Source organism: Xyrauchen texanus, chromosome 6 (genome assembly GCF_025860055.1).
Source record: "Xyrauchen texanus isolate HMW12.3.18 chromosome 6, RBS_HiC_50CHRs, whole genome shotgun sequence".
Classification (NCBI taxonomy): Eukaryota; Metazoa; Chordata; class Actinopteri; order Cypriniformes; family Catostomidae; genus Xyrauchen; species Xyrauchen texanus.
Window position 1 is genome coordinate 40,688,813 of NC_068281.1, and position 72,089 is coordinate 40,760,901.

The 72,089-nt window shown below is 37.6% G+C and overlaps 2 protein-coding genes across 2 annotated transcripts; both read left to right on the plus strand.

Moving 5' to 3' along the window:
• The first annotated feature begins 9,482 nt into the window (after positions 1-9,482).
• Positions 9,483-31,589, plus strand: wnt3a (wingless-type MMTV integration site family, member 3A). The gene is made up of 4 exons (XM_052128939.1): positions 9,483-9,618; positions 19,329-19,570; positions 30,367-30,632; positions 31,110-31,589. The coding sequence occupies exons 1-4, from the start codon at positions 9,545-9,547 to the stop codon at positions 31,587-31,589; spliced, it is 1,062 nt and encodes a 353-aa protein (XP_051984899.1). The 5' UTR covers positions 9,483-9,544.
• A 30,353-nt stretch (positions 31,590-61,942) lies between these two features.
• arf1 (ADP-ribosylation factor 1) lies at positions 61,943-67,098 on the plus strand. The gene is made up of 5 exons (XM_052128962.1): positions 61,943-62,002; positions 63,685-63,861; positions 64,121-64,231; positions 65,947-66,071; positions 66,159-67,098. Exons 2-5 carry the CDS (start codon positions 63,717-63,719, stop codon positions 66,318-66,320), a joined length of 543 nt encoding a protein of 180 aa, XP_051984922.1. The 5' UTR covers positions 61,943-62,002; positions 63,685-63,716; the 3' UTR covers positions 66,321-67,098.
• The last annotated feature ends 4,991 nt before the right edge of the window (positions 67,099-72,089 follow it).

Genomic DNA, 72,089 nt, shown 5'->3' on the forward strand with positions numbered 1-72,089 from the left:
TTTCTCAAGCCACACAGATGTCCAGGCAGCGAGTCAGCACCTTATTAAACAGGAATATGAAATATATAGCACGGCCATGTGCCTGCTGTGATGGAGAGGGAGAGAGACTGAGCTCTTGTCACGCGGTGGGTGATATAAGGCAGGATGTCTTTCTGTTTTGAAGTCATCCAGACCTGTATGTCTTGGTCTCTGCTCTTCTCTTGGAAGAGAAATGTATTTTATTTCTGCTGTTTGTGAAGAGACAAGACTGAAATGTCTTCATGACGTCTAGGGGAAATTATTTGTTCACGAGATCATGGAAAACAGGGATGAACACATTTCAATGTCAAAGAGAGCAGCCACCTCATTAATATAATACAAAATGAATAGAACATGCATAATCATCAGCAAAAGTCAAGCTTAAATCAAAGCTTAAAGGGGGGTTGTGTAGGCTGATATGGCGGTCGTCTTTATTGTATAGATTTGACTAGTGCTCATTTATTTAAATTTTTTTCATTATTTGAATATTAGCCAATTTGTATGACCGTGTCATTTTAATGGGTTGTAGGGGTGAAAGGGCTAGTTGTCACACAAGGAAGTTGTTATAAGAGCTAAATCACAGTAACAATACGATTTGTAGTCAAAAGATCAATTGTGCAAATGTGTTTTCTCTAGAAGAGATTTTGTATTTTGGTTTCAACGCCTAGTTTAAATCCCTCTTAACGGTGGCTCAGTGGTTAGCACTGTTGCCTCCCAGCAAGAAGGTGTGGGCTCAAGTCCTGGCTCAACTGGGCCTTTCAGAGTGGAGTTTGCATGTTCTCCCTTTGTTTGTATGGGTATCCCCCACAAGTCCAAAAACATCCAGGTTAAGTGAGTTGGAGACCCAATTTGCCCCCTAGGTGTGAGTCCCCCAGCCACTGACCCACCTGTAATTTGCACAGTGGATTTTGTGCCCTTATAATTATTTTACTTTAAATATTTGACAGAAAAGCTTACAGTGCAGTTTAATGTGTAGGTGTTCAAAGTTCAATACAAGTTGAGCTCATTCGACAGCATTTGTGGCATAATGTTGACTACCACAAAAATATATTTCAACTCATTCCTCCTTTTCTTAAAAAAGGCAAAAATCGAGGTACACTTACAAAGGAAGTGAATAGGGGACATTTTCGGAGGGTTTAAAGGCAGAAATGTGAAGCTTATAATCTTATAAAAGCACTTACGTTAAGTCTTCTGTTAAAACTTGTGTATTACTTGAGCAGTAAAGATGTTTAAATTGTCGTTTTTATGATAATTTAAAGGTTTTCGGCACGTCGTCATGGCAATGATCTTTTAATATAACTTTACACAGAAAAGGTTAGTATGAAAATGTATCACAATTAAATCATGTTAATGCATATTGTTCATGTCTTTTGGCTAAACCTTTGAAACCATATTTTAACGTTTACTGGTTGGTCCCATTCACTTCTATTGTAAGTGCCGCACTGTAACCCAGATTTTTGCTTTTTTTTAAGAAAAGGAGGGACAAGTCTAAATTGATTTCATTCATCACAACTCTCAGAATGACTTAACTTGTTAGGGTGGCTATGACATATTGAAAGGATTTGGTCTTGGCTGACTAGATCTGGCGGTCTTGGCTGTACAGAGACTTGCCACTGCTAGAAAAAAACAGACATAATGAGTTAACATGTAGGACATACTGCTGCTACACAATTAGACATGCATACAATCCTCCAACAAAGCAGGAAAGCTCCAAAAATCATCAGGATTCGTACAACTTTTCTTCATTTGTCTAATTTGTATGATATAGTACGGCTGCACTTGTCATGTACTGAACTATTGAAGAACTAAAGTGAATGAAATCCTACAAAAACCATAGTGACTAATCACACTATGTATCCTAGGTGACATATGAATCCAAATTAACATGTATTTAGACTAAAGTAATACATACTGTAAATGACTACAAATGATTTAGAAGTGAGTAGTTTTACGATATTTATGATTATACTGTAAATTACTTTCACAAATCAGCCCCCAAATGTAGTCTCCCATCATGTTCTCGTTATACTGTCCTTAGTAGCGGCGTTCAAATATATACTGGACGTATATCCTGATGGAAGTGCTCGCCTTGCTCCTCCGAGGACGCTCCCATGTTCTCCTTGAATTTATCAAGATGAGCATCAAGGGTATGGACTATGAGGGACGTCCTACACCTATCATGTTAACACAATCTACTGATCGGTAAGGTTTGGATAGGGGGTTTGGGTAAGGGCATATTATTAATAAGCATGTTCTTACCGCCTCGTGCGTGAAACTCGCACTTTCACGTTACACATCTGGGCAACACGTGATCAAATCGTACACATTTAGAAGAACAAACTCATTCGAAATCATAAGAAATAGCCAACTCGTAAAATATTTTAGATGTGTAAATGGTCTGCACTTATATAGCGCTTTTTTCTACCTTAGAGGTTACCAAAGTAACCCATTCACACACACACTCATACACCAATGGTGGCAGAGCTGCCATGCAAGGTGCTAGCCTGCCATTGGGAGCAACTTGAGGTTCAGTATCTTGCCCAAGGACACTTCAGCATGTGCCCAGGAATCGAACCACCAACCCTGCGATTGGCAGCCGACCCGCTCTACCACATGAGCCACAGCCGCCCCAAATGGGTTGTACTGTATGTGTTATTACGTCTCTTGCTGAGGTTGTACACAACCGAACAGTTTGACTCACTTACATGAGTTAGAGGTAAAATATTGAGCAGGTGGCGAAATAGTTCTTGGAAAGCGGATGATTGAGTGACGTGCAGCTGATGTGGAGGTCTGGCCCACCCAGTATACTTACTCCTCTGGATACCACCTTGACTTTGCATTTCTCCATACAGTATGACATCATGGCCTCGGTGAGGTCAGAATAGGCACATAGAACATAATGTTGATACAAGGTCCCTCTGTTACCCACAGTGGGAAAAAGTGAAAAATGTGCAATGTAAAGGCCGATGCTGAAAGATTGTGTATTTAAAAGCTTTGAAAACCAGAAAAACTGAGAGATTCTTGATTTAGTGACGCCCAAGGGTCTTAGCTGGCTGTTCCTTAAACTGTGGACACTTTTGGCACTGTGGCTTTTAGAAAATAAACACACATTTTACACTCTTTCTAGTTTATTTAATTTAACAATGTCCAACAGTATACACACTTTGCAGGGGAATTCTGTCATTTTGTCTTTCATTACTTTTCTGAAGCATCATTTTCGGAACCAACAAATATAATTTCCAACTAGTGCCAGTACTACAATGCGATCTTTGGGGGGTGGGCTAGTGCTGTCTGTTTGAGGGGGGGTTATGGTGCCACTTTTCGCCATCTGACCAGTGGTTGTTTCTGTCCATTTCGGTGCAATGGGCGTCAGAAGTATCTGGTGGGGACACAAGGAAATTTCAGTGGGTCAATGTTCAGTTGTTCAGTTGGTTTATTCAGTTTGATAAGATTTTGTGGTGTAATAAAATGGCAAAAGTCTTTGCATGTCTTATTTCATAAAGAGTCTTTTTCATACACAAAATAGGCACAATTAAATATATATACAGTACACTACCATTCAAAAGTTTAGGGTCATTTACTAATTCTTTTTTTTTTTATTTACCTTTTTTTCTCACATTTTAGAATAATAGTAAAGTCATCAAAACTATGGAATAACATAAATGGAACTATGGGAATTATGTTGTGACTAAACAATATATACAAAAAAAAACTGTGTTATATTTTAAAGTGTTATACTATACTTCAAAGTGGCCAACCTTTGCCTAGAATTTGCAGACATGTATTCATGACATTTTCTCAACAAACTTCTTGAGGTTTCACCCTGGGATGCTTTTTAAACTGCATTGGAGTTCCAATCTATGCTGGGCACTTATTGGCTGCTTTTCTTTATTATTCGGTCCAACTGATGTTTTTTTTTTTAAATAATTTAAATAAAATGTTAGTTTTTTAATTAAATAAATTAATATGTTAGCACAATTATATTTTTGTCTACAAAACTCATTTCAAACATTTAAGCATACGCCTTCAGATCAAAACAATTTTAATATCATGAGAAACACTTCAGTCAAGTGACCCCAAACTTTTGAATGGTCATGTATATATAGTATGTTTTTATTTAAATGGACAAAATTACAGCTTTATTACAGATTACACACAGTACAAAATCTTTACATATATTATTCACATCTCATATTTAATCTCATAAACTTAAAAAAAAAAAAAAAATCCCAGGGACAGACATGTTTTGAAATACTGTTTTATCGTAACATAAATATTGAAAAGTTTTATGATTATTGCACTCGTTTATAGTCTTAAAAAATACATTTCTTATTTTGAGATTCACTGTAAATACTAATAGTAATCTCAAATTATAAAAATTGGTTTACTCAACTTAATCTTACATTTGTATTATTCTTACTCGTTTTAATTAAGTTACCATTACTCTCTAAATCCTTAAGTTGACATTTAAATGGTTCTAATTAAACATTATTTGAAATGTCACAATTTGGAATTAAAATACAACTCAAAATTACCAAGTATAAGTGTGGAATACCCATAAAACCTTCTGCTTGAATAAGTGATGTTTGTTTGGTTAAAACAAGGGAATTTATGTAGGAAAATAATAGTTTTTTTTTATTATTTAAAATATATCTAGTTTTAATTCTTATGACTATAGTTGTTGTTTTGTTGTAGCTGGTTGATTTGTGTGTTTCTTCTGGTGAACTTGGAGCCTGTTAAAATTAAGCCATTCTTCTTTACTCAATTGTATTTTACAAAAGTGCAGCTTTATGTGCACCAAGAAGTACTGAGTAGAGTCCAGTGTGCCATATGCCTAACATAGAGTCTAGTCATAATTTCCCTTATACTATATAACCCAATGTAATAATTCAATTAAAACAATGATGCTTTAATCATAGATGAGTTAAGCCTACTTGTAACTGGTTAACGTTAATGAAAAAATGTATTTCAGTTTACTTGAGCCAAATAAATGGAAGTGCAGCGTAGTTCTAGCGGGAAGACTAGCAGGTGTACATCATCACATCATTAGCTGGGTAACTCCTAGCCAATCGCATGTAAGCCATTGCTTTATAAGTCTGCTCACAATCTATCACATTGCTGTTTCAGTGTGCTAACACGGCAAACTCCACCACCCCACCACCACCAGTTGAGCCCTGTCCCGCACGGGGGTAGGCTCCTTGCCCCTGCCTCTTATCTCCGGCAGGACATGACAGTTCCGAGTTCAACTCCCTCGGACCGCCGGACGGGGCCTACGCCAAAGAGAGACATTACATTTCTATTTTACATTCATCAAATAAATGGCATCTTAAACCTCACTCAAGCCTGCGTGTCTTCCCGATAGAAGTATGTTTACTTAGAAAAAGCATGCAAACCGATTGCCTTGAAAAATGTAAGTAAGGTCAACTAATAAGATTTTACAGTGTGGAAAGTCTGAGTCTGGGTCCAGGGTTAAATATAAACAAAGAAAAAATTAAACACGCTGTAAAAAGCATTTGACAAGAAGCAAAAATGAATGATGAAGTCAAAGTAAAAAGTTCCAAAACAATTTTAACGTGACCTTCATATAACAAAAAGGGTTATAAGGGTTAAAAGTTATAATAGTTCTAATAATAACCAACCCCTGGGACATAAAAAAAAAAAAGCCCATGGTCGATCATCTTCCTACATGTTACAGTGTGGTTTTACATTAACTAAAGTCATGTGCTAAAGTATGTCTGCAGTAACTCAGTAGCAAGAATTCCCGTTTATCTGCAGTCTATGTTACATGTAAATGGCCCAAATGTCAAGAAAAGGGGAAGTTTTAGAGAAACTTTGTCAACAAGATCTGGTAGTCACGTTGGGTAACGAGGAAAAAGTGTGAAGGTTCAATAGGTTCAAGCTCACCTGGGGGCAACATGTCATTAATCATATTCCATTCTCATGAATAATACTGCAGACAATCCACAGTATATTGAAACCCCCGGCTAAAAAGCACCCTCACTCTCTTCAAGCTCTGTTAGCTGGACTCTGAAGCAGAACCTCAAACATTTCTGTCTCTCTTGCATTCCTCCTCCACCTCTGCAGCGGTGATATTGTGGGTCGGGCTGCAGCTGAAGTTGTTCATGAAATTTGAGTGTGTTTGGAGTGCTGACTCTGCCTGTGAGGTCATGATTACAACGAGTGGAAAAAATGCCTCTGCACACACCTCTGCTGTCTCCTCTCCAGAGAAAACCTGCAAACACTCCCTGATGCACAGATGTTATTTTCACCTTACAAAACACCTTAAGTCATGGATTTAAATAGAGTATGTTTTTAGCGTGACAAAAATGTAAACTTTATAAAACTGATTAAAAGCATGTCTTTTCACTGGATTTTGCATTTAAATCTGCAGAACACGTCAGTGTCTACAAAAAGTCCCAAATCCCCAAAGTCTCTAAATAATAATAATACTTCATTAGGACAACACAATTCTTCTTTCCAAACATGACAGTTTGTGTTCAGGTTATTCATATCCTATGGAACGTTCTGTGATGTTTTTGAACGTGCTTTTGTCTATGTTGTAACGTGTGCTCGCCGCTAGAGGGCAGACCGATAATGAATTGTCGGACAGGTCGCTGTGTGTTGACACGAAATAGGGACGCTTCAATGAAAGCTTAACGATTTAGACAAAACTCAAAGTTGCAAGCATGATTATTACTTTTGTCACATTTGTATTATATAATACTGAATTATACTGTATATACAGTATATTAGTTATTTAAAGAGACTGCCAAGCAATTTCTATAGCCTAACGTAAGACCATTTAAAGGGATAGTTCACCAAAAATGAAAATTCTCTCATCATTTACTCACACTCATGCCATCCCAGATGTGTATGACTTAGGCTACTTACTTCTGCAGAACACAAACGAATATTTTTATTTGAATATCTCAGCTCTGTAGGTCCATACAATGCAAGTGAATGGAGACCAGAACTTTGAAACTCCAAAAAAGCATATAACGGCAGCATAAATGTAATCCATACGACTTCAGTGGTTTAAAGTGGGCATGAAATCCAAATGAAAATTAATGAAAAATAAAAATTGTATTAATGCACGTTACTTGTCTTATTGTGACCGAGTCATGCATTGTTTTGCTATTTTGTGAGTTATTTATTGTTTGGCATTGTAATCTTTAATCAGAATGTCATACCTTGCTGTTCTGGTGATATGGCTGACTCTTCTCTGCTGACGTATGCAAGTGCTAGTAAGTTTTAACCTCACCCCTTCAAGAGTCCTTCATGTAAACAAACCAGGCTTCAGAGTAGCTAATGCAAAAATGAAGTTGTTTCTTGTTCGAAAAGCCGTTTAACTTGGAAATACTTCACAATAAGGAAGTAAATTCGGTCACAACTTCCGTTTCATACCAACCTTAATTTATGTCTTCTAAAAACCATCTAATCCATTTTGGGTGAGAACAGACCTCCTTTTTCAATGTACATCTTGCCATTGCAGTCTCTAGTCATGATCATGATTTCAAGCTCAATTATGCTTCCTAGAGCTTGACACTTGCACAGAGCACTAGATGGTGCAAGGAAATGTAATCAAGCTTGAAGCCATGATCGCCAAGAGACAGTTGATCTCAAGATTTATGGTGTAAAAGGAGTTATATTTTTGTCTGTTCTCAAACAAAATGGATGAGATCACTCCAGATGATATGGATTTAACCACTACAGTGGTTTGGATTACTTTATGCTGCCTTTATGTGCTTTTGGAGCTTCAAGGTTTTGGTCACATTCACTTGCATTGATAGAACCTACAGAGCTGAAGTATTCATATACAAATCTTTATTTGTGTTCTGCAGAAGAAAGAAAGTGGGTGAGTATATGATAAGAGAATTTAAAATGTTTGGGTGAACTGTCCATTTAATGGTTGCTGCTACTCATCGCCACTAGATGGCGACATATGTAACAGAAATGTTCAAACTTTGACTCCGCGTTTAAACCTTTGCGTATTTTAGCTGCAATCGTTCATTTAATTAGAAAATAAATGAGGTTTTTAATGAACGCATGAGAAAATGAGTGAACGAATGAATCGAATATTATTTATCAAACAAAGAGCCATTTATAAAGAATATTTAATACATTCTGAGGTAAAACGTGACATCATAATAGTGAACGTGATATAATTGTTTAATTTTACATTATGACGTAAACAATTCAAATGTTTTTATGAAAAAATAATATTAAAAATAAAATAAACCACCTAAAACATGAACATTAAATTATTATTTCTGCCAATATGTATAAGTTTATTACTTTTATTTGGGATTTATTTGTCTAAGGAATTTAGTTATCTCGTTATTGAATTTCCCATTATGTCAAAATATGCAGTCTCATGTAATAGTTGATATATTGTTAATAATTTAATTATGAGTTTATAGTTAATATTCGAGAGGAATTCTAGGAATAGATCTAAAAATAAAATGTATATGTTAGGGACAATGAATGATTCATGGTTTTACTATTACTAGAACTCTCCATTTGATCTAGATAAAGCACCTGTTCCACCACAATTCGCATCTGATCAGGTGTGAGTCGGGGATCAATGAATATCAATATACCGGCTGAATACACGTTCAATCGGAATTTTACTCTGAAACTTGTAGAAATGTTGCAAAATCTTCATGCAAGAGAAAACGTTTCCCATTTGTAGGAAATGCGACAAATCAGCATTATATTTTGCAATTGATTTTTCCCCCCTTTCAATTTTAATTACAATAATAATCAACAGAAAAGAAAATGTAACGGTTTGAATATTACACTACGGATCACCAATTCCAGTTTGAGTTATAGCATGCTGCGTTAATAGAATTAATCAACTTTATTTCAAAGTAAAAATTCATGTTTAAAACTTCGAAATACTGCAAAGTCCAAACGGTCGATAATGTAACCATAGATAAATGAAACATATTCATTTGTGCCTTTTTACTATTATTTTTAATAACAAAATAGTTAACAAAATTCATGATCTCAACAAAACGAAAAAGGCAATACTGAAAGAAAAACTAACACAAGGCACGCAAGCAATTCACACGTTTTCATTTTTGCATATGAGGGGCTTCAAGCCAGGGGGTGAAATCCGGACAGGTTGTTATAGCTACCCAATCCACAGGGGTTCACCCCCACCCACCCTTAAACAACCTTATATATATATAACACACAAAGCCAATAACTATTAAATCGCTGTCCTGAGCATGCACCTCATTCCAGTTCAGGCTGACTGACTGAGTGACTGTATCATCAGAATTTCCCCCGTGGCAAAAGCCTCTGATTGGGTCCGAACGCAAAGCTGCTTTCAACTTTAATATGTGCCTCATGAACGCGCACAGGAGTCGGCAGTAGGATTATCGGAGAGAATTATCGCTCATCATCACCTTGTGTTTTCTCATTGACAAACGCGGGCGAGTGTGTGTGTGTGCGTGCGTGCATGCGTGTGTGCGTGAGTGCGTGTGTGTGTCTGTTGAAGCCAACTTTGATATATTGAAGGATGATATATCTTGGATATTTCCTCTTTCTTTTTACTGGGCTCACGCGTGTCCTGGCAAGCTACCCGATATGGTGGTAAGTTTTTTTGTTGTTTTATTTTTTATTTAATTTTATTGTATTTTTTTTTAACCTTTCTCTGTGAAATACACTGAGTTATGTATTCTCGACAATGTATGACAAGCATTCAACTTGACAATGATTTGGGAAATTTTTCAGAAAGTGTCTATGACGTCAGCTGTCAACAATATACAGGTATTAAAAAGATGATTAAAGTAAATTTGATGATCATCAGGGTCCAAATGGAGCTTGACATCTATCTATCTGTCTATCTATCTGTCTATCTGTCTGTCTGTCTATCTATCTGTCTATCTCTGTCTGTCTGTCTGTCTATCTGTCTCTATCTGTCTGTTTATCTCTGTCTATCTGTCTATCTGTCTATCTATCTGTCTGTCTGTCTATCTATCTATCTCTGTCTGTCTATTTCTGTCTGTCTGTCTATCTGTCTCTCTATCTTTGTCTGTCTATCTATCTATCTATCTATCTATCTGTCTATCTATCTATCTATCTGTCTATCTATCTATCTATCTGTCTCTCTATCTTTGTCTGTCTATCTATCTATCTATCTATCTATCTATCTGTCTATCTATCTATCTGTCTATCTATCTATCTATCTATCTATCTGTCTGTCTGTCTATCTATCTATCTATCTATCTCTGTCTGTCTGTCTGTCTGTCTATCTATCTATCTCTGTCTGTCTGTCTGTCTGTCTGTCTATCTATCTATCTCTGTCTGTCTGTCTGGCTGTCTATCTGTCTGTTTGTCTATCTATCTCTGTCTGTCTATCTATCTGTCTGTCTGTCTATCTCTGTCTGTCTTGCTCCAGTTAATATTTTTGTGAGCACCTTACAATTAAATTGCAGGATAAACTTTATCAAGAATGGCCTTTGATATGTGTAAACAAAATTTTTCATTATTAATTTATTATTTTCAACTATTTAAAAAAAAACATAAAATAAAAATGACTTTTTGTTGTTGATGAATTTGTGACAAGGTGGATGTCAAACTCTTTCAATAAAGCGGATATTTATTCTGAATAATCAATAAATAAATTAATAAATATTGTATTTGTGCCATCATCGATTGATGTTGTTAATGTAGCTGTTTAATTATTTTCTTTTTGTCAGATGTAAGCTTTCTGAATTAGTTTAGAATTATTGTATATTCGACACTCGAAAGTTCATGATTTGAATTATTTTGTTTTAAGTAAAACCCTTGTAAAAATTAAAATAAGAAGTAAAATTAAATAGGTTTTTGTAGCTGAGGAAGTTAGACATATTTTAAAGGCCTTTAGACTCTCCAACTGATTGTAAAGGATATTGTGGCGAATTGTATTTATTATTTGAGGCCATATTTAATCAAATTCAATAAATGTACATTTCTCCTACTATAACTTCAGAATTGTGTAAAAAATCTCACACAGTTACATTGCAGAACTGACACATATCAAACATTCAAGCAGTTTTCAAGAACCTCTCCACCAAATGAACTCACATACTTAAAAGATCATTGTTTCAAGGAGGCAAGACAATAAAGCTGAGTTTTCTCAGTGGTTGTAAAAGCTGTAATTGAGATGGTCATTAGTCACGGTCCAGGCAACTCTTTTTAGTTAATTGTTGTCTGTCTGACAAAAGCTGAAACTGAGAAGAGCATCCAGAAATGTATTGTTTATTATGGGTAGCCAACGCAGGGGTGCGCTGGACATAAGTACTACCATCATGATATAAACCAACAATCAAGAAAAACCTATCAACCAATTGAGGTATAAAGCTATAACCATTAATAAATCAAATCAAGCTGTTTATTTATTGCCTCTGGAGTTGCTTGTTTTTCAACAATCAAAGTCAGGTTCGAGTTAAAATCTGAGAGTTTAGATGTCTTGTTTGACTGGGACAAACCAATGCTGTTTTTTATTTATTTATTAATATGCTACTTTTTTTTGCTATTGCAAGATTCGCTATCTCATCTTGTTCAAAGATTGAACTGAATGTTATTCTGGCTGGTCAAATTCCTCAATTGGTAGAATTTGGCACTAGCAACACCAATACCATAGTTACAATTAATATACTATAAATGTAAAACAATCAAATACATAAAGCTAGCTTATCTATAAATATAGCCATTTACTTACATGGTTTATGATTGCTAGATTGAATTCTTAGGTAGATTTATCCCAGGTAACAAGTGCTTTAAGAAACATTCAATTTCCCCTCAAAGAAACGACATGCGTCAAAACGTATTTACATCACTGGGCAATTTGACTCACAAGGGTGGCCTGCGGTTCTCTAGTTGAGAGAGTAATGTGATGTGATATGATAACCTGCAGCCGTGCTAGAGCTGTGGCGAATGTGCTTATACCGTAAGGCTGGTAATCGCTATGCACAGAAGCTTGAAAGCAAGCCATTTTGCTATTACTAAGAACTCTTGACAGTTTTAGTTTGTTCATGGTGTAATTTTACATATATCACCTGGACAACAGCTTACCCACAACCTAATTTAGCATTTTGCTTTGCATCGGTGTGAAGGTTATTGATAAGGATGTGAATCATTAGGAATTTAACATTTTGGTTCCATTTTAGATGCCACTCTGGTTATTTTACAATTCCATTACACATTATTTTAGTACTTGAAGAAGCACCCACCGTTTGAATGTTAACCATTTTGGTTTGGAATTTATCGATTTCTTCTTCCGATTCCACTTAATGTTTCCAGTTCCTTAACAATTCTGGTACAGATTCATTTAGCACTTGAAGAAGAGCCCTCTTTGGAATGTGAACAATTTTATCTAGTATGGAATTTAATGATTTTGGTTCTGATTCCACCTATGATTCTGGTTCCTGAACAATTCCATGTAAGATTCATTGCATACTTGATGAAGAGCCCACCTTAGGAATGTGAGCAATTTTCTTTTGGAATTTAATGATTTTGGTTCTGATTCCACCTAAAGATTCTGGCTTCTGAACAATTCTGTTACACGTTCTTGTAGTACTTGAAGAAGAACCCCTCTTCGGAATGTGAACAATTTTAGTTTAGAATTTAACAATTTTGGTTTGAAAAATAGCCCCGCTTTGGAATGTGTATCTGTACAAAGAGCCCCACTTTGGTATGATTATCTGTACTTACACATTGTTAAGTATATGATAAACCATTCAATAACACTGATTGAAGTTTCACAACCCCCAAGTGCACTGTAACAGTTCTTGGTTGATTTAGAGTTGGACATGACAACAGTAATGAAGTCGAAAATTCACTCCAAATCATTCAGCAAATGAGCGATTGACTCACGACTTTGAGACTTTTTAACCAATCACTAAAATAACTTACTCATTTTGTTGCATCTAACCAGTGAGGACAACACTGGTTGAGTAGCGGCATAGGAAACACCGTAGTTTAGTGCGGTGTTCCATCTATATTGGCCATAGAATGCAGACAGCTAAGAACAGATAACGGAGATGAACATCGTAAAAATATTGGAATATAAAAAAAATAGAACCAGTTCTGAATAAGAACATGTTCTCGGTTCCCATCCCAAGTTATTGCATGGGGCATGAATGGAGCGCTAAGACAGGTTCATGGCTTCCTGGATCTCCGCATGACATGGTGTTGCCTGACTGCACCCTACAACCTCCCCCCGCACTCCACCTTTAAAGATAAATACCTGGAGGTGAAAGCTTGCCGCACATTCCTTCTCCCAAACACTTCTCTCTTGATGTCAAAGTCGACTCTGTAGCCCCGGGGCCTACAAGTAAAGTGGTAATTCAGAGGTGCACTTGCTTGGGCTTGCTGAAATATGCATTAAAACCTAGACTGGATACACTTCAGATGAAAAGTGAGCAAATATATGTAAGACTCCACAGAAAAGGGAATGCTCATTTCTGCCCCTTTGTCTTTTAATTACCCCAGTTTAAGAGATTTGGTTAAGCAAAGATGGTAATGTTCTATAAGGTTAAAGGTGGATGTCAATGGTTGGGATTTCACAAAAATATGACATCTTGGCATGGCCGCAGTGTTCAAAGATAAGGAATGCTATGAGTTCCACGGCTTAATGCAAATGAGGACAACCTCATAAACGCTTTGTTTAGTTTGATTATTTCTACAGATAAAGATAATCATGTCTGAGAAATACCAGCTTGTACAGTATCAACAGATTTTAGTGATACAGTACCCAGAGATAGACGACACTTGTTTTGACAGATAATCACACTTTTCGACTTAATCGGTTATCGGTTCCTTAGTATCATGAGGAGTGGTGGTGGCGTAGTGGGCTAAAGCGCTGAGCTGGTAATCAGAAGGTCGCTGGTTCGATCCCCACAGCCACAACCATTGTGTCCTTGAGCACTTAACTCCAGGTTGCTCCGGGGGGATTGTCCCTGTAATAAGTGCACTGTAAGTTGCTTTGGATAAAAGCGTCTGCCAAATGCATAAATGTAAATGTAAGTCTACTGATAAGTGGTAAAATCTCATTTCAAGTCTCAGTTTGGAAACATTCCACTTAATTATAATTTACTTTATTTGCCAATTATAATATTATAATTTTGTATTACTATTATTAGTAATACTTTACAATACGGTTCCATTCGTTCTCATTAGTTAATACAATAGGTTGGTTCTTTAAAAATGTAGTTTTGTGATCATTAATTTATTGTAAAACATAATATGCATATGATGTTTTTATTGTTGTAATTTGAAGTAGTTCTCGCAGTAATTAACAATAGGTTCTGCTTTTCAGTTATTGTACACTTCAACATTAAAGTAATTGGTGTTGGTTATAAAATATAGGTACGATATCTGTTGATCTCGTACGGTAACATTAGTACAGTGATTTCAGAACGTTCAGGAGTTCATAGTGCCCAAAATGTGAAGATAGTCCTTTATTTACCACTGTCAGAATTCAACTGTGTTGTGTTTGGAGGTCTTGGTTTCTCTGTTCTTACCGAATAATGATCTCAATTTCATGTGCTACGCCAAATGAGAGGGGTAGACACACACCCAAGACAGCTGAGCGTGAGGACTGTCACTGATACACCTGTTCGCCTCACTCAGCACCGGTGACGTCTCGAATTCATCAACTTCTGGCAGAGCACAATAACACAGTATGAGGTGGTGATTTTAGCCGTCAGCAGAGCCTATTAATTATCACTTTATTCTTGACTGCAGTCTACCTGAGGGCTGTCCACACATGAAAAGAAATCTTTGCTCACAAACCGCTTATCTGCTAAAAACAAACAAAAAAACAAACATTGAGGCAGTTCTGGCTCTCAGTGGCGATTTGTCAGGGCCAGCAAGGCCTTCTCTGCTGGCCTAACATGCCAAATAAATAACTATATTTCATCCTTTCATTCTCAATCACCTTTTTAATCAACGTTTAATGTATTTATTAAGTAATATCGATAAATGAGTTTGTTTCCACATTACATGATATTAAAGCTTGTTTAACAAATGCCTGCAGAAACAGGTGTATAAAACATTATAATCTCTTTTGATAATCAAACACCTGAAGCACAAATGTTAGCGCTGCAGCATGTTGTGTTGCTAGGAGACTTCTCTAATGAGAGTCAAACCCCTGCTAAGCTAACGGGAGCGTTGCAGTTCCCAATATCGGGGAATGGAATGCATTTATGGTCGGAGAAATCAAGTCGGAATATCTCAAATCCAACTTGAATGGAACGCAGCATAACCGTGTACCCTGATGAAACTAAATTTATTGCAAGCAACATTTAAATCGCAAATATTATTAGATACATTTTTCCAAGTATTATAGACCTCCTTTGTAGATTCATATGAAAAATTATGATTTTTGAATGTCTGTTCGGGAGACAAACCCAGTCAAGCTGCAGGTAAAATTAAGATTGCTTGAGCATTAAGTGTTGTTTCAAGTTCTGGCTTTCATGCGTGGACGTGTTTTTAAAATGTCAATTGGTATTATTAGTTAGCTGTGACATAATGTATGATGCCCAAAGGCTTAGGGTGTCTTATTCATTGTGAAACTTTGTTTTCTTAATGGCATGAATCACACTGAAGGTCAAGACTTTAAATGCACAGCCCGCAACTGCTCGCTATAGAATCACGATGGAAGCTGCCATAAAACAGCCATTTTACACAAACCTGTGACCACCAAATCTAATTTCATGTTAATGTAAGCAGCTCCTGGTAAGGATAATGAACTATATTACTTGAGTATATTACAGTGACTTAAGCTTAAGCTTAATCATGGCTCAACTGAATAAAATTAATGTAATACAGCCTCTCATGGCTTATTGGGTAAATCTCATTAAACCAGTCAAGTACATGTAGTAGTCATATTTCACCCCAAAACAAGGGCGTAGCCAGAAAATTACATTTGGGTGGGCCTCAACAGAGGCCTTAGCAACAGGAAGGGGGCGCATTCAAACTTCTTTTACACTTTGAGAAAGCAGAACTTGTGCATTTTTAACTATTTTATCAATATATATTTGAAATAAAAACAATCTCTAATATTCTGGTTGGGCCAGGGTCTAATATGGCCCACCCTTGACTATGCAGTGCCCCATTTATTTTAAAAGAAATAAATGAATTTTCATACAAAATATGTATTTTTAATAATTAAATAATTGTAAAGAAAAAGCCCCTTTATGCCCGTTTTCATTTACTGAAGAAAATAATTATATTGGAATTAAGTAATTATACATCGTGGTAGTTTTTATTTTAATGTTATATATTGTAATTGATTTAAATAAAAACAACATCAATGAATTACAGCTTTTTTTAAGTATTTAAAGTATTGAAAAATACAACAGTACAGTAATGAGAATCTTGCTAGATGTCCCGTGCTATTGGTTTGAGAGGCTACTTGGCCCCAGAGGCAAAGGACAGACAAAGGCTAAGAAGAGTTCTTAGTTCTTAGCTGCTTAGCAATGTCTTGCATGTGTACGTTTTTGTCCTATACATGGTCTGACTCTTTAGGACAGTGTACTTTCTGCAGAAGTTTAGAAAATACTTATGTACAATGACACCCAATGGAATTTGTATTGGCCAACAAGGTTGATCTAAGGTTGTTCCTACTGTAGAGCTTTTGTTGCTTGTCGGATGCAGTTTGGCTGATGTGAAAACGCTTTCCAAAGTCAAGTGCGCATCAGCAAACCGTACCCGAGTAAAATGTTACGATCATGTGAACTCCAGTATTGTTCACAATTGATATCAAAGTAATCCATCCTAACTCATGGAAAGGAACTTTTATTTATAACGTAAAATTTGTATCTCTGCATGGTCCTGATTTCTCAATGTTGCTTATCACCGAATAAGTTACCCATAGAGGGTAGTTTTCATTCTTTGCAATGCATATATCCACTGCAGACAAATGCAAGTGCCGCTCTGTGCGTGAAAAGTTTTGATGGTAAATACTTCAATAATAGCATGAAGTTGGCATCTTCTCCTTTGGAGAGGTTACCTTGTTAAAGCAGGTACAATGCTGCTTCTACTACTCCAGCATTTACTGCGTTTCAGAAAAAAAAAAGAAAGCTGGGGGGGCAGGGATGGAATCAAACTCTGATTTGGACCAAGCAATCAAATCAAGTGTGAAAACAGCCTTAGGCATCATCCATTTCCGTAACAGACAGAGATCCATAGCTTCCCCAACATAACAATGGATGAGAGGAAGTGTTGTGGAATGCAGAAGGCAGAGGAACTGGTTGGTGGCAGGTCAGCTGATGAGGGAGTGTTGTAGTCTTTGTCACTGAGAGAGCCCTTCAGGTCTAATGACTGCTGGCCAGGGGTCAGCAAGGGTCCCGATTGTGTTGATTATTAATCAGACCATAACTGGTGAACACTCACATCTAATTGAGACTGCTCATTTCTTTGCAGACACTTCTCTGCAAGTTGAAATGCAACAGTTAAAAAGAAAATAAGCATGGCAGATATATCAAGTAGTCTGAGAGACATGTTATCTGCCAGTGCCAATAAATGTAAAAATGTATACATCTTCCTATGCAGATAAAATGTGATGATAAAGATTGACTGACATAAGCATTTTTCACAAATATGTAATGTACATTTTTTTTCATTTGGTTGATTTAAATAATCAACAATATTTGAAACACATTTAAATTTAAAATAAAATTTCAATTAAAATTTGTACATATTAAAAAAGAACATTAAAGTGTTTAGCAAATTTTTTCTGTCATTAAGTACAGCTGTTGTATTCTACTTCTTTCTAGATTAATTTTTACATCTGAAATCAGTAAGTGCTCAAAATGAATAGGATTGGATGGTTTTTGGCATACTGGAGCATAATCAAATACAAAATGCCAAATAAAATCTTGTTTTGAATTTATCATTGTTCAGGTAGGGTTAAAGTACTTTGTTCATTGGCCAGAATGGTTTTTCCATTGTACATATTTTCCACATTTCAGTGTGGTTTAGACTGCAATAATGCACATTCAAGTAAACATTAGTCAGACATTAAGAATATAACTTTTTAATTGATCAAAAGTACCAATATAGCCTTTTATCACAGAGTTAGTTTTACCCATTGTTTAATATGTATATACAGTATATATACAAAATATTTGCACTGCTAAATATGTGAGCATGTGTGTCTCTTTCTTCACTACTCATAAAAATACAAATTATAAACATATTGTATGTTATAACAAGCATTGACAACATAAAATCCTGGAAAAAAATTTGCAATACAACTAGTAACTAGAGTTTACAAACTTTCCACATCTTAGCAATGGAAACTCCACTGAGCGTGTCAGCACATGTAGCATCTTAGCCTTGTGTCATCAAAGAACGGTCGAGTTCAAACTACTGTAAGTCAAGCATCCTCTGATGCTCAGCCAGACCCGAGTGCACTGTCATTACATGAAGCCACAGACCTATTTCACTTTTGGACAGTTTAAGGATGTCGGTGGCCTTTAATGACAAGGTACCTGTCCCGCACTGTGAACCCTTGATCAGTATACTGCTCCCGTCTCACCTGGGTCTTTCATGTTTGTTTACCACTTAGCAACATGTGGTATGGCTTTATCCGAACCCCTCCCACAAGACAAAAGATTGCTTTTACAGATTCGAACAACAAACAAAAACACAATAATTCCTACCGTGATGTGGTACAAATGATGCCAAGTGTCCGATTGATCTCCTCATTTTGGGATCTGGAGTCCATTCATTGAAGAGTAATCACAATATACCTTGATCCTATAATTGTTCAAATTACACTATTATGCCTATTTCAACAAGCTTTGCAGATGTAACACCTGCTCTAATGCTGTAAACATGAGCAGGCCATGAAGCAGGGTCTGTGTTTTGCGCTAATCTGGTTATTTTAAATTAAAGTACTTGCTGAAAAGACCAGCATTGCAGGTCACCAACATATGTTGTGTTCTGAATTCTGGTGTCCCCACCAGGCTTCTTAACTAGCTTAACTGTGTCAACCAGCTTCACCAAAAAACCATGCTCATTGACCATCTTCATGGCAATGCTGATACACCAGCTCGATCAGCACTATCTACTCTGATCTAAGCTGGTCTTTTCAGCAGAGATTTGTCACATTCAATAATTTTTGTGTACTCTGTGATGCTGTTTTTACTCATTAGTGGCTGCTACATTAATTGTCATGGACAGCGTGATGGATTTACCTATGCAAATTTGCTTGGTAGTCAATCTGACCTCTGGAATCTATTTCAAGTGGCACATCAACTATCTGGTTTGTACCAGACAATTCCTCACCTTTGTGTTTTCCCCGGCAGGTCTCTAGCGGTGGGCCACCAGTATACTTCTCTGGGTACCCAGCCCATCCTGTGCAGCTCCATCCCTGGCCTCGTGCCCAAACAGCTACGCTTCTGCCGCAACTATGTGGAAATCATGCCCAGCGTAGCAGAAGGTGTGAAGATCGGCATTCAAGAGTGCCAGCACCAATTCCGTGGCCGCAGATGGAACTGCACGACAATCAATGACAACCTGGCCATCTTCGGACCAGTGCTGGACAAAGGTAGGACTACGATGAGAGACGGAATTGAAATTAATGGGAATAGAGGGCAACAGTGCCCTCGCAGTTTTTCAGCCATCTTAATTTCTTTGAGTATTTTTCCCATTCATTTCTCCCATTTCATAAAAGAGTTCCAAGTCATCAACCAAACCAACCATATCACAGTTAACCTACCATTTTGCTTTGAAGCAAAAAAGTATTTGAAAATTAGACCAAAAGACAAAAGTATAAGATTGTGTACTCACCGTCTTTTATGAGGGCATGATCTACACTTCTTTGAAGTATTGCAAATAACGTAATTTAAATAAAACTGATGGAAAAATATAAAACCATTGATTTAAAGTATAGAAACTAAATGTTTTAAAACAGAAACCTGGCTTTAACCAGAAGAATATATTAGTTTAAATGAGTCTACCCCCAGGTTATTGTAATAAACATGAGCCATGCCTGAAGTGATGAGAAGGAGGTGCTGCTACAATTTATAGTGACGTTTTTGAACTAATAATGCTTAATGTGGCATCATCAGCTATAAATAAAAAATCTCTGTTGACCTTTGCCCTTGCTACATATATATGTATGATATACATATATGTATATGATTTTCTATCAGATTGAGTAGTTACTGTCGATAGAGCTTTAATAGTTGGTGAATTAAGCATTCATATAGATAATAAAAATGAAAGATTGGGATTAGCATTTGTTGATATTCTCAACTTTCTTGGAGTCAGACAAAATGTGACAAACTCATCGCCATAATCATATGCTAGATCATATCAGTGTTGATGTTGATAATATAGAAATTCTGCCACAGAACGGTGACATATCAGATTCTGCAATCAGCTTATGTCACTCAATCTACACAACATTATCATTCAGGTAGAACTATTCTTTCGACCAATAAAGATAGCTTCACTAATAAACTTTCAGATTTGTCTCAAATACTCAGTAAGCCAAAAAGTTTTGAAGAACTTGATGTAGTCACAGAAAATATAAATATATTATTCTCTAGTACTCTTGATAGTGTCACCCTCCCCCCCTTCTATTAACGAAAATTAAAGAAAAAAGACCCACACCATAGTACAATAATCACAATCATGCTCTCAAGAGAGCAGCTCAGAAAATGGAGCGCAAGTGGAAGAATACAAAATTAGAGGTATATCACGGCATATGGAAGGATAGTGTCTCTAGCTGCAGACTAGCTCTAAAAGTTGCCAGGTCTACATATTTTAGCAAACTTATAGAAAATAATCACAACAATCCTAGGTGTTGATTCATTTCTGTGGCTAAATTGGTTAGGAATAAAGCCTCAACTGAATCAGATATTACATTGCACCACAAGAGTAATGACTTCATGAATTTCTTTACTGATAAAACTGAAATCATCAGAAATAAAATGTAAATTATGCAATCGTCTGCCGTAGCACCTCAGAAAAAGAGTGTCTCATAATTTTCCTCATGAGCAACTTCAATCCTTCGCTGTCATAGGTTATGAAGAGCTAACAAAACTTATCGAAACATCAAAAGCAACAACATGCGTGTTAGTTCCAATACAAACTAAGCTCTTCAAATTGGTGTTCCCTGTAATCTCAGAACCGCTTCTTAATATTATTAACTCCTCACTATCCTTAGAACATATCCCAAGAAACATTAAAATTGGCATTATCAAACCGCTTATTAAGGAGCCATAGTTTGATCTTGGAGAATTGGCTAATTATAGACCGATTTCAAATCTCCCGTTTATGTCGAAAATAATAAAAAGTAGTGTCCTCCCAACTATGTAAATTTCTATAGAGAAACTGTATATATGAACAATTTCAGTAAAATTTAGTACAGAAACTGCACTTATCAGTGTTACAAATTACTTGCTTTTATCATCTGATTGTGGTTGCATTTCTCTTCTAGTGATTTTAGATCTTAGTGCATCTTAGTGCTAGATCACAACATTTTATTGAAAATTATGTTGGCATTTGTAGACTGGCATTAGCATGATTTAGATCCTATTTATCAGACTGCTACCACTTTGTCCGACAAAAATAAAGGGTGGAGTGCCACAGGGATCAGTTTTAAGGCCTCTGCCTTATCACCTTATATACATTATCAGAATCGTGGAATAAGTTTCCACTGTTATGCCGACGATACCCAACTTTATATTTCTTTGAATTTTAATGCTAAAATTTCAGATATTTACAATTACATATGTAGTCTGAGAGTAGAGGGAGTCCGACTCATATGCATTATTTACAGTGCATCATGTGAGTGGGCAGTCGCTGCAGAGATCTTTTAGCACGCTTTGTTGGCTGCGATTTTCTGATTGGTGGATCTTTCTCTTTAGGTTCATAGTTAGAGTAGTTCTTCAGAAGGAATTCAGCTATTAAACACGGTTTCTATCAAATGTAGTTGAAATAATGCAGACTGATGGCTTTAACAGAAGTATATAAGTTATCACTACATATGTATTCTGCCTATGGAAAAGATGTATGGGGCTTTTACTTCCGGAATCCAATTGTTACACTCTGTTAGAGAGAGAGAAATAGAAAAGTACTAGAAGGGCCAATGGTGTCGCCATAACCCATTATATTCAGGAATTCTGGCCACTCAGGAAACACAAACAATGTATTTTACAATAGTCGGTGCTAAGGCCAAAATCTAAAGTGCACAGTGTGCCATGCTAATAATCTCAAAAAACAGCCAAATTGATAGTCCAAGCAAGTAGAATTTGGAGGGAGGAGTGTTTTTTTTTTTGTACACACCCCTGAGAGCATGATGAGACATTAATATTTTTGGTCCATTTTCCTGGAAATGAAAGACTACTTAGTCTGCTAAAAGATTTTTTTAAATAATGTCAACTTTTAGGAGTATACTAACACAAAGATGGCCTCGAAGTTACTAGACATGGATTAAAAGCCACAAAATCCAATTTTGATTTCACAGGGTCTTTAACTTCTACCTGATACTTACAGGTTTAAAAACCTATGACTTTCAAGATGTCATAGTTTCTCATTTCAGAGAAACAGAACAATATGAGTATCAGCCACCTTTATCCATCCCACAGTGACAGCTACTTAAAAACAATATTTTACTATTTGCCTCTTTGAATTCAGTGGCTATGTAACATTAGGCTTCTTAATTATAACTAAACTCCATTTGCAAACAGCTCTGATTAGTGAGCTTACTCTGTTGTTTGTGCACATTATTTATTTGACCCTCTCAAATCCCACTCTCAATGGGCATTAGTCAGTGGCACTGGACTATGACAGCTTGTACAGTTGTTGTGATGTAAAGTAGGTGGGTCATGTTTTGTTTGTTTCTGGCAAAGGGAATCCCCACATTTCTCACTGTGTTTTTGACAGTTAAGGTAATGCATCTTATAGTACCAACACTGATATCTCTTAAAGGCACATATAGCTTTTGTGTTACATACATACTTCACCTTGCAGTCAAAAGGATTACATTGCCAGCTAGTGTGTTTATCTAAGGTGAAGTTATGAATGTGATTTTTGGGTCTTTAATCAGCTAGGATTCTTGTTAAAGGCACAAGTCTGCACGTAAGACAGTAGAGTTTAGGGTTATGTTGATTTAACAACACGAAACAGCATTTCAGCAAGAATCTGAAATAATTGTTACTTGATTTTTGCGCTAAACTTAATTGTTTCATTACGAAATGTAAATTTTGCTAAGGTAAGCATCACCATCACTATTGCTCATACTTAGGTATAGGGCTTCAAACAAACTCCTAGCCCTAAATATTAAACTTTGGTGCATAGAGATCGCTTAGATCTCTTTTAGATCTCTTGTAAGCAATAAAAAAAGAAGCTAAAAATAAAATTCTCACCTGGTGGACGATTAAATGGTCAATAAAAACCATAGCCAATCTCAGATTCTCACATTGAAGAAGGGACCCATGTTATATCTGGGGACCGCAATACCATAGAGACTTGCTGGTGGGTTCTTTTGATCTGCCTATCCACCACATAGAACACCATAATAATGTGCTAAAAAAACACTTATAGCAACTGCATAGCAACACCTTGAAAACCATCTTGTAGACCCTCTTGGTCAAGCTGGTCAGAGCTGGTAGAACCCCTTGGACCAGCAATAAACCAGCTACCATGTTCCAAAAACATATTTTATTCAGTAGGGAGGATAATGATGATTTATTTTTGTTGGCACCTTCTTGTCAAATGACAATAAATATTTATAAGATATCAAACAGTTAAAAATAACTTACCTTCAGTGCAATCAAATAGTACTAAAAAAGCAGTACACTATTACCCATGTCATCAGTCACGAGATATTGCTCTGGTATCTCCAGGTTTTGAATGACGTAAGATATTTTTAATAAGATTTTGGCTTCCTGTTGCTGTTTTATTCCAGTTGCATTTCCTAAAAAGCACCAGCAGGTCTCTTGTACCAGTGAATTCCTCCCACAGTCTCAAGACTTTGTCACCACCATCATCAAGAGGGATGGTAAAGGATGAGGAAGAACAAGGGGTCAGAGTACAAGGGGCTGCGGGTGGGGTGAATACTGATAGCCAGCTACAGCGGGAGGCAGTGTGAGCCAAGCCAATTGCTTTTAATAAACTCTCGAGCAATTGTTACATTGATGGAGAGGGCTTGAGCCCAAGCGGGCCACTGATGATGGGAGGACTCCTCAGTTCTTCTCCATTGTAGTGTAAATAGCCCCCTCCATATCCCCTGCAGCTCCCCTCCTCCAGTTTAAATTGAAGGGGAGATTGGTCAGGACAGGGGTGATGGGGGGTTTTGAACCGGGTCAGTTTTCAGGGTCCAGAGGTGGCTTTAGTAAATCATTTTGATTGGATTAAAGCTTCTGAGGCTCTTAATAATGTGAGAGGTCAAAGCGGGTAGACTAAGTGCTTTGTTGGGGGTGGTTTAAGGGGTGCGTCAAAGCTCAGAAGCTTTTCATTGAGTTTAGAGAAGAGCACCTCTCACTTTCGTTCCTTTGTAACTGATGCCATCACTTTTGCGAAGCTAGCGCCATTGTGCGGTGGTTTAAGTGTCTGCGCCACAGACGGATGTATGTTGGTTTCCTCCTCTGTTTTGTGTTGGGCTGAATGGCGAGGTGGTCTTTGGAAGCTCTTTAGTTGCTTGTTACTGACAATCACAGCTGACATAAATCTGTCTGGGCTCTTTCAGTGGATGTGGATGATGATAATTCAGTATTCTAGGCCTATAACAGAAAAATGTATATTTGAAACAAAAAATAAAATACTTAAAAGTGGTATGTGTAATTTTTCAAATGTCAGAAATGCTATACTATTATACAGTCAACTAAAACACAAAAAGTGTAAACTCTTGGACTCCACGGTACAACGGGAGCACATCCACCTGACAGAGCAATTTTGGCTTGACTAATGGCATGAGTTTGGGGTGGTATGGCAAGGGGAGTGTTCAGGGAACAAATCTGAACACATATTTGATAAAAAAATTTAAAGGAACAGTTCACCCAATAAGGACAATTTGCTGATAATTTACTCACCCTCAGGCCATCCAAGATGTACCGGTATCTTGAGTTTCTTTCTTCATCAAAACTTTAAAAAAAATAATTTAGGATTTAATTTCAGGCCTCTTCCTTTAAACAATCAAGTGAATGTATTCCATTATTTGATGGTCCAAAATGCTTATTTAGGATGCATCAAAATAATCCACATGACTCCATTCGACAAATAAAGTTCTTCTGAACCCAAATGATTGATTATTTGTATTTTGTGTTGGCCTCTGTACATGCGCGCCCATGAGAGGGATGATGTAAGATCGTTGGTAAGGTCACGCATCACGTGGAGGATGAGGCAGGAAGCGCGTCATTGTTTACAAGAGAAGGAGCGCTGTACAAAAGTTTAATTATTTTTGCTGTAGATTTGTATAAGTGTGTTGTTCAGAGTGGTCATTTGGCGTGTGTATAATGGATGCTTCAACCTTCAGAAACCCCAAAGAAAATGCACGCCGGGAAAAATATAAACTTTTCTTTGATTGCTTATACATGATCATGAGCGATTGAAGCTCTGGCTTATCGAGCTGAACCTGGATATCAGTACACCCCTACATTCTCTCAAATATTGGAGGGTGTGCAGTGAACAGTTCAACCCCTGAGGATTTCAGACCATTGAAAGAAACAAAGGGTCGATATCTGAATTCATCGGCTGTGCTCGTGCTGTTTTTCCAGCAAACTCAGGTATGTGTGAAAACTTTGTCATTGTCATGCCTCCCTTGGGCTCTGCACCTCCCTCAGTGCTCCGCTCCTCATCACCCGATTTCTAATTCACCGCACCTGCACTCAATTCACTCTCTCATCACTGCCTGCATAAATAACTCACCTTCACGTCTTACTGTGTAAACCCTGTAAATCTCACTAATTCACTAACTACAACTTGTGTGGCTTGAATTCGTGACAGTCATATAGCCTATATATTTCTGCTAAAGAAAAAGCACAAGTAGATAATGCAACGGCATTACTCCAAAATAAAGGATCTTTGAAATAGTTTTGGTTGTGAACGGCGCTTGGTCTGTTGTCTGTGCAAGTTTCTCTTCGTAAACAATGATGCGCTTCCTGCCTCCTCCTCCGCGTGACATGTGACCTTACCAACAAGCGTACGTCATCCCCCTCAAAGTTAAAAAATTATATAAGTATTGTTTTGTTTCTAAAAATAATCAATCGTTTGGGTTCAGAAGAATTTTATTTGCCGACTAGAGTTGAATGGATTATCTTGATGCACCCTAAATATGCATTTTGGACCATCAAATAATGGAGTACATTCCAAGGAGGAGGCCTGAAATGAATCTAAAATTCTGTTATGATGAAGGAAGAAAATCTTGGTTGGCCTGAGGGTAAGTAAATTATCAGCAAATTTTCATTTTTGGGTGAACTATTCCTTGAAGTGTTGCTAACTACTACTGTACTTGAACTGCTTTAAATTAGAAGTAGCTTGTAGCCTGGGAGGCAACAGTTTCAAAGTAGCTTATACCAAGTTATACTGCATTTCATCTATCTTCTGAATATCTCATAGCAAGATTTTTGGCACCTAGCTTTGCTTGATTTGTATTTGTGTGTGTATATGACGGACCGCCTACAGTATTGCATTGTTTTGCAAAGTCAAATTGCCTCTCCAATCTCAGTCTCATCTATCTATTTCACAGGGCTGCCTCAGGCTACTTCTGCGTCAGTGCTCATTAATTTACATTATCCAAAGTGTCAAAACATGGCCCAGTGGAATCCGCTTGCGATGAAAGGAGAGTCAGTGCAGGTGTTTTAGAAGAGTGCTCGAGTTCGCCGAACACACCTTCAGCGGATAACATTGCTGGTCGCATGCGAGGTGTAATTGGACACCAGAATTAACTTGTTCTTACTCTCACTCACTGTTTTGTTGATATTTGAATCATTGGTTAAACTGAAAAGTAGTGACTTGTGCCATGAGAGATGAGGCAAATATAAAAAGAAAAGTGTCTTTTACGTAATTATACCACTATTATATTTTTTCTTGTTTACTCTTCAGCATTATTCAAATTATACTGTCAGATAAGATTTATTGTTGGTAGTGATAGACCAATACATTGGCAAAGCCAGTTAATCACCAAATATTTGGCAATTTTCCATCAGCCATTAACTGGGCCCATTTGGCTTATTAATATATTATTGATATATCAGTACTATGTCGGCCATTAGTCATCCTGCTCTCTAGATATCAATACTGGCATTTGCTTTAAAAAAACCACACACATTGATTTACCACTAAATATAAGTTTTGTCAGTATTAATATAATATGATAATATTTGTTCAAAACAGTCATTGGTGTACTTGTCGTTCAACAAGATATTAAGTTACATCTGGATGTCGGGTATTTTTTTTTTACTCCACTTTACTGTTTTTGCTTATTTTCTCCTAAATTTTTAATTCAAAGAGGAACATTTATTGTAAGAGAATTTGTGATAATGGTATATGGTATTATTAATTATTCTAAGCCTTTCCTCTCAATTTCCTCAGATGTTTAACAAGAAATAAAATTACATCTTGGTGTCAATGAAATGGTTCCCTTTTCATTGGCATTCCTCTGGGGCAGCAACCATTTTAACCAGCACCACAAAGTGAAGTAAAGGAATCCCATGACTCTTAATGCTAACACCCTCATCTAAACCAACTTTGCATGAGGTCAGGCTACCTGGGTTACGACCTCTGCTCTCAGGAGGAGAAACTGTTGCAATTTAGGATGTACCAAGGGCTCCTTTCATCAAATGCATGTTTAACTCTGTCGGGGGAGGTCTACTCACCGGTATATCATTAACTCTGTCCAGGAAAAAAAGAATGGGGTGTGGCAAACGTAGTTGATGGTTGGAACTTAGCCCCTCCTACTGAGCCCAACTCACCACACAATATCTGGGCGACCATAAGATTAAGCCAGAGAGAAAGCTCCTTTCACAATTCACACGCCCTTTAGATTGTTTTATTAATCCATTTCAATGGGGATTTCCCCAACTGCCGACAAGTGGGGTCCAGCCAATGCATAGTTCTCTGTTGCTATGACTTAACTTGGTCCCCACTAATCACTGGCAAGGGCAAATTTCATATAAAATATCGGGGGCCTTTTGTGCATGTAATTCACCATGACAGTGGTAGTACAATGGGGTATTCAGGGTCCCAGCAGGTAACAATGACCACTTGCCATGTGAGGGCCCAGCAAAGCTAGCCAGAAGGTGGGCAGCAGAGGCCAAATGTCACCACAAATGATCAGTCTTATCAAGCTTCACCTGCATTCTTTTATCAGGTAAAGCCTCACTACCACTCCAACATGTCTCCATATCTTTATCCATTTCTTATCCATTCTTCCTCTGGACATTCATCTGCCCCCTCTTTCAACCAACCCTATTTTCTATCTCTTCTTCATTTTTCAGGCCAGTCTGCCATGTCATTGTCAGCCAGCCTTATTTGACCCAAACTTTATTGGCTTCCTGATCATAAAATATGGGCCACTCAGTGGGTTTTAAATTGTAATTGAATGGTTCTTTCACACCGTGCCACCAACCACCACGTGATTGAGTTGATGGATACAAAAGAATGTTGTAGAAATAATTTAGTATTCAAAAACATAGAAGAATTATATAATTGGGGCAAATTCACGAAACAGTTGTGCAACTTCTGCGCATGGTATTTTAGCGAAAAACCTGCATCTTTTGTTTCTAACCTAGACCGATCTCACTGTGAATTTGGCTACAGTTGGTCGAAAGTTCTTGAGCTAAACTTGGTCTGTGGTTGGTCAGGTTTAACGTTGCGCAATTACCTCCTACGGAAATTAGACAGTAAACTGAATTTTGTTTAAAATAGAATTCTGTATAAATTTACTTTTAATCATGGCAGCAGTAATTCATCAAAGTTATTCATTATATATCCAAATGTGCCATGCAGTCAAGCGCACTTCAAAAAGCTGACTCAGGTGTCTGGAGCACAGTGGTGGATTCCCAGTTGTACAGTCCCTGTAAATTATACCAGATTTTTATAGTCTGGTGCATCCTCTGCAACCTAGCACTTTGAACTGGCCAACAAAACAGGAACTGTCCCATTCACTGTGTTCAACACAGATTGTTTAGGCATGTTTGTGCCTTATGTTTTGCATAATTCCTTTATGTAAATGCCTTTTGGGTGCTAAAACAACCTAGTAAGCATGTGTACAAAGTTATCAGAGGCCACAATTAATTCTGTGAATTCACCACACTGATTTTAGAAATGGCAATTTCAATCGAAACATCAAAAGGCACCAAATCTGTTTGTAGTTAATGAGCATTTTGGAATAAGAAATTTCTGCAACATCATTATCCACAGCCTTGATTTCTTTAACCAGTTAAAACCTGCAACAAATGAAGATTTGATTCATAATGTCTCCACATTTGTTTCCTTTCTCCTGCAAGTGCAAGACTGCACAAGACTACAAAGTATTTATCAAAATGTACCAACCTCATTAGCTGTCTGTTCAAAAACGCTTTTAAGTTTGCATGAGGCCCTTGTCAGCACGAATCGTCACAAAACCCCCTGTTAGACAGAATGTTGGAATGTCTTTAAGGTTATTATCAACCGAAATGTGTGTTGTTCATTTTTCATATTAATTCTGAACTTGCCATGTTTTGTCTTGCAAAGACCATTCAACAGTGAGTCTTAGCCATGAGTAATACAGGTCTATTTCCCCACCTCATAGTTGCTTAATTGACTCTTTCTAATTATAGACCTGTCAGCCTTGCACTTACCTCTTATCTGGAAGGATAGGCCTGATCTTCGCTGACTCATTCCTTAGTAATGCCACACAACGTCCACGATGAGACCTGAGCTAATTGCCTTTAGATGGAAATTCAACCGCACTCTCATAAGTGTTAAGTTGCTTTAATTAAATACAAAATTAAGTGTGCTATTTTTGGGATGTTAAAACACTTTTTCCTATCCCAGTTTAATATGCAGAGACAACTATAAGTAAGTCACCCATAGTTTGAAATCCATAGCTCCTTCAAAAATTGTAAAAATGGTTTGTTTGAGCATCCCGACCAGCCTGAAACAGCAACATTTTCACTAGCAATTGTGTGTTTAGAGTGGCATCTTTTTTGTCCAACCAATGGCAGATGGGGGAGTGTTTGGGAAACCTGCTTAAAAATAGTGGTCATTTTTGCAATTTTGCCTGGTGCCACTATTTCTATTAGAATAATAATGTCATGACAAAGTATTACATCTTCAAAATAACCCTTAATGTCTGTAGACATCCTGATGTGTAATGCATGAAGTAACAATATGTTCTGTTTATTTTGATAGCCACTAGAGAATCAGCATTTGTCCATGCAATAGCCTCTGCGGGAGTAGCATTCGCTGTGACTCGTGCTTGCGCTGAGGGATCGGCCAACATCTGCGGCTGTGACACACGGCGGAAAGGTCTACCGGGCGACGGCTGGAAGTGGGGTGGCTGCAGTGAAGATGTGGAGTTTGGTAGCATGGTGTCACGAGAGTTTGCTGATGCTCGTGAGAACAGGCCAGATGCTCGCTCTGCTATGAACCGCCACAACAACGAAGCTGGACGTGTGGTGAGCATTTTTTCTGGTTATGCTAACCTGATATTAACAAAGCTTTGGAGGTCCAAAGCTTATGTCTTAAAAAAACAGCCTACACTGGTTCGTTAGTCTCCTGCAGGCTAGTGTTTTGGATGGTTTTAGAGGGGTTTGGGGCACTTTCAGCTTATCAGGCTGCAAGACAAGTTAGCTTACCAGCTAAACCAGCTGAGCACCAGCTAGGAGGCTAGCTTAAAACTTCTGCTAGGTTGATTATGCTGGTTGAGCTGGTGGAAAACTTAGTTGTTGAAGTTGGCTAAGTAGCATGGTTGACCAAGGAAGTCTTGCTGGTTAAACATGTTGCCTGAACAAAAAGCCTGGTGTGAACACCAGCATCCTTAACGCAATATGCTATACATTATAGTAACATCTGTGATAAAGAAATAAAGCCTTGCAGATATTATGTGCAATCTTAGTTCTAAGATCAATATTCTGTCATTCTCTTTCCTCTAGTCAATCACTGATCACATGTACCTAAAGTGTAAATGTCATGGCCTCTCGGGCAGCTGTGAAGTGAAAACCTGCTGGTGGTCGCAGCCAGACTTTCGGGTGATCGGCGACTACATGAAGGACAAGTACGACAGTGCATCAGAAATGGTGGTGGAAAAACATCGGGAGTCAAGAGGCTGGGTCGAGACATTACGACCAAAGTACACCTTCTTCAAGCCCCCAACCGAAACAGACCTTGTCTACTATGAAACCTCGCCTAACTTCTGTGAACCCAATTCAGAAACTGGTTCCTTTGGCACTCGTGACCGTGTCTGCAACCTGACTTCACATGGTATCGATGGATGCGACTTGCTCTGTTGTGGCCGAGGCCACAACACCCGAACTGAGAAACGCAAGGAGAAATGCCACTGTATTTTCCACTGGTGCTGCTATGTGAGCTGCCAGGAGTGTACGCGAGTTTATGATGTCCACACATGCAAGTAAGTTGCTGTGGCTAAGGAGCCACCAAACCAAAACGAGGTTGGACCAGACATTTGGGGTTGCGAGCCCCCGAGAGCCTTTGCCGAAACTTGTGGACTGGTTGAAATGAGTTCTTTGTGGGTTTCGTGGTAAGACAACCACTGAAAGGGGATGTGGATAGTGAAGTGATTTTAGAAAGTTAGTCTCTGATAAGAATGCTGTGTTTACAGACAAAGACCCATAAAGGCTTCGATTTCCACCCTGACTTTTGTTGGAACCCAACATGCTTTGAAATGGGCCAGTTGTGCAGTTCTGGAAAGGGACTGAGGTTTTCCAGAGTCTGTTATGGGAAGGGTTAAGTGCAGGATCAGATTCCTGAAGAGTTAGGCCTTTGGGACCTAGACCAATTGTTTCTCCAAGTAAAGAACAGAAAACCTTTGAATGGGAGAGGTTTTGTCAGCATGTGGCAGCAAACTCTTCTGAGACTGGGAGGAACTCCACAAGAGGTACAGCGCAATCTGAATGCCAGGGTTTGCCCACAAGTGCCTCTGAAATTTGATAACAGTATCATTATTAGCAATAGCCTTACTACTAACACTATTAAAGAAGCTATGTGTATTATTTTTGATGCAAAGTGCATTCCAGCATACCTGAATATCAGCAAACACTGAAAACAACTTGCAATTTCCAAAACATCTTAACTTCCATATACTTCATGTTGTCTCTGTGTGTAAGACCAAACAAATGAACAAATGTATTCGGTTGAGTTTATTGTAAGTTACTTACATTAGGTTATCAATGCACTTCTACCTGAGTGAATGTCCACATATTGCTTATTTAACAGAGTTTTCTTTATCTTACTTTAAAACACTTTGAAAAGAACCTGAACGAATGAACTTAACTAAACAGTTAAACTCGGACAACATCAGGTTAAATGTATTGATGCGGATACTGTAATGCACCATTAACTATTCATTATTTTCCCCAAAGATCAATAATCTATTGAGCTTAAACAAACAGCCAATTAGACAGTTGTTACAAAGTAATATCTGTCTTCAGATGGAGCGGGATGTTCATTTACTTTATTTGTGTGACAGTATTATTAATATTTGACAGACATAGAGGTCCATGACATTTCACAATGAACATACAAGAAAATTGTGCATTTGTTCTGTAGCTGAAACACAACAGGCAGGGTCCAAAATTAACATTTGCCGAGCACCAAATTCCAGAAAAAATTGCCTTTGTAAGTACACAAAACCAGCTGACCGGCAAATTAAAAAAAGACTCAAAAAATGAATGCATGGCTTAAATGGAATTGTAAAAGTCTGACCATTGATTTGTTTTTTCCATGAACATATCAATTAGATTCAAACAGTATAAACCAGCATATATTCAGCTAGGAAAACAAAAGGTTTTGCTTTTATTTTTACAACTCCAGAACTTAACGAATTAACATGATCACATGGGATATTTCAGCAGATCACACACACAGGTTTTATAAACTGTACCCCCAAACCAAACTCCCTAAACATCAGTGGAGAATGTAATCTCCGAATCATGCTCGTTAATGACAATGTGATTACTTCCCAGTCCCAATGCGGCATGGGAACCCGGGTCTCCCACGATGCTAAGGCATTGCGCTTCTGGGTAAACACGCTTGAGCCGATGCAAAAATGTCTGATGGGACATCTGGCTGACTATATTTCATAGTGGTTAAAAATGTATGTTGGCAAATTCTCAATTCACCAGTGTTTGAAAACGTCTTTTTTCTTTTTTGGTAAGAACTTCATTTTGGACCTCTAACAAAAAAACAAAATTCTTCCTCTATTCTCAGTTTTTATTTGCAATACTAACTCACAAGTTTGTTTGTTTGTTTGTTTTCTAACTGATATTATATGTGAATCCATGCCACAAATGAATTAATTATGTGTTCTGTAAACATTCCCAAGGCAGTTGTACATGAAAGTCAGCAGCAGTGTAGAAATGACAATGAACTACCCTCATTTATATGCTGCTAACTAATAACTGTTTTGTCGTTCTATTTATGCGCGATTATGTGCTTGTGCATTTGTGTTTCTCTATGTGATGTCATCTACATATGTCTTGGTGTTTGTGTGTAAATGTGTCTTTATATGTGCATGAATCTTTGTTTTCTCTTTCTGTGAAAGACACTGTGTAAGCATAGTTAAAAACTAAAATGTGAAGTTTTCTACTAATGGAATTTTGATAGAAAGTTTGTAATCGTTAACCAAATAGAGATATTGTAACACATTTGTGTGTCCTGTTAAAATATTATTTTGAGATGCATTGCATAAGGGGTTATTAAAAGCCACACTGTATTTTGACAGATCAAAAGAGCATTGAAAAATACAAAGCCAACCAACTTCCCGATGAACACTGGGATACCTGTGATCTGTATGTCCATGCAGAATTACGATATTATGACCTCCAAAATATTTTTACTTGGCTAACATGTGCTGCAGTACATTAAAATGATAGTATCGCAGGAAATGTGAGAAGGCAGAGTACAACTCCAGCTTGTTTCTTGTAGCAGATCTTTCCCTCAAAATGAATTCAAGTTACCTCTTGCCCATCTCACACTGTTTTAATCTCTCATCAATCAGGGATCATTTCAAAGCACATGCCCCTTTCAACATTCCACAAAGCTCTGTTTATTTAACATAATGATCCGCCGCTAACTACAGAATCAATACTTCTTTTTTTACGCGTACAGTAGTGCATCTACGCATACATTCCTGTTCGCTTCCACAATACAGTTCGATTTGGTTTCTAAACATGGTCTTAAGTTCCAAAGTTTTGTATAGGCTAGTTTCTGTGTTTTCAAAAGTCTGAGGATTTTTTATGATTATTTATTTTACTGTAATGTACATATATTAGTAAGAGTATATATTTGCTGACAAAAGATTATCACTTGTGAGGAAAATGTTGTTGTGCTGTAACAGTTTTACCTCAGAATCTGTTGTTGCTGTTTTTTTTAACTGACCACATAGGATGCACTGTATGTCCTGCTAGCTGTTAGTTATACTAGCTGTTAATTTCATAACCAAATAAAATAAAATACAAACACTCATTCTTATTTCGGTCACTGAAGTTTTGATTTTACATGGGTTTTTAACATTGAGTTGTGTGGTTATTTGCTTGCTTCAGTTCCCAGATTTTACATTGGATGTCATGTCCCGGAAAAAATCGAATTATGTAAATGTAAACTAAAGGTCAGTTGGTTTTCAATGGTTTCATGCTCTTGGCATTCACCCAGTAATTCATATTGTGGTTGGCACCAACCATATTTTTCCTTGCCATATGTGACCAGCTTTTACCAATTGACAGATGAATTTGCATGTGCAGAACCTTACAGTTTGATTTAACGTCAAAAGATTGGGAAATGGTTTCTCGTTACTTATAAATGCCAAATTATTTTCTATATTTTACAGCTTTCCACAACCTAGTCATAACAGACTTGCCACTTAATAACTACTGGTGTATTAAGAATAAGATTCAACTTTATTGTCATTGTGCAGAGTTCAGGTACAGAGCCAATGAAATGCAGTTGTTTTTGCATATCCCAACTAAGCTGGGGTCAGAGCACAGGGTCAGCCATGAAGCAGCACCCCTAGAGCAGATAGGGTCAAGGGCCCAACAGTGGTATCTTGGCGGTGCTGGGACTTGAACCCCTGACCTTTCGGTCAGTAACCCAGAGCCTTAACCGCTGAGCCACCACTTTGAAAAACTACCCCCAGTTGCCAAAGTGGTAAACATTGTTGGGTCATTGTGAGCTCCATCTTCCAGGTTTAATGTCCACAGAGAGGCACCAAAAGCAAGTGTAGCGAGTTGTTTTCAGCTACATATACAGGCAGTAATTCAGTGAAGAGGAGTGCAGGTTTTATAAACTGTACACCCCTGGTTGTACCACAGGGGAAGGTAAACACGTTGGAGCCAATGTAAACATGTCTAATAGGAGATGCTGCTTATCAGTGTAGTCATTCTTAGAGTACCGGAAGTATCGGAAACAACATGCCGACCTTGCGTGTGATCATGTTGAGATTTAGATATCTTGTATTAGTTTAAATTTAAGCAATTTACATCGGAGTTATCAGCAATGTTGTTGTAACAGGGTAAAAGGGAAAGGAGGTGGTGAGAACCAGACGAAGCATCAAAGTAATGTTTAATTAGACAAAAAGACACAAACATAAACACATACAGGGCAGCTGCCTGTAGCTCTCTCTCTCTCTCTCCCAAACTGCCACCTCCAGTAGCCTTTATCCCTCGAGATTAGCCCGATTAGGGGCCGGGCAGGCGTCACGGCCCGGCCCTGGCCTCCTCCTTGCCACAGTTGTTTACTTAAAGTTTCAAAAAGCCCTATAGGGTCACTTTTCCAGAGTATTACCAAATTATCCTCATGTAAACCAGTCTAATATAGTATATAGCCTAGGAGAATACTCATACAGTGATTGGCAATATGGCTGGGATCCATGAAGTGTTTATTCAGATACATGCTAAATGAAGTCATTCTAAATTTATGGCAGCTATCAAAACAGTTTAAAATGGCAAAACTGTCAGCAAGTTGACACTCATAAACTATGTTGTTTATGTTTCTGTGTTCCTCCAAGAATAGGCCACACATTTATATACAGCCTTTACCATTTGTTCGCACAGTTCAATGGTAATCTTTCACTTAAATCAGATTGATGTAAGGAGACACTGGCTGGGAAAATCTCTTTATTGGCACAGAGGAATCCAGCAACACTTGCAGTGAAAACCTTTATTAGACTTAAAATGAATAACATTAAACAACGGGTTTCAGCACGTAGGCCTTCAACAGGGTTAAGATAAAAATACGTGACATGCTCATTTAAAACAGTCTGACCAATGAAAGCACACTTAAACCACCAATCATATTGGGCTCTGAAATTGGCCCTGCTAATTATTAGGTTAATTAGGGACGTGCATTACCTCAATCATTCAATCAGTCAAGACACTCAACTAATGGTGTATCAAACAGATAACAATGCACTGGTACACCTCACAAATGACCATCTTAAAAATATAGATGTTACACTGGTATGTCCTTCAAAGTGAATTGACTTTGAAGGATTCAATCAACAATGAGTGACTCCAGCCAGGTCTTCTAAGCAACCAAATCGTCCTGATTGCTAGGGAGGGTAGAGTCACATGGGGTAACCTCCTCGTGGTCACTATAATGTTGTACTCGCGCTTGGTGGGACATGTGGTGAGTTGTGTGTGGATGCCGCATAGAATAGTGTGAAGCCTCCACATGCACTAGGTCTCTGCGGTAACACGCTCAACAAGCCACGTGATAAGATGCGCGGACTGACGTTCTCAGACGCAGAGGCAACTGAGATTCATCCTCCGCCAGTCGGATAATGGATAGTAAGGTATAATATATATATATATATATATATATATATATATATATATATATATATATATCAATGATAACCTATAAAAGGGCCAAATACATATACAAAAACAAATACATATAAAATAGAGTCGTAAAAGCCTGTCCATCAAAGGAAACTTCGGTCAATACAATCTATTTATTCAATATCTATGTAATAAGCTTCATGTTTGAGAAACAGTGTTGCGGGATTCCTCTGTGCCATTCCTGTTTATCTATCCATGCACCCTGTGAATGGGTAAAGTAGCACCAGATCTACTTCTACAAAAATCTCTTTATTGGAACTTGATTTCAACAAAAAAATTTCACCTTGAACATTTTGCCGTAGAACAGTCCCCCTTAGGGGTTGATACCGCAAACCCATTTGTATGACACCCATATACATTGCATAGATGTTTTTTGCCCCCCTATATGTTCCATATCTGGCATGCTGTCAATTACAATAATTTTACTCTTGACACAGTGTATAAAAACAAACAACAACAAAAATAACTATCACTATGTCTTTCAACTCATGCCACGACTAGCTAAAAAGGTAAACCTGGCTACTTTAACTTGTATCCACACATTCCGGGAAAAGGCATGACATACCTTCATTTGCAAGACCACACGCCTTTGTTGATGTTCTGCAAACTCACAACAGGAATTATATTGAGAATGCATAATCAGAAATTTCTCCACCCCAGAAAAGTAATCCCACCTCAAATGGATGATTTATAAAACTTTACAAAAAAATGAATACAAATAAATACAAAAATGTTGTTTAAAACTAACAATGTTGCATTTTCTCAAGTAACTTTAAAAGCTTTCGGCTCACTTGCCTGCGAAGCCTCCATTATACACGTGTATTTACTGTAAATGCATATCCTGTTCGTATACACTACATACTGAGAGATGACACTAAATTATTGCCTGTGGTAACAGACAGCATGCCACAGCTGTGGTAAATAGACATTAGGCTGAGAAAACACAATGTATATTTATGAATGTTCCTTTAAGAGTCTGCACAGATCTCAGATTATGTACTTCAGTACGGTTCGCATTTGGTGTGAAATATTGATATAGACCAAAATATCACCAAACCAATGAATCGGCAGATATTTGACTATACAGAGATTATAGCATCACCCAATAACGGTTGGGTTAGGTTTAGGGGTTGGGTAAGGGGTTAGACTTTGTGGTTAGGCTCAAGTTTGGGTTAACTCTTAAACCAAGGAAAAATCGTAATAACTTGTTTTGCATGAGCCAACTTGTACAAATTCTTAACATTTTGTGAGTACCTGTGGGATGTGTCTGTAAAATATACAGTGAGAGTGGTTGACTTCAGTATGGTCCATGAGGTCTATAATTGTTTTCAATACACAGTCAATAAATTCATCATATACTGTATATGCATGATTAAAATTGTACTATGTAATACACTTTTGCCAACCTATTCTGCACTTAGACTAAATTAACACGCAAACTGATTCTGAAGTAATATGAAACAATGTGTTTTAAGCACTGAATCAACCAGAAACTCCAGCACTGTCCTCACTTTACATCACTGTGATTTGCTGCCGCCCAGTGTTTTTCACCTCTCATTTGCATAAGGTTGAATATTCCTCAACTTTTTGACAATTCTCAAAGTAACTGTTCAGAATTGAAATTATGTTTTATTTATTTTTTTCAATGTATCCCCTCATCACCATGCCAGTGGACACCCACTGTATGATTAGACATCATACCTCTGCTGGTCTAAATCCACCTCCTTAGCAGTAAATCAACACAGGGTGAACCAATAGCATTATTTTCATACGGCAAGGTGAAACTGAAAAAACTAAAGCCATGTACAGACCTTTAATGAGCTTAGAGGTCATTATAGCATCAGCCTATATAGACTCTGTCCCCCCAATGACTCAGCATCTCACAAAGAGGAGCAAACTATCCAATAAATAGACCAGATTAAAACTTGGGCTAGTTGTCAGTCTTGTCCACAATTAGGAGCTGGGAATGATCCACATGGGGCACAATAGCATCATTCTTTCTTGATTTCATTGCAAGAGAAAGAGAAGAGGGGAAAAAAATCCCTCAATAATAATTTGATTCTTTTGAGAGAGCTCAGGAGCCAGCTTAGTTCTTTGTGGGACAATAAGGGCAAAAATTCACTGTGGTGACAGAACCGCAGCACTGACCGGCCTCTGGAGCAGATTATAGGCCCAAGTGAATGGAACCTACCAATACCAGGGGCTAAGCAAGGACCCCTGATAACTCATTCTTCCTCTCACAATGTCCCTGTCAGAAGCCAGGTCTTAGTATCTCCTAACTCCACTATCTTGAAAAATATTGACACACATTGCTATCTCATGAGCGGATGGTGGGGAATGCTCACTCAAAGCTCTTGTCATTGCGGGCTCACAAAAATCCCATCCTATTCCCTCACTTGTCAATCAAAAGACATCCTTACTTAAAATGTACATCAATTAAAAACATGGAATTGCAAAGTTCTAATATTCTTAAACTCTCCGAGGAGACTTGATTATATATTCCCATTCACAAAGGGTTATAATACCAGCAATAATCAACTGGGGCCTGATGTATAAATGCTGCGTATGTACAAAATGGACATTGTAATGTGCCTAAGCAATGGTCCACGCACACATCGGGATTTATAAAACAATTAGTTGGGTGTAAATATGTGCGCAACGTTCGCACACTCTTTTACTGATGCTCCCATATTTGCTACTCCAATTGGCTAAGTAATGAACTGATTCTATGCTTCGAGAGTTAAGCACTTGAATCAAAAGTAATCATTATCCAGACGATATTAAGCTGTATTACTTTCACGTAACTATTTGAAAAGGCATTAAACATAAGCTGTATAAAGAAAATATCGAGCTGCAATTGGATGACTTTTCCCATGTTATTATACAAAGGGTATGTACTTTTAATGACAGCAAGGATTCCTTGGCCCACAATGGACGGATTCCATTTGAAAGTGATCATCCTTATGTCTTACTCACTTCGAAGGACAGATCACTTGATGTGGGCACTCTGAAGGGAGCATGAAAGTATTGTATGAATGTACCCTTCACTAATAGTCTTGTAAAAGGGATTTATTTTTCTTACTTTCGTTTGGAACGATCCTTAAAGTGGCGTCCCCTTCCTGCAGCACCCTTCAAGGGCGCAAAACTGCCAAATATTTTAGATTTACAAAGGCAGTGCACATGTAACTTTTGTATAACAGAAATCACGTTTTGAGATAAAAGTCAACATTCGATTAAAGATAAATCTCTGATCCACATTTGACCCTTATGGATGCAGAATGGCCAGGCAAAACAGACGGTATAGACAGACACTGCTGGACACATTCAGAGGTTGAATGGACAATTGGAAACAGGACCGGATTAATACTATTTATTGGCAATATACATATGGAAATTACAGTATATGGAGATAAAGTTATGTTAAGTAAAAACAGGCCTTGTCAGATCCATATGGTTATTATGGTGAGAAGATGGGGTGGGGAATAAAGCTTGTGTATGTACAATATTATATTGTTTAAATTTATATAAATACTGGGATTTACAAAGTAAGTTTTGCTCTGGTTCTGGAGTGCTTTTGGTTTTATAAATGTGAAAAGTTTGTGTGTACACGCATTATTTGAATGAAGACTATTTTCCCCCAAATTCAATGCAGAAAATGCAAAAATAAAGCCAATGTTGGAATAATAGCATACTGCTTACTGGTCAATAGCCTATATAATAAATAATATTTAACAATACATTTTAAGATTTGTTCAAAATTACACAGTTCATAACACATTACACAGTTCATAACATATATTGCAGCATTTCCGAGTTAAAATGTCCACTGTGCGGCATTAAAAGTGAGTTAGATGTTCTCCCAAATGGATGGTTTTTAAGCTAAATGCTCTTTTGTGTCACTTTATACATCATGCACTACAATAACATAATTTAGATGTCATAAGATAGCATTGTGAAGTGTTTATGACCTCATAATCTACCGTTCTACTCGACTTTCAAGGTCAAACGAGTCATGTAAAAATTATTTGGCAAGAATGCACATCTGATAAGTGATTCTAAGGGAGCAGGTTGTATATTAATGTCACAAAACATAAAGGTTTAATTTACTGAGTGGCATCCACTGATCATCTCAGAATTATTTAGCATTTTAATTCAATTTTGTATAAAAATAATTTTGGTCAGACTTTTGGCAGTCTGGTCAAACAATGAGTCAAGAAAGACAGTCTGGTGGTATCCTACAACTTTTGCCAAATATAGTGGTCTATGCATTCTATACATGCAGACAATTTGCATATTGTAAACAGTAATTCTTTCGCCCAGACTTTTGTTAGGTTGTATGCTATTCAAACATACAGTACACATAATATACAAAAATGCATATATTGTTAAAAAAGATTAGGTTTATTGAAAGGAAGGGAAGTGTTGACAGTTTGTGGGTTTACTGTCTTGACAAATGACATCTCCAGTCAGACCGACAGAAACCAGAAAATGGGGCCGATTCACAAATGAGCCGGAAACGCCGGTAGCCGAGCACCTCACCCCTTAGGCTGGGGGAAATTGTCTACTTTCACACAGCAAAAACCCACCTAACAAGCTTGTCACATAGGTGAGAGCAACCTAGTTAGCAGGTAATTGCCTGCAGAGGACTTGCCAGCACCACTGTGGGAGACTCCACGTGAAGAGTGTGAGAACTTTGACACAGTTGAAGTGGTACCACCCAATAACCATATAAATAGGAGACAATGGACCTAATTGCAATCAGTGTCCTCCGCCTCTACTGTCTTTATGCTCCTACATTTCGCTCACCGTCGTTCTAAACACCTGAGGTTGAGCAGACTTTTACAACAGCATCTCAACGCATCTCAATACAGGGGCTTCGTCTGCATCTGAGATCCAACACAAGATGGATAGATGGCTAGATGGGGCTATTGGAGATATACAAAAGTCACACCTCTGTTCAAACAGTCCTTGTTTTCACACGTGACAGTCTTTTGATGTTTGACAGTTCCAGAGGTATTTGGGGTGAAATTACTTTGCAGTTAACAGTGCGACGGGATTTCAGCTGGACCCATAAAGGGCAAGAAAATGTGAACAAGTAGGTGCTAGTGATTCGTGGGAGGTCGGTAATGTGGTACAGTAAAAGCGAGTGAGGTTTAGCACCTCCCAAGCAGCTTGTCCATGATATCCTTACTACAAAAATAAACTGCTAAGTAGAATATCAAAACAGTAGTTTCATTATTTACAGAGAGGTGTTCGTTTCTGTTGAGATTTTTTGGGATCCTCTAAAAGTTAACTGCAATATCATGTGGTTGAAATGTTTTAGTACGAAATAATTTGTAGTTCCTATTAACGGTTTTGGTTGCTTAATGAATAATTTTAATTTTGGTACTGTAAAGATAAAGTCATTTTGAGGAATAAAGAATGGAGAATGTTTGGAAAACAATTCTAATTTTACACTCAGAAGAAGCCTGTTGTCAAAGTAAGAGATAATTTCAGATTCCAACAGAGCACCATAAATTGTATACATTTCTAAAAAAAATATATAAATTAAAAGAGTACCCATTTATGTTTATTTTATCTACTAAATTATCAGTTTTTGTTCTCTCCTAAAATGTAATTGAGGATAGATCTGCACACTGTTATACTATTCCCTTATATTGATTAAAAAACAACAGCTTTTATATTTTATTTAATTTTTGTTTTTATTATTATCTTCATTGTTAATCAAAACAAAGAACCTTGGTGTATTTTTGACAGATATAGAGAAAAGTGCAGTTCTGGGCACTGGCATGGCCATTCATCTTTGGTATTTTCATGCAAGCATTTGCTAAGTCTAGGCGCAAGTGGGTTTGGCGAAATTGCTTGCCCAGTGCAATTTATGCCAGAGGTTCTTTTCTGGTTATCGTACCATCTGCGTGCTATCATATAGTCCATTCCCTGTCAAACAACAGCGATATAAAGACAGCACATTCATAAGAAGTTGGTAGTGTAAATGGACTGTATGCAATGAATTAGGAGAATATAAATATTTCTATGACAAGGCACGCTCCTTTTATAAGTATAGAAAGTGTGATTCCATTAACTTACAGAGAATGTAAGTATTACTAATAATTTTCATTAGGGATGTCCCGATACTGATACTGGGCTCACATACTCGTACTCGTAAAAGACTCCAATACCAAAAATCGATACCATCTGACGTATGAATGTCTTTGGGTAAGCTTACAGCGCACAACTTAAATCCAAGATATGTCCTAGTGTTATTTTTAAAAGGCAAAGGCTGCAATTAAAAATAAATGTATAATATGCATGTGCGCATGCAGTTAGTTGATTAAATAGGTGCCTTTAGCAGTTTAAATTCTCTCGGATTCACCAGCAATCTGCACTTCCTCAGCTGTGAATCATGAGATCATGAAGCGGCATTGCTGAGTAATCATCAAAATAAGAGTTCCTTTTAACCAGACAAATATATGACAGAAATATATCACTACTCTGTAGTTGTGTATTATTTACTGTAATAATAAAATAATAATTGTATTATATTAAGTAAAATCCTTTAAAAGAACAAACATTAGAAAATAAAACTGGTAGCGGTAGAGGCGAGTATTGAAAAGGAAATATTGGTATCCGTATTCGTTCTCCAAAACATGGTATCGGGACATCGATAATTTTAATTTACTGAAACACAAATCATGGCAAGTATTCACAGTGATATTGCCGGCACACACGTCACCTCTAAAGGTCAATTTTGATTTAGAAAATTAAATAAAAAGATATTTCTAAATTCATATTACACTTCAAACGAAAAGTAAATGTTACCAATATAACAAAGTGGTCAAAATAAAATTATACCAAATCCAAACAATTTAACCTCTTCAAATTCTTTCACCTGCACCCTTTGCAGTGACTTAAAAGTCACTCTTAAACAACAGGTGGAAAAATACCAATACAATTGTAAAAAATAATTTTATAATAGTATTATTGTATAATAATACTAATAATTAATAAATAAACAATGGCCTCTAGAAAGTTTAATACAAATCTGATAAATTTCTTGTCCCTGACATAAACTTCTTATGTCAGGGACATAATTTGATGTTCCACAATATTTTCAGAGTTTGGACATGATATCTTATTACCAACTGCTGGTGGAATCTCCAAATTGCAAATGTAAGAACTGAGTTTATACTTTACACTGAAAACAGACCTGCTTTTGAAACGTCTTAGCGCAATGACTAATTTCTCAGGTAAATAGCAAATTGCGCTTAGTGCCACATCATTAACATACAATACACCCACAGTTTGCGAGCATACACCCACAGATAGCACAAACATTCCCACCCACACCCACTTCAGCTTTCTGCTGGCTTGAAAATTGTGCTAAGAATTAGCGTGCTCATGAAAACTGGATGTGTGTAGCACATGGTCACCATTAACTCTCAAACAGATTTCAAATGTGATATTTTCTGTGTAGTATGCTGGTGTTATGGAAGGGTTCGGCTAGCGTGCTGGATGAATGACTATGAACAGTATGTAATGAGTATCCTGGGAACAGACACTCACAGTTGTTTCAGTAACATGTCATGTTTTGACTGCCTCTATCCATTTGGAATCACCCAAAAGGAACCTGGGAGTAAACCTCTGAATGTATCATTAAAGATGGCTCTGTTTTTTCACCTGCGTTGTTGTTGTAGTTCTTTTTTTGGCCACTACACGACAGATGTGACTGTGCTTTCTGAGACACTCTCCTGATGGGATCCAAAAGAAACCTTGTCACACAACTTCCCACTTAATGGACTTTATGGGGTTCTTGTTGATGTATCACTTAAGTATCAACTTAATATCAATTTTATTTCAAAGAGATGCTTGTGTACATTTTCTATAGATGATATCAGCAGTCATTCATCAAATAATGACCAAACGGAGATGAGAGAAGTTATAACCCGTCATATATCTACAACCCCAGTGTAGTCAAGTGCACTTTCAGTGTGATAAAAAGATGATTAAAGTGCCTGAATCACAGTAGTGGAGTTATGCTGTTCAGTCCCAGAAGAGTGCATAAGATTACGTGGTCTATGCATTCTGTTACATAGCGCTCATAGTCCAACCACAAGATCGGAATTGCATGAGCAAATTGCGTTCAGCATGGATTTTGACCGGTTGCAATTCATTCATAGTTAATTCTCCCCTGAACACTTTTGATGGCAACTAATGACCTTATTTGCTTACGTTTTTCAGGTTTGTGGCATCAAATCTTTGAAATGTTTGTAAAAAGTAAACTAGATATTCTTGAGCAGAACATTATTTGTTTTGTTTTTTAAGTCCATTGTGTGGACCTCACAGCTATGGCCCCCACCCTGCAGTGAAGTGTGCTTATATCAGCGTAAGTATATCAATGACAAGGTGATTGGAGGGGGTGCGAGCAGAAGGGTTATCATTAGTGAAGCTCGCTGCTGCTGTCCTCGTCTAGTTCCAGTAATTACCTCACAAAGGGTGCTGTTCGCCGTCCCACTGTTTTTCCCACACAGCGCAGGCACAGAATTCCAAGTGGCCTCAGACTTGCAATCTCCTTGCTTTAGCCCGGGTAAATTGCTAAGCTTGGCCATTCTTTAGAGCACTGTAATTGCATTTTAGTGCTGTTTTTATTGGTGCCGGCTTGCCCAGCCCCCCCAACCCACTCCTACCGCTCACCAATAAAGGATTGCCACTGAACGCAGGGCAAATAGAGAGCAAATCTTTTGCTTGTTGGGAGGTTTAAATTAGTGGATAAATTGGGAATTATAGAGGGTTAGGAGGGGGGAAAATACATTAAATGGCTTTTTTACCACTGTTTACAGAGGTGTCTAAACATGTCATTTTTCTAGATGCAAAGCTATACGTTACTGTATATATAAAAAATATGGACTGTAATGTATATCACATTTGAGCAGTGTTTGTTCTGGCACTGGACTCCCGCAAAAAAGGTTTTATAGGTGGTTATTAGGGCATTGCTAGTTGGTATTGGTCAGACGAAATGTGAATGCTGAGGTCCATCTCATTAAAAGACTCAAAGAGATCTAATTTTGTTTTTGGCTCTGTCGAGCTGCTCTTTCTGAAGTGTCTCAACTTCTCATTGACATCACAGATAAATTCCAGAGCTGGACAACCAAACAAGTGCTGTTTACATTGAATAGAAAACTGAAATGGCCACAGGATTAAGGGATCTGAACAGGATAAAAGGATAAAAGATTCTTGGTGTTATCCATTTTAGCTTGAGAAATGGAGAGTCTTAACTGGGATTTAGGGCATCACAATGCTTAGAGCCTTTATTTCAGGCAAGAACTCTTTCATTACAACATGATTGTGCAATTTGTAATGATCCAAATAGACATTCACACATTTTTTTATTTTTTGTATTACACTGTGTCAATGGTAAATGGTACACTGAAGTTTTTTTGTTTTGTTTTTCTAACTTGAAACTATACAAAATTGGGATGTTATAGCTAGACAGTTATAATTACAAAATGGGTAGTTGATTTTTGTGTAGTTTGGGGTCAGGATGGGCAGTATGGTGATATATTTCAGCCTACTGATGATATTCGATTTACTTCGATAATTATGTATTGGCTCTGAAATGGCCCAAAAGTTGTTGTTTTTTTAAATCAGAGTAAATTAATTTAATCCAAACAGCCATTGTAGCCAAATTTATTAAATACATTGAATAAAAATCTATATTAAAATAATGAAGGCATGTTTCCTCTAAATTAACACAAGGGAGAATGAGATCTAATAATTTTCATTGATTTGCACATTTATATTTTATACATTATGATACATAGTAGCTTAATAAAAAGCATTATTTTCCTTAATATATTTTTTACTTAAATAGTTTTTGTGAATGAACAAGGTGGAGCTTTTATTTTGACAAGTCACTTTCACCTGGAGCTTTTATTTTGACACGGAAAGTGTTGCGTGTCATTCACAAAGTTCAGCATCTGGTGGAAGAATTTCATCTCTTCCTTTTCTCTTATACAGTGCCACCTTTGTAGATATGTACATTAACTTGTAGAGGTTCTTAATATTTGGAATCGTGAATGCTTAAAACCTGCAGTACTTTTATTTCACAATGCACGTGAACTGCTCTAAAAGTTCACGAGCCCCTCATGTACGCAGAACAACGCACCTTTTGAAGCGCGCACAGACATGTTTATTTGTCTTTCACTGCAACCTTTTGCAGTTTAATAATCACATATGACCATAAAGTCATTTTGATGTTAATTTGATTAAGTGTGCAGCTCTGAAGGATTGTTAAATTAGTCAAATGATGCTCTTTATGAAACTAAATGGCCAAATAAAAAGCATTTTAAAATAATTACAATACAAAAGTGCTCATCAGGATTCATTCTCCGGTATTTGCATCGCAAGTGCAATGCGCTATCAGATGAGCTCACACACAATTTGATTTTCCATACAATGAAAGTAAATGCGGATGGATGACCATTAAAATAGTCCATGTGACTTAGCATTTAAAGTCATTGTTTATTGAAATTCTTTTTAATATGTCTGGACGTGGCATAACTGTTACTTCAGTCATCATATGACTTAAGAACACTTAGAATATAGCACTTGAATTATGTAAACTACTTATATGATGCTATCCTTTTTTCCTTTTTTGAGCTTGACAGTGTCTGTCCCCATTCATTGAAAAGAAAGGTGTTTTTTCAACTTTAAAATGTTTATGTCCCAGGAATTATTATTTATTTTTTTTGTTCTTTTTATTATGTGAAGGTCACATAATAAATAACTCTGAATATGCATTATATAAAAACAAATTTTTTATTATTATTATTACATGTTTAAAACTACGATAATCTACTAATCTTCGATTCACTAAAATAAACAAAGACTTTAAAAATAAAGTTTTGTCAAAAGTTAGTATACTTCTTTACAAAGTCGACATATGTGTCAGTAAAGATCATGCTTCAAATAAGTGAAATATTTGAAGAAAAAAATATATATTTTATTCTGTGAGCAGAATATTTTTATTGGGCGTCATTTCCAATCAAGCATTAATTTCGTCAAAGTGTGAAACTATTATTTGTGTGTATTTGGGACAAAGGGTCCCATTTTATTTCAAAAACAACAAAAATGTCATTTCCATCATTGTCATTTCCACCACAGAATTCTATTATACATAGTACAGAATCTGAGATGTGCTGAAAAAGTCTCATGATGAATGCACATACACTGTTGGACATTGTTAGAAGACCCATATAAAAATAAAAACTAGCGAGTGTGAGACATTTTTTTAAATGAGGCTTTATTTTCTAGAAATCCACAGTGAAAAATGTGCATGTAGTTGAACAAACACCCCAAAAATATATATTTTTGTTTTCCACGCAACATAAAAAGTCATACAGGTTCAGAATGACTCGGCACTCCCAAATAATGACAGAATGTTCATTTTTGAATGTACTAACCCCAGTTATTAGGATTCAGAAATTGGTAATCAGGGATGAAACGTTGCAATTCTGTTAGAAGGTCAAAACAAGTTATCATCAAGAATCAAGAAATAAAATCAAATAGTTTTATTCTTTAAACTGACAGTGATGATCCAGCCTTAGAAGTAGCGTATCAGTGTATGACAGAAGAACAAGTTAAAACTGAGGATTAACCTTTTCAAATCAGTCATGGCATGCATAAAAATTCCTGTGAATCTCCAAATGATTTAGCTGCACCCAAATAACACTGATGGCACATTCTGCATAGATGTGCATGTAGATCTTTCAAGCACTGCCTGGTCTGACATTCCACCTTCTACAGAGATCAAACACACACACGCGTACACAACGTCCCTCAAGAGCCCTTTTATGGTGCAAACAACCCTTGTAATTATGATGCTCAGTAGTTTACCTCTTCTCTGCTGTAATCTGTGCGCTAATCAGTATTGCCCACCGCTCACGCATAGTGGCCTTACACCTTTGACCCTGCGCGCCATGTCAAACAGCCTGTCTGTGGGGTTTACTCAAGCCAAATGACAAGTCTCCTGAGATGTTACCACACCGCCATGTCAGACAGCAATGAGTGGTTGTTGCCACCTGCCAGGTACTGAGGTATTTTATTTAGCCTTAAGGAGGACAGGTGTGCTCTGCAGCAGCACGAGAAAGCAAGAATGCCAAACGTCTTCTATAGTTGGAAGCTGCTACAGGGTTTGGCGCACAGACAAGTCGTGGGATTAAAGCAAAAAACTAATTGTTCCATTATCAATATCCTCATGTATTTGTGAGATTAACATAGTGTCTTTTGATTCAGAAAAAACAACAGGAGGACTCCAAGTCTCCTTGTGGCATGGCTGAAATGCTTACAAAAGTGATGCATACTTCAAAATCAATAGACTGACTCTGCCACAAATGCAGGATTAAATATAATTAAAGAAATTACGCCCATCGAGGAGAAAATCCTCTCTCTGGGGATTTGATAATATCAAAAGAGATACATCGGTGTGATGTGAAATGCAGTGAGGAGACACGCCTGGACCACCTTAGAGCGATGAGCTCTTTAGACAGTTAAACTCCCTTTAACCCCGTTAGGGGAATTCAGCTGCCATTTCTTAGCCTTCATCCAAAGAGGACGCAAACTCGTGAGGCAAGGGTGGCTTACAGATCGCCTAGCATCAAAACGACAATGGGGGACAGTGTGCCAAGAGGAGCTGTCTTTGATGTCCAAGGTTTAAACACATCCGTGTCTGCTTTAAGCTTAATATTCCATAAACCATGCCGAGCAGGGTGGGGCTGGCTCACACTTTTGCCTCTCCACCTCCTTCTGTTGGCTACATCGAGTCAGTTAGAGTCAGTTGTGCGCTGCTTATTCAACTTTTACATGTAAATACATAAGAAAAAGGGTGTCATGGTTTAGCTTTGTCTCAAATCTATGAAATATTATTTGTAGCATACAGGTAATCTAGATATCCACAAGCAAAACTAGGTTTTCTACTTATGGCTCCTACACACTACACGACTTTCAAAGACGTCGGATTTTGGTACCGTTCATTACACAAATGAATCTGCAGCCATGCTAGTTGATGTTTTGTTGCAGGTACATCAAGACTCCTTTTATCTGCTTTTTATGTCTTTTCTATAGTTAAGAACTGGTTAGGTATAGGGATGGGGTTTGGTACTAAAAAATATCTATATTATATTGTTATGTAACTAAAATTGTGACAAATATAGCCTGCTTGTTACATGTTTCATATTGTTTAGAAGTAGTTATGTTTAGGAATGTGGTTGGGTTAGGGGATCTAAAATATCAATATGATAAGAAAATGTAACTAAACATTTTGTGGTTGCACAATAAATAATAAAACAATTATGTACAATAAATCCGAAGATTGCCAAGCCTATGAAGGAATCATCCCAACTAAGGTGAGAACAGAATGTCAAGGACATGTTCATGATGCAGGCAAAAATTCACTATGCTGACGTCTTTGTCATAAGAATTTCCAGGATCATTAAGACAGTTTCTTCCTGATTGGGTGGATGGTTCTTGGCCGAAATAAGCTGCAATGTGGACAAGACTTCATGCCAATCCACCTTTTTCCCACATCTCAAGATATATTGCGTGAAATGTGGGAGTTACTCCCATTATCAAGTAAACACAGTTGTCATTGTGGCGTATGTCCATTCATTCTTTCGTTGATTGTTGGTCATTCATTCATACATCTAGATGTGTTGGGATTTCGAGGAGAGGGTGTTTGATTTCATGGTGACATAAATCAATCATTATGTCAGTGTGTTATTTAATGACAATAAACTGCAAAAAAGTCATAAAGACAAAGAAAGCTTGAAAACGGCACACTGTTTCTCATAGATGCAGCTGAAAGTTAATCTAAGCACAAATGCAACATTAATAGAAGATTTGTCCATTATTTTAGTGAAGTACTTGTGTTAGCTGAGTAGCTGAGCATCGGGTGTGTGCTTGTCATCTGTGTCTTTGCATGTTGATATCAAACACACTGAAGACGATCAAACACACTGAAGTTATTGTAAATGGGTATGTAATAGCTTTTTCAAGATGTCCTATCAGATGGTAAATTCCCTTTAAATCTGCTCATAACCAGCAAAGTTTAATCTCTAGTTCAGCAATGCGGTTGACTGACAGTTGAGGGGTGGTGTTTTGTTGCCGTCCGGGATGCATCAGGAGCCTAAGTTACAATGTGGTCACATGCATTTTGACTTCCTCTGTAAATGTTTTTTATGATCCAATCACAACATTTTTTGCACCACATTTACAACTATATTTAGTGATGACCATTTGTGATCAGATCATCCGAAATATGTCTTAATACCAACTATAATCCGGGTCAGCAGCCGGAGCCAGAACAACTTCCAGCAGAAGTCACACCCACCAGTAAGACTCCCAGGAAAAAGGTGGATAGTCAAAAATCTAGCTATGCAAGATTTTGGTCATACTGAAAACACAACATCTGGCAAATTTCCCCCACATCTAGATACCAATTTGGTGGTCCAGACTCCCATGTTAATATATTCATGGTAGTGACATCACAATCGTGAAGATGTTGCAACTAGCCGTTTTTGCAGCAATTTTTAACAAGTGCTCTTTCTGAACTGGGCAGGACGTTTTAAGGTCTGTAAGTTGGATTATGTCTACATAGTACATCTAGGTTTTCTTTCAAAGGGTTGTGAAATTTTGACCCAGTTAAGGGAAACCGCATTTCTGCCCCAAGTGAAGAAGTACCCTTTATGCCTTGTGTTCCAACCACAATTCGTTACATGGAACAGAAGACAACGTTTTGGATTGTGGGAGGAAACTCAACATCTGATCTGATCTGACAGAGAAAAATTACGATGTCTACGCACGTTTCTTGACGTGACTGCGGAAGTGGTGCAAAATGTGATGTAAATCCCCTTAGCGACCTTTCAGGCTATCAGTAATTACCACAAAAGTGATTGGCAGGCGACACTGAGAGGCTCATTTATACTCGCCATACCCAACCCCTCTCCACGTTGACCCCTACTGTGCGAGGCATGGGGTAGAGTGCCCAACGACTCCTTCTGCCAACATGGGGAGCCAACAAAGGGAGGGGAGGTGTGGTCCTAATGCTGTTTGTTTTCTAACTTGCACCCCTTTAGGATCTTTTGTTGCACAAACTATGATAACCGAGGGGTGCTTCCATGTCTGTCGTTCGCCGTTGAAAAGTTACACGCCAATTCGCTTGCCATTATGCGATTAAACAAGTTGTGCCGTTCCCTTTCCCACAGCAGGTTTACAATAGGAACAAATAGTAATGTGCTTTTGCTATTGTCATCCTTCACGTTATTATTATGACAGACATGCCTAGCACAACAAGCAGCGAGTTGCTTCACCAAAGTTCTCAATTGACAAAGCCAGCATGGCTCACATTTGACACCCCAAGCTCATCTTAATGCATGCACATTCTCCCACAATCCCTCTGAAGGAAACACTGTTCTCACACTGTGCGATATTCTGCTCTCCAGGCTTCATCTCATAGGGAAACGTGGTTGTACCCTACTGAGCTGCAAGCCCTACTTCCTTCTGAGAGGCCCGTTTTGTCCCTTGGCGGTCTTCCTGCATTGAAGCAGTGCCCCATGCTACCAATACACAAATCTAAGGGGATTATCTTCTTTTTTGTGGTGAATGACCCTATAAATAAAACCTGCAGCTCAGATTGATGAGCCATTCCAGAATTGTTTGCTGTTCAAGATATGTATCCTTTATCTTGAGTTACCGTTGATCCCTTCAGCTAATGAATCTATTAGGATGAGAGGTAAAAATGTGTTAGAAATGCTTTCTCATTCATCTCAATGATTAAGAGTGGTCCAATATATCTGAATTCGCCCTATATCAAAGTTTATATCCCATACAAAAGAAAAATCACAAAGTAGATGGATTCAGATCCTCAATTGTTCCTCCAAGACAGCAATCATATTAAATGAAGATAAAATGGTGACTTTTGTGACTACAACTTCATAATATTCTTCTGAGGAAAAAGACCCCAGTAATCTAGGTATTCAGAAGAGATCTTAACATGTCATATTTGCAAAGATAACAAAGTTCTTGTTATTTAAAGACAGAACTCTCAAAATGAACTCAAACATTTCTCATTAAGTTCTGGCAAGACTAAATTATCTTAGCTATGCTATCAAATAGGGCTGGGTAAAAATATACATTTTCAGATTAATTGTGATCTTCATTTGAACGATCCCGAAACAGATTCTTAAAATCCCAAGATCAATTTATTCCTTTGTGTGCAACCCTCAACAATGCGAGTAAATCATTTGTATATGTAACCAAATTTCATGTTATGCAACTTAAAATGTTATTAACCACTGGCTGGTAATTTTTCAGATTTCACTCTCTAGTGATTGAGTAGTATAATGAGGAAAAATTCAAACAATGAAATGTTTTCACTTCATGTTAAGAGTAAAAAGATGAGATCAGCGCAACCCATTTGTCATTGAATAATGTCTCTTTTAAAACCCTTTCTTTTTTTTTCCAATGCACTCAAAGTCTTCATGGTAGCATAGTGACTCGCCTCAATCCAGGTGGCGTTAGACGAATATCAGTTGCCTCCGTGTCTGAGACCGTCTTATCATGTGGCTTATTGAGTGCATTACCCCGGAGTAATAGCGAGTGTGGAGGCTTCACGCCATCCACTACGGCATCCATGCACAACTCACGACCACGAGGAGGTTACCCCATCAACCAGGCCAATTTAGTTGCTTAAGAGACCTGGCTTGAGTCACTCAGCACGCCCTGGATTCAAACTCGCAACTCCAGGGGTGGTAGTCAGTGTCTTTACTCGTTGAGCTACACAGGTCCCCTAAAACCCTTTCCTATTCTTTACAGCATTTTATTGTTTTATTATTCTCTAATGTATTGGTCAGGGCATTTCATCATCGGGCAAAAAATGTAAATGACACACTCACAGTAAAGGAATTTGCTTTGTCTGTGTGCAAATGTTCACTCCAGGTGTGAATGGATTCATAGGAATACATTGTTTCTATAAAACTGTGAATCATGGCCTTTACACAATGTAAATCATGATCTCGAGAACATTTATTTTGGTCATGAGAAAACGCTTTTTTTATGTTGAGATCCAAGAGAAAACAACATAAAAAAAAGTAAACTTGCAGCAAATCACTCTGGTTTAAGCAAAGGTCCTTTGTGGATAGTACACAAGCTTCAACACACAATTATGTCGACATGCACATGTCTTACACACTGTTTCCATAACAGTAAACTCAGTGAATCCAGTGGCTTTTGTTTCCTTTGTTGTTGAAGCAGCAGCACTGCAACTTCAATGTGGATTTGACACAAAGCCATACAGGTGTTCCACTGCAAGTGAACCTGTCAAAATATCTCTCTCCATCTGCTGCTGTTGAATTGGGAGGTGGATGGATGCAGCTCTGATTGTCACTGTTTCCAGTCTTCCTTCACACTGAACAGGACTTTGTTGCTGTTGGATCTGGTTCACTTGCTCATAAGTGCATTTATTAATCTTGCCCGAGGATATTGGCTTGACATCTGTTTTCATGACATTACAGAACTATGCTGATGTTTGTCTAGTCAACTTAAACTCTTTAGCTACTGAAGTCTTTAGCCATGACATTTCTTTGTTTACTTATTTCACTTACAAACAAAGAAGGCCAAAGTTGTATCATGCATACTTTTACATATAGTTATTTTTAAAAACTTGCATATAGTTATGTTTTTTCAGTCGATGGCTTAATAAATAAAAGAATCAGCTTGTAGTTGTAACATAGGTTTTCCAAGTTGAAATAACTCATATGTAAATACTCACATAACATGTAGTTGTTACAATCAAGAAGCAGGAAATCTCTGAATAAGTTAAACCTTTAATACTTGGTGAGCACCCTGTAGAAATAGTTTACCATTTTACATATCTGGGAACATGTATAGATAGGCATCTTAATTTTACTGAGAATACAGATTGTTTTTTTTGTCATTAACAATTTTTATTGATTCCAAACTCAAATCAACACAAATAGCACATGAAACACGGAATCAGCTTTCATCAATATGGAAATAGGGTTTAAAACAATACTTGCAGCAACGTTCAGGTAAATGTCCAAATTGAACACACAGGAAACTTTTGTTGGCAACATATGGGCAAGGAACTCCAGTTCAATAAAGAGCCAGGGAGGAGCTCTCTCAGGTGGAAGTGAACAATGCGCCAAATGTCTGAGTCCAAAAGCATAACAGTAAAACAAAATCTTGGGGAGACTTAACCCACATTTGTCAATTGGTCTGTGTAACATTTTAGAATGCATTCGTGGACATTTACCATTCCAGATAAATGATTTAGCTATACTGTCAAATTGTTTAAAATAAAAGAGAGGAACTTCAATGGAGAGAGACTGTAATAGGTCATTTTTATAACATTAAACTTCCCAATCATACATAAACATAGTGAAGCCCATCTGTCCACATTGCTCGAAAACCTTTTTATTAAAGGGTCAAAATTAAACTAAAATCACACAAATTTGCTGGGAATAAAATACCCAAACACTTAATGCCCTGTTTGGACCACTGGAAGGTGCCCCACTGAAAAGCCGTTACCGGGCAGTACGCTGTCAGAGCCAAAGCTTTGGATTTAGACCAATTAACTCTGTATCCCAAGAACTTCAAAAACGAGTTGATAATTCTGTGGAGGCAAGGCATAAATCTAGTAGGGTCAGAGACGAATAATAAAATATCATCTGTGTAAAGCAAAAGCTTATGCGTCATACCTCCCGCCACCACCTCTGGAAAATCATCCTCCTTTCTTATTGTAGCTGCTAATGGATTCAGGGCAAGACAGAATAATAATGGGGAAAGAGGGCATCCCTGCCAGGTGACCCTATCCAAAGTAAAATAATCTAAGATGAATCCATTTGTTTGTACCGCCTCTACCGGGTGTCTATAAAGTAACTTAATCCATCCAATATGAGTATTCCCGAACCCGTATTCCCAAATCGCATTCTACCATATCAAACGCCTTTCAAGTCAAGTGAGATAGCAGTTACAGGAACCTGATCATTCGCCACTGACCACATGATATTGATGAAACGCTTAATATTATCAGAAGAGCTACGGCCCCATATAAGCCCCATCTGATCTATACGTATAATAGATTATTAATGTCATAACTTTACTTAATTGGTTAGCCAAAATTTTTGACATTATTTTAACATCTAGCTGGATCAGGGAGATTGGATTGTAACTCTTACACTACCTTGGATCTTTGTACTTTTTAAGAATCAGACTGATCCAGGCTTGTGTCGTGGTTGGCGGAAATATTCCATTCTTTAGTGATTTTGTATAAACTTCTAGCAAAAAAGGAGCCAATTCTGAAGCATAAGATCTAAAAAATTCAGTGGCAAAGCCATCTGGCCCCAGAGCCTTGCCTGTGGGCAAGGCCTTAATTACCTTGCCAACCTCCTCTAAGGTTATCTCGGAATCAAGAGAATTTTTTGCTCTGCAGTCAGTTTAGGAAGTTCTAATGGTTCCACAAAGTTTATTATATCTTCATCAGTAGAATAAGATACAGAACTATAGAGATCAAGATCAAGAATTCTTTAAAAGCATTATTAATATCAATGGCCAAAATAATTATTTCACCACCACCAGATTTCACTGAGGGAATGGTAGAAAAAGACTCTCTTTGCTTTATACATCTAGCCAGATGTTTTCCTGCTTTGTCCCCCGACTCAAAGTATGACTGTCTTGCCCTAAATAGCCCAAACTCCACCTTCCATGACAGAATAGCTTTATAGCTCTATTTCAATTGGGTCAGTTCTCAAGAGGCCATCAGACGACATTCGGCACTTCAGCTCTGCCTCTACAATTTTAATATTTCCTTCCAACTCCACAAGTTCTCGTGCTTTGAATTTTTTGATGAATGAGGCATAATGTATGATCCGACCCCCAACAACCACCTTCCAGCCTCCCACGCCCACAGAGGATACTGAGGACCAGTTGGTCTACATATAAACATTGATTTCGGCCTTTAACATCTGTTGAAATTCAGGATTTTGCCAAAGGGATACATTAACGCACCAACTATGTGATTTATTTTTCTCCATATGTGGCAACACCTCTAAACTCACCAGGGAGTGATCCGAGATGAACATTTTTCCAGCTGAGCAATCAACAACAGATGAAATGAGGGACTTAGATAAAAAAACAACTTATGGACTAATGAAAAAAATGTATAGTCCCTACTAGATTGGTTCAAAAGTATCCAAATATCGGTAAGACCATTTTTTATGGGGTGCCCCAACCAATTCACATTCCACGTGGAGAGAGACAACCCACTCATATTAGCATTTGGCATTTTGACATATTAGAAAAAAATGATTGTGTGTCCAAAACAAGATTATAAAGATCACATTCCAACATTAGTGCAACAATCAACCCCCGAACTTTCCACAGAATGAAACAAACAGAAAATAATATAAACATGTGCATTAACCTTGTGCACGACAGCGCCAACCGGTGCTCATCCCTCTAAACTCAAACGGTCCATGCACACATACGAGAGTCCCTGCAACAACTTTGCCATCGGATTGCTCAAGTCTGGTGCTTCTATACAAATTTAGTGAGAAAGAATTGCATAACAGAAAAAATCTATGAAACAAACTCCTGCCAATAGGGGGAATAAAAACAAAAAACATGTAGATTTATCCACATACTGTCCCGAAGGAGTGTTCCTCCCAAAACAAGCTCCAGCTTCTAATGGAACCAACAAACAAACACACACACACACACACACACACACACACACACACACACACACACACACACACACACAAATAAAATTCAAATAAAATAAATAAAAACAAAAACGTTCAGTTTCCTCGGGCAGTCAAAACGAATGTTCAGTGAGCCAGAGAGTCTAGTTCACTTGGGAGCCACATCAAATGCTTACTCATTCCATTGACTTTATGAAAGATGTCGCTTGTTGTGGACATGTAAATAATTTGCGGCCATCCTTAGCATCTATTCTCAGTTTGACCGGAAACATCATAGTAAAAGAAATCTTTCGTTGATGTAAGTGATTCTTGCATTCCTTGAATCAATCGCGTTTCACTCTTGTCAGATTCGCAAAGTCTGGGAACAAGAAAATGCTGTGGTTCTTCCAAAAAAGCTTTCCTTTACTCCTCGCCTCACATAACACGAGATCTCTATCGGATGATCTCAGAAATTTGGCCAGAATTGATCGGGGCCTGTCTCCCTCCGTGGATCTCAGAGCTCGCTCAATTTCCAGCTTATGGCCTGTTATGTTGAGCAGACATATCTCTGTCTTTTAATGTCTCCAGAGCCTGAGGATTTTGAATTCTCTGACATATTGTCTTCATAGAACTGTTGTGAAACAGAGTGTATCAAATCTCATCGGTTTATGACACAAAATGAATTCAAAACTAGCAAAGTGCGAAGCGCTCACTGTTCACACGTCCAACCCTTGCATGGCGCACTTAACTCCTCACAGATTATGTTTTTAATAAAGCAATGCAGAGACTGCAACTTATTAGGAGGTAAAACCACTTTGGTGTAAGTAAAGACATTTTAGAAATGGTTTACAAGAATCTCATGGAAAGCATTATGTCTTTCAATAAGACCATGTGCTACGGAAACCTGAGCGTAAAAAACAAAGCAAAGTTGTTAATGTAGCAAGTAATATTGTAGGTAAGACAGAGGCAACTAAATGATATATCCAAAGTAAAAACTTCTCCTGATACCCCTTGCTTCACCATAGCATATGCTATTGATATGGAAAGCCCCACCCTGCAAGTTGATGGGATTGGTTGCTTAGGATTGTGACGTATGAAACCTTGGCTGTCTGAATCTGCATTTTTGAGGCTGTCTTTGGGACACTGCAGTTCCAAGACGAAAATGCTCAGCCATGGTGTTGACTGCTGATTTCACTCATGGTGTCTTCTAGCATATAAAAAACACCATATGGACATTTTAACAATGTTAAAAACTTGATTTTCATTGGAGGGGGTCTTTAAAAAATTTTATCAATAAAACAAACTTAATTTTTATTAATTACATTTCTTTAAAGATTATGCAATTTAATTTGATGGAATTTTGTTATGAAATTGAAATGTGTAAATCTTGAATAAATAAAATTAAATAGAATTATTTTGAGTGTTCTACTTAAACGTAATAAATTATAGAAACTAGGAAAGCTTAACATTGTCTTTGTGTTTGTTTTTGAGTTGCCACAGTATGCAATAGACTGGCATGTCTTAAGGTCAATATAAAAGGCAAAAATGGCCAAAAAAAGAAACAGCTTTCTCTAGAAGCTCATCAGTCAGTCATTGTTTTGAGGAATGAAGGCTGTGTACTCTAGGTGTATACTACAGTATTCAAAGACAAAGGACAACTGACTCGAAGGACAGAAAGAGATGCGGATGTTCAGATGTACAACTAAACAAGAGGATAAGTACATCAGAGTCTCTAGTTTGAGAAATAGATGTCTCACATGTCCTCAGCTGACAGCTTCATTGAATTCTACCCGCTCAACACCAGTTTCATGTACATCAGTAAAGAGAAGACTCAGGGGTGCAGGACTTATTGTAAAGAAAAAGACACTTTTGAAACAGAAAAACAAAAATAAAAGGTTTGAGTGGCCAAAGAAACTCAGACTACAACAGATAATTGGAAAAGAGTGTTATGGATCTTAACCTCATTGAGCTTTTGTGGGATCAGCTAGACTGTAAGGTTCGTGAAAAGTGCCCGACAAAACAGACACATGACAAGTGCTACAGGAAGTGTGGGGTGAAATGTCATCTGAGTATCTGGACAAACTGACAGCTAGAATGTCAAGGATCTGCAAAGATGTCATTGCTGCACGTGGAGGATTTTTTGATGAGGACCCTTTGAAATAGTTTAATATTTTTTTTCAAATTATAATAGTAATTTTTCATGTTATTAATGTCCTGACTATACATTGTGATCAGTTGAATGCCACTTTGGTGAATAAAAGTACCAATATCTTTATATAAGAGCCAAATCTGTACATTATTCCAAACTTTTGGCCACCAGTGTGTGTGTGTGTGTGTGTATGTATGTATATATATATATATATATATATATATACACACATAAAACACACGTTGTTATATTGTGCTATAGCCTATACTTTTAATATAATATAGCTCAATAAAACAATGTATATTGAGCTATATATGACAGTAGTGACATTACATTTTTAACAAAAATTACATTTGCTATGTTCTACCATTTACCTGTAACACTGACCCTATTATAGTTCACTTCTTTGCGGAGGGTGACAAGGATCCGTTCTGGCATATCTGTGGAAATCACATACCAGAGTTCCTGTAATTAAAGCCATTCAATTGCTAAATGGAACACAATTGTGCGTTTATCAAATTTTGGATTACAACTCTTTCAACTATATAATATTATTGAGATGTCATGCTATTGTTTAGTTAATTTCTTCATTTGTTTCATACAGTACCTGCTGTGATCTTGCTATGCTGCCCTCTTCTGGTGGACTGATTAATTTACTGCTCCTTCACTCCTGCAAACATAACGAATGTGCGTGAATGTGATGTCATTGTTGATTATTTGCTACTTTGATCAAAAGTACTTTTATAGATTGTTTTTTAATTGAATTGGCCACATATTCAGAATATTGAATTGGATGGTCCATTAAATACATTTAATATAATGCAATTTACATACAATAAAGATTTCTATAGAGGGCATTTCAAACATTGATTATTAACACCATCTTCTAATGTTTCAGAAAATACCCCATATGACACCCCAGATAAATGCCACTTTCTAATAATCTAGGCAAGCCAGTCTTAGAAAGAAATGTATTTATGTTCAATCGCTAAAAGTATTTGGATGGTTGTCAAGTTCTTCTTCCATTCGGTTATAGCAGCTCTCAGCAGCATCCACACAGAGTACATTTTGCTGCTCCACTGCAGTGTTAATATTTCTGTGCCAGCATGGAGGAACCTACGAGCTGAGGTCTCAAACCTCCACCCCCAAAAGTGTAGCAGCTGTTAACCTGGCCTTGGAAATGTCTCATGAAAAGAGCTGAGTGAGCTTTCTGATATTCAACGAATTTTCATGCTACTTTAAAGATAAACTCAGTAATTTTTTCGTCCTGTTATTTGACACTTTCACTCTCGGATTAAATTAATCATGGCTGATTGTTAGTAAATTTCTACATTGGCATCTGAAACTTAAAACTCGTTGTGACCAGGCCGGGTGGTGATCCTACACACCCGGTCCCTTATCAGGCTAATTAAAGCCCGGCCCCGCCCGGTCACACTTATGTTCAATGATGCTGCATCCACACCACTAGGTTTTGTGTACGTTCAAGATGACGTAATAATTATTTAGTGCACCTTTAATAAATGAAGCCTTTGTATGCATGAAAAAAATACAAGAAGTGGATGATTATACTTATGTGAAAAAAGATAAAAGATAAAATTTCCAGAACAATTAATACTCCATCATGTATTATCAGTTCTCAGTCAAATTCAAGAGAAAATGTGAAAATGTTACTATCCTTGCAAATAAGTTCTATGGTGATACCATGTAAAGTGACGGTAAACGATGGAAACGACATATGTCCAAAAATGTGGTTAAAACATGGACATTTTTATGATGCTGGGATTACATTGACACAAGCAAATTCAGTTGATTAATTTTCCCCCTGAAAACAAGGTTAACATGGTCTTTGGTGACTACTGGCAAACGTTTAGACCATTAATACTTAGTGAAATAAAGTAAACTAAACATTCTCCATGACCGCCAAGCGTCAAACACCAAACACACTCCGTTGAAGTTGTCTGCTTTTATTTCCTTTTCTGACGGAAGTGACGCGACACGCACTGACGTGGCCGGAAACCCGCCATCTTGACGGAGGAAACGCCTCGAAGTTGAGGAGGAAACTTACAACTGTGAGTGTTAAAAACGTGTTTAATTCAATTTTAACGACTGCCTCCGAAATTGTATCCTAAGATAAACAAACGTTAAAACACTGTTAAATATCATATTACCCGTGGTAAGAGATTCGGATGAGATTGTTGCTGTTAAACGGAATTAAAGCTGTTGTGTCTGACAAAGGAAACAACAAACAATTGACTTTTGCCAAATTTATGTTGAAATATTCATGTTATTTTTATTATTATTTAATACATCGTCTGCTTAAACAATTAAGATTAACTTTTATTATTAATAATGTTTTTTTTTTTAAATTACAGACTTCAACACTTTCCATAATTATTCCCGTTCGTTTTATATATAACCATATCAACCTATATTAATTACAGTTTTTTATATTAATATTATAATAATAAACCTGCCTATTGTGTTGAGTTGAAATAATAAACCTGGCTAATGTGTTGAGTTCAGTCGACTCTGTTATTAAAATAATTTAATATTATATAGATTTTGTATACTAGATGTGTTTATTACCCTGTCATAAGAGCTTTTAACAGTAGTTCCTGGTTTACTAGAACAGTGAGCAGTTGTGTACCTTTTATTCACCTAGAGAATCAGGAATTACTTGTAATGTGGCAGCAGGACTTGAGGTATTCATTTGAATGTTTATTTGCTCTATATAACCCTTGTGTGACCTTCGGGAAATTGTTGTCTTTTTCATTTTTATTTTTTTTTTTCTCGATAATTTTGGCTGTTTTAATGCCAACGGCATAAATTTAGCCAAAGGTGTGTATTTTATGGGAATATTGATATTTCAGCCTCAGTTCCTGTAATACATCTATAATGTACTGTGTACACAAAATAGTTACACTCAGAACCATAAGGACAAAGAATTTCTGCATTGAAACCCAGTTGATATTATTTTTCTCATGTTTAGCCTGTGGAACAAATACATGCTTTGTCCCTATTTTCTGTTTGCAGTATTATAGAGCACTGCAGGCCAATTGAATAAATGATGCAGCTAAAATTGTGGGTGTGTTGGTTTGGAAAATACCATATAGCATTTAGTATATGGAAAACAATTCTTTTTTTTTTTCTCCCCAATTTTGGCATGCCCAATTCCCAATTCACTTTAAGTCCTCATGGTGGCAGAGGACGTTTCTCAGTTGCCTCCGCATCTGAGACCGTCAATCCACGCGTCTTATCACGTGGCTTGTTGAGCGTGTTACTGCGGAGGTGGCATCCACGCATAACTCACCAAGTGCTCCACTGTGGGTGAGAACCCCATTATAGCAACCACGAGGAGGTTACCCCATGTGACTCTACCCTCCCTAGCAACCAGGCTAGTTGGTTGCTTAGGAAGCCTGACTGGACTCACTCAGCATGCCCTGGATTCGAACTTGCGACTCCAAGTGTAGTAGTCAGTGTTTCTTCATAAAAAAACAACAGTGGCATTATGTAAACAAACTGGCACTTAAAGGGTTAAATCCTGAAAATTATTGAATATTTGGTGGTTATGATCTGGACTGATGTTGGTTTAGAAATAATTTACTAATTGAAAGTGGAAAATAATATTAATATATAATATTATTATGGCAGTTTTTTGACAAAGACATTTTTGTCCTCTAAGACATTGGCGCACAAGGGTTAAAACTGTAAATTGTGCTAATTTGAAACCAGTTTGTGATTTCGATTTCAGATTCAGTGGCGTGAAAACAGCATTTATCAAAAATGGGCAATTTATTCGCAAACCTCTTTAAAGTCTTTGGCAAGAAGGAGATGAGGATTCTCATGGTGGGTCTCGATGCTGCCGGAAAGACAACGATTTTGTACAAGCTGAAGCTCGGTGAAATTGTCACCACCATCCCAACCATCGGTAAAATTTAAAAAATCTATTTCCTGTGTCAGAACATTTATAAGCATGCAAACTACTCCCCTTTCATTTTCAACATTTTCTTTATTAAAATCACTTGAAAGGGTTACTTAAAGCTTAAACACGTAAAAAAAATTCTTTAAATACAACAAACATCTGAAAACATACATCTGGAAAACCTGCTATGACTTTCTCACCTGTCATGAGTTTGCGTCCCTGATTTAAAAATGACTAATGCATGTTTAATTTTCTCATATGCAAGGTTTTAATGTTGAAACGGTTGAGTACAAGAACATAAGTTTCACCGTTTGGGATGTTGGCGGTCAGGATAAGATTCGACCATTGTGGCGTCATTACTTCCAGAACACACAAGGTAAGATTTTCCACTGTTATACAGAGGTTTTTTTTTATTGTTTTAGTTGAGAAATCAGGTTAAATTTATCCAAATCTGTTCAGGATGGCTCTGTTAAAGGAACGAGTAAAAAAAAAAAAAAAATCATCATTTAAACATGTTGTCAAAAGTCTCTGTGTATTTTACAACTGTCATCACATTTTGTTTTATTTATTTATTTTTATGAAATAAGATGTATAAATTGGGTTATTTTAAGTTTTATATTTTCACTCTATATGTTTATATGTTCCACTTTGATACTGCCACTCATGCCAGATACTACAGGTAGACCGATATATCGGTTTTACAGATTAATCGCTTATTGGCAAAAATTCATGACAATAGTTGACAATATTTAGTATTATTATTATTCATTCCTCCAGAGGATTCTGCTGTTGGAATGTCTTGGTTCTACAGAATAACAGCAGCCTATAGAAGTTGAATAAAAACAATCAGTGACACCTCATGGGGATTTGTCTCCAACTTCATAACTTGTGAATTTGGTAAATACTTAAATATAGATTGTTGTAATAGACCAGTGTGTTTCAGGCTCCCACGTTATGCACCAAATCAACATTTTTTGGTTATTATTGTGATTTTAATTAAACTGCATTCACGATTTTGTTCATTTTGGACTCTTGTAGCCTCTGTGTCATAGTAAGGATAGATTAAGAATTTGTTTACATTTTATAAATTGATTAAAATAAATATCAGCTGATTAATCAGTTATCGGCATTTTCCACCACCTCAAGACCTTGCGCCCCGTCTGCCAGCGGGTCCCCCTCCTGGCTCGACCTGGGTAGGAGGGTAAAAACAACAACAAAACCATATAGACGAGTGTTAAAGGCCAACACGGAGTGACAAAGAGAGAGGAGAGAAGAAAAAAAACACACTCACCGGTTCTCTGATGCAACGTCACGTGGTCCCCGATCACTCCTCCACCCTCTCAGGAAGATGGCAGCCACTCCTCCACGGGTGGACCAACAGAATGACCCCCAGCAGACAGAACACCCCTCCGCGTTCTCGCCGACCCGTGGGGACTCTCATCCGCCCCTGGCAGCGGCCCTACCACTCCAGGCGATCGGGAGTCGCTTCCTTCCTCTCCTCGCGTACGGTGGTCCTCTCGACCCCTTCTCGTTTCTGGGGGACGGCAGGGCACTCCTCCACCCCTGGCATCGGCTCCATCGCTCCAGGCGGTAGGGGAGTCCTGTCCCCACTCGCCTTGAGGACAGCTGCCGTTCCCTGCGGTCGGGCTACTCCGTCCCCCGGTGGATGGCAGTGGTGCTCCCCTGGGTGGATGGCAGTGTCGAGGACTCCGCGACGGGCATCCCTCTTCCTTCCTGGGTTTCGGCACCAATGTAAAGCGGGTTAAGAGAAAGGAGGCGGCAATAACCGGCAATATAAATAATAGTTTATTGATAAACTGAACAGAAAACACAAACACAGAGCAGCTGCATGTCATTCTCACTCTCGTCACCGGCCATCTTTATCCCTCGTGCGCCCCCAGGCTAATTGGGGACCGGGCGTGCGTTGTTCTAGCCCGACCGCGCACTCCTCCGCTCTACAGACTGGAAATGTCATGGACATTTATTGGTGCGAGCAATGCAAAAAACACAGAATCAACGAATGTTTTGTTCCCAAATTTGCCATCACGGTATGATATGTAGCCTAATATATGTCATTTTGTCTTCTTGTAGGTCTGATCTTTGTTGTTGATAGCAACGACAGAGAGCGTGTGAATGAGGCGCGAGAGGAGCTGATGAGAATGTTGGCTGAGGATGAGCTCAGGGAAGCAGTCCTGCTAGTGTTTGCCAACAAACAGGTACCAAACGTTTTCATGTGGTCAACTGAAACAGTTCGTTTTCCAGTTGCACGTTATTACAGATTTGATCTGATTTTTGTCTGACAGGACCTTCCGAACGCCATGAACGCTGCAGAAATCACAGACAAGCTGGGATTGCACTCGCTCCGGCACAGGAACTGGTACATTCAGGCCACGTGTGCCACCAGCGGCGACGGCCTCTATGAGGGACTCGACTGGTTGTCCAACCAACTGAAAAACCAGAAATAATCACCTCACTGTACTCCTCTTTCTTAGTTTGTTCTTCTCCAAACTTGCTTTACTCCCACTTTTTTAAACCGACGGTGCTGGAAGCTGCACTCATTTCATACCTTTCATATGTCACAAAGAACGTGAATCTCTGAAGTTTAATGTAAATAGTTGTTTTTGTTGTGAGGCAGCTTTTAGAGCACCATTATGCAATATCAACTTAGTCTTTCGATGTTTATTTACATAATTGTTTTCCATTCTTAGTGTTTGAGTCATTGCAAAAAAGGGGAGTTTTAAGAAAGTTTTATCGGCCTGTAAACTCCAATAGATCTCATTTGAAGCTTGCACATGTATTATTTTGTTGTGCGCATAACAAGACTGTCTCATACGTGTACTGTAAACAAAGCTGTTTTGTTTGTCTCAAATCGAGGACAGGAAATCAACCAGTACGGACACTACTTGCACAGATTGCTGTTCAATTTAGAGGAAGAGAAACCAAAAATGATTACACTGTCTTCTCAGCAAAGGTTGACATGACCTCTAGCTTTACTGTCGTGATACTTCAGGAACCATAGGTGTGATGTCTTTAAATAATAACCAGCTGCACAAAGATGCAACTCTGTTATCAGACTCCCAATGCACATCAGTTAACAGTTTTTATTTTAGGGTTGTGTGTGTACATGAGAAATGTCATTGTTGTGGGTTGTATCTTGGAAAGTCTGCCCAGAACATGTTTGGGTCATATTTTACCCCATAATCAAAAGCAAGAACTAATAAAATAAAAAATTAGAGACTTCAAGATTTTTTGCATTGAAATTATTTTTGACAATTAAGCACATTTCTTCCCAAATCACATTACTGCAAAACAATTAACTCATTTTCATACTGTAATATATATATATATATATCTGTATAGTGTTTTACATCACGGTAGTATTTGTTGTACTGGTTTTAATAAATGTTGATTTGTTTAAAGAAACAGTACATAAATGTTGTATGTAAATTTGCTTATTTGTCTTTGAAAAAATCTTAATCGTAAATAATTTATTTTCTTAATGCACAATGTCTTGTTTTTGTAAGATTTCTGTGATGAAATGTGACCCAAACATGTTTTTGTGAGATTCACCCAGTAAGAGAAACTGAAGCATTTCAATTAATGTGCCTAGAATTAAGTTTTTAGATCATCATCGAATTTCATATTGTTTTGAGACACTATTTACATGTGTTCCACAGCAAATGTCTCTTCACCTTAATGCTTTGGGAATTAAGAGTCTTGCCTGAACTCAAAATCTCACCACCACTAAGATTAAACAACGGCAACCTCATTTAAGAACCTGAAAACTTGATGTCTGATTAAATGGGTTTTTTGATGGATGTATTTTGAATTCCTCATGTGGGAAAAAACTATGAGCGTCTCTAGAGAATGCGGTATGTGAACAGCAATATCATGTTTGAATGGGCTTATGTTTTGTGTTAAGGAGTCAGTTCGTAGCCCCCCCTGGTGCCTTTTGTTTCAGAGACATCGTTTGAGTTGATAAACCTTCATGTCCACTCATATGGTCACTATTATGGAAGTTTGTTATTTATCTTTTTTCTCATTTTCCAATTAACCTATGATTTGATAGACATTGATTTATTGGGGTCGAAAACTGTATGTGAATGAATCTCTTAGCTATACATGTCTGATTGTGTGACTATTAACATAAATGTCTTTTTTAATTATTAATTTTGACAAATGCACTGTAATTAAAGATATTAGTGTAAAACTGGACTTTTACTGTTGTGCTCTTGGTATTAACTTTGAAACAGTGTGTATTAGTTAATTAGATTATGTAGTTCACAGATCTACTTTGTGTAAAATAGTTTTACTGAAAATGTAAATATATATATATATATATACACACACACACATTATATATTTATATATACAGTTGAAGTCAGAAGTTTACATACACTTAGGTAGAAGTCATTAAAACTTATTTTTTTAACCATTCCACTGCTTTAATATTGGCAAACTATAGTTTTGGCAAGTCATTTAGGACATCTACTTTATGCATGACACAAGTAATTTTTTCAACAATTGTTTACAGACAGAATGTTTCACTTTAATTGACTATATCACAGTTTCAGTGGGTCAGAAATTAATATATTAAATATACAAAAATGAAATTGGTAATAAAACAAAGCTTGGGTGTGAAGTTTTCTTACTGGTGATCTTTGGAACGGATCTTTACTTCAAACGCTCCGAGGGATCGCAAGGAATTCCAATAACCATTCTTTAAAACCTTTGGGGAGGAAATATTTGGAAATAAGATATACAACTCTTATTAGATTTACTGTATATTTTAACAGAATATATTCTTGCAAAAGCTGTGTTTACACTCAATTTATCAAGATATTTAAACCGTTCATAATTGTATTAATATACCATTAATTACAACAAAACTCATAATGAGTATCTTAAACTACACATTGTAATATAATATGAACAATCATCCAGGAATGACTTCAATTACTACAAGTTTCTCAAGCCTTAATTGGACAACACAGTAACAGTTCTTGGTTCATTTAGAGTCGGACAAAAAATGAATCACTTGCGGTTCATTAAGTTGTCATACAGTGAAATAACCGGCTTATACGGTAGTACTTTATGTTTTGCAGTGTCGACTAAAAAGAAGGAATTCTACAGAGTCATTCGATCTGGAATTAGACTATAATTGATCATGTTCTGTTTCGCACTAGATTTAAAAGAAAAGCTCCATTAAAGCTATTTGTTCAGGATTCGGACAACACTAGCAGTGTTGTATGTTTTGCGCTGTAGATTTAAAAGAACTGAAGTATCTGCAGTAGATAACAGGGGGTTTGGTTTAGGGGAGGGAAGAGATGAGCAGCAAGTGTGCCTGGTGTAAGGGTGTTCTCTTGTGTCTCGCTGTCATTAATGTTCTACCGAAACACCCTCCAGCTCCCCAAACGCCTCCCTCGCCTGCTCAGCAGAAGCAATTTAATAAGTGACAAATAGGATCGGCTGGGCCTGTGCGGTCAGCGGCCTGGAATCAGGCGCCGGGGCTGTCGGCACAACAAGGGGGAGGGAAAGCAATCTAGGACGTTCCTTTGGCCCGATTAGGCTGCCATGGATAATGCAGCCAAGCCCGTAATACATGGCAGGGAAGGCATGATGGTGGGAACAGGAGGGGTGCCGCTCTCTTTCGCTGGCTCCCTTACAGGGTGGCTTTTGTTCAGCCCACTCCTGCTGCTCCAGCGGCTTGGGGTTTGTGTGTGGCACTCAGGCCATCCCTGGGCCTGGATTTTTGCACTTGTCTTTTGTCTGCGCTTTGCTCTTTTCTCACACGGCCCCAGGTGCCTGCCAACAAAATGCAGCCTTTCACGGCACCTCAATGCAAATGCAAACACTCGGCTCTATTATAGCGGCAGGAGTACATTCCAACAGTCAGGAAGCAGCGCTCGAGATCGAGAAAACAAGGCAGGGGAAAACAATATCTTCAGGAGTATAGAGGTGTCATATTTTAGGATCAACCACCCAGCCAAGGGCCAGGCCAGGTTGGTATGACTCTATACAAAATCAAGCCATTTACAGTGAGTTAGAAAAACATCGTTTATGTCACAAAACATATACAATAATAAAAATGTGATCATTCTCTATGGAAAATCGATGTCTAGTTTTCTTCTTTCGCAGTGTTCATTACCGTAATGTCGTAAATACCGTAATTGCCATTATTCGTAAAGAGAAAGTTAATTCAAAACTTCTCTTATCATTTTCTCACCCTCATGCCATCCCCGATCTGTATGACTTACTTTCCTTTGCAGAACAAAAAACAAAGATTTTTAGGAGAATATTTCAGCTCTGTAGGTCCATACAATGCAAGTGAATGGTGATCAGAACTTTGAAGCTCAAAAGCACATAAGAGTAATCCATAAGACTCCAGTGTTTTAATCCACATCTTCTGAATTGACATATAAGTGTGAGTGAGAAACAGGTCAATATTTAAATCCTTACTATAAATTCTCCTACCCGCCGATGGCGATATGCACAAAGAATGCCAATCGCCAAAGAACAAAAAAGAATGTGAAAGTGAAAGTAGAGATTTGTAGTAAAAAGGACTTAAATATTGATCTGTTTCTCACCCATATCGATCATATCGCTTCTGAAGACATGGATTAAACCACTGGAGTCATATGGAGTACTTTTATGCTTCCTTTATGTGCTTTTTTGAGCTTCAAAGTTTTGGATCCTGTTGACTTGCTTTGTATGGACCTACAGAGCTGGAATATTCTTCTAAATAATTTTAATTTGTATTCAGCAGAAGAAAGAAAGTCATACACATCTGGGACGGCATGAGGGTGACTAAATGATTAAAGAATTTTCATGTTTGGATGAACTATTAAATGGTGATGTTCATAACTTTAATACAGTATTTTTTACTACACTAAATTTGTTTTAGTTTATTTTATTTAAAATCGACAAAAATTATAGGCAAAATAACTAATACAACCTACTACATATAACTGTATACCATCGTGTATAAATGTTAATGTTTTTATTTAAAAAAAAAAAAAGGAGGAAATGTGCTTAAATGTCATAAAAATAACAAAAACATTATGGAGCAAAAAATACACTTTTTAGTCTTTTAGAAAAATATTATTTATTTCTTTTAATTTTTTAGTTTATTCTTATTTTTTTATTTCCATTATTCTTGGGATGGGAGCTGATGGGGGCTAAAGGGCATCAGTCATCTGAGACGGTGTCGTGGTGCCACTGGTGGCTTTGTAATGGGGACCCTCGACCAGCACAGTGGCCGTGAGAGGACGAGTCTGTGTCGTGCCGTCGGTGCCAGTGAGGGGGGCTCGAGCTCCTGCCGGCGGCCTTTGGCCCCCCTCCTGAATGGCTGTCACAAGGTCCGGCTCCACTCTGACTGCTCCTTGATGGATTAGGACCGTGGTGGTCCCGCGGGTCTTTTCTCCGCCTGTGGAGCGCAAAACATACCTAGACAATCATTTATTTCAGGGTATGCATGGGATGTTTTGTTCAGTTTGGTAGAGAGAGGAGAACTATTATCCAAACATACACTATTATTGACAGTACAGGCATGCTTTCTACTGTACAATCACAGAGGCATAATCTGGACATGTTATACAGTGACCCAAAAATAATTTGGATTATTTAGGCACACTTAATAATGTTTAAATGTCATTGCGTTAAATAGCAATATACTAAACCATGTAGCATTTATATTAAAGATAGCACAAGTACACTTTTCAAGCAAAACATTTCAAAACAGTTGTCAAACATTAGTGGTCCTTAGTTAATGTGATGAATTACACCCGTGTGGCTACTCAGCTTGGATACGTGACTTCATGCAGCCACTAAAATCTCATTGACACCAGTTGATTAAAAGTTAAGTTACTTCTGAAAAAGTATTGTTTGATATTTAGTATCTACATCCCCAATTCCAAACAAAGTTGGGATAGCTTCTGGACAGTGTTGATGTACGGCTTCTGCTTTGCATAGTGAAGACCAAAAGAATATTTCATCCAAAAATGAAAATTCTCTCATCATTTTCTCACCCTAATGCCATCTCAGATGTGTATGACTTTCTGTCTTCTGCAGAACCCAAATTTCAGTTCTGTAGGTCCATACAATGCAAGTGAATGGGTGCCAAAATATGCATGAAGAATGTGGAAGTGGAGGTGGTCTGAGCAGGGAGGAGAATTTATAGTAAAAAGGACTTGACCTGTTTCTCACCCACACCAATCATACACTGAAACATCACT

Coding starts and splice junctions, on each gene's coding strand:
- wnt3a (XM_052128939.1), top strand. CDS start 9,545: ATGATATATCTTGGATATTTCCTCTTTCTTTTTACTGGGCTCACGCGT. Junction 19,571..30,366: donor CGGACCAGTGCTGGACAAAG/GTAGGACTACGA, acceptor TTATTTTGATAG/CCACTAGAGAATCAGCATTT. Junction 30,633..31,109: donor ACAACGAAGCTGGACGTGTG/GTGAGCATTTTT, acceptor TCTTTCCTCTAG/TCAATCACTGATCACATGTA.
- arf1 (XM_052128962.1), top strand. CDS start 63,717: ATGGGCAATTTATTCGCAAACCTCTTTAAAGTCTTTGGCAAGAAGGAG. Junction 63,862..64,120: donor CACCACCATCCCAACCATCG/GTAAAATTTAAA, acceptor CTCATATGCAAG/GTTTTAATGTTGAAACGGTT. Junction 64,232..65,946: donor TTACTTCCAGAACACACAAG/GTAAGATTTTCC, acceptor GTCTTCTTGTAG/GTCTGATCTTTGTTGTTGAT.